Source organism: Protopterus annectens, chromosome 9.part0 (genome assembly GCF_019279795.1).
Source record: "Protopterus annectens isolate FY-2018-M chromosome 9.part0, PAN1.0, whole genome shotgun sequence".
Taxonomy (NCBI): domain Eukaryota; kingdom Metazoa; phylum Chordata; order Ceratodontiformes; family Protopteridae; genus Protopterus; species Protopterus annectens.
This window is the reverse complement of record NC_056743.1, coordinates 761,077,090-761,149,178: the sequence shown is the minus strand read 5'-3', so window position 1 is coordinate 761,149,178 and position 72,089 is coordinate 761,077,090.

Below are 72,089 nucleotides of genomic sequence, written 5' to 3'. Positions count from 1 at the left end.
TTAATCAAACACTGATGGATTTTTTTTTGTTGCATATCCACAAAACAAATATAATAGGATATACTAGTTCTAAGGACCTAAACCTCACCTGAGACATAAAAAGGACATGTTGGAGGGGCATGTATGTATTTCAAAGATTAATCTTCTGTGGAACAGGTTTCCCATCCATGTTATGCAAAGCTCATCCCTAGCCCTACTCAAATGAAACTTGAACCAATGGATGGGAAGTCACAAATTTACCTATGGCTTGGCACATATGTCTCTAATAGACAGGGGCAGCAGATGAATGCTTGATGTGTACAAGCCTATATTATAAGTGCAAAACTCCTTGAAACATTGACACATCAGTAGTATTTTGGAAAATTTGGTGTATGCTTGGCTAGGCTTAAGATGCCTCTTAGGCTGATAGCCTAGTAATCACCTATGAACCTACAAAAGATATGTGGCTGTGCCAAATGTGGAAATTAAGGTATATCAGGAAAGCTGGCAATGGAATGCAGAGGTCCAGTAAGTTATCCAAAAAATAATGGTGCAGGAAGATGTAGAAGGCAGAAAAGATGGACCAGGCTAAGAAGGAATACTGGATGGCTAAAAATGAGACTAACAATCACAACAGTAAATAAAATGATATCACAGTATCTCTGCCAGCTTCTGAAAAGTGGTTTAGAAAATGGTACAAAGAATCTGTTATCAGGCAATGATGGAACAATAAAGAAGATAGTTGGGAGGCACTATATATATATCGGATGCCTACAACAGTTTTAGGGGATATCAAGAGCAGACTGAAGGGATATTTCAAGAAGCTTCTGAGGCAGCAAAATTCCACAGAAGCTGTTCTGTTACAGGTAAAGTCACCCTATTAAACAGTACAAACTGCATCTAAAAAAAGTGAATTCACAGAAAGTGGCATACTCAAAGTCGGAGCACAGGTGAACAAGGCATTGGATGGACTGAAGGAAAAATGGCTTCTGAGGATACTCATCATGGTATAAGAAGCATATTCCAGATGACTAGAGACTAAGCATTTTAATACTGATGGAGTAGAACAAAGGGGATGCTAACAATTATGGCAGTAGAGAGGTATAAAACTCAACCTAGAGTTAACAATTATGGCAGTAGAGAGGTATAAAACTCAAGCTAGAGTTAACAATTATGGCGGTAGAGATGTATAAAACTCAATCTAGAGTTAACAATTATGGCAGTAGAGAGGTATAAAACTCAAGCTAGAGTTAACAATTATGGCAGTAGAGAGGTATAAAACTCAAGCTAGAGTTAACAATTATGGCAGTAGAGAGGTATAAAACTCAAGCTAGAGTTAACAATTATGGCAGTAGAGAGGTATAAAACTCAAGCTAGAGTTAACAATTATGGCATTAGAGAGGTATAAAACTCCTGCTAGAACGCATGAAAATGGTGGCGAGGGTAACTGAGAAATGAATGCAGAGAGTCGAAGAAACTAAGAGAGGAGATAAGCAGCTTGCATTCAAATTAGCGTGTGTTGTAGTCAGGATAACTGGTACATGAATACTGAAAGTAGTATAAATGAAGAGGACAGCGGAGTAGTTTGCATTCAGATCAGGATGCAGTATATTTGATCCAATATTTGCAGTGAGACAGACAGCAGAGAAGAAACTAGAAATCTGGAAATAGTTCAAATGGGAATTACTAGATATAGTAAAAGCATATGACAAGTTCCCAAGAAAGCAGATGTTGCAGTCCTGTGATGTTCTGAAAATACAGAAACACTGGTAGAATGAATGTAGGGATTCAGTGATGCAAGTCAGAAAAATGTTAAGACACATTTAGGGGTTCCCAATTTTAGGGGGTGTGGTTCATCTCTCTCAGTCTGTTTCTGTTTATACTGGTAATGGACTTCATTACCAAACAAGTTAGAAGACAGAGATCAAGAAAGATGTAGACAATGTTGTATTACAAGCAGACTGTGAAGAGAAATGTTGGCAAATGAAAGGGGACTGAAATGCAAAACTGAAGGCACGTGGGATGAAATAGTACAAATGGCACAATGTTTATGGGCAGCAAAAGGGGAAATCTGCAGAAGATCAAAACTGAGATAGAAAGTGAAAATAGCGGAACATTTTAACAACTTCAAGTTTCTGGAAGGTATGGATAAAGAGAAGGGAAATTTGTCTGAGGGGACCAAATCTAAAATCACAGGTGCTGCAACTAACTAGTACAAAGTGCCATAGGTAGTGAATGACAGAAGGAGGCCAAAGAGGCAGGAATCTATGGTTTACAAAACAGTGATGTGACCAGTGCTTGTCTGTGGTGTGCAAACCTAGACAGTGAAGCCTAACAGTTGTGGTAGCTCGAGGTGATAGAGATGGAGAGCCTGAGCAGAATAATGCACACTGTTGGAGAGAGAGAGAAATAAGATCTCAGTGCTGAAGCCAAAGTAGCCCCATATACAGAGAAGGTCAAGAAGTATTTATACTGACTGGGGGAAATTTGGCCAGGACACCAGGAAACTTCACATGCTCTTTTTGATCTGCATCAGTTTGAGGTAGCAGAGGGCTGCTGCTGGGCTCAAACATTTCCAACATAGTCAGATTTAACAATCACATAGCTGACAATGTTGTAGGAAATATGGAGCTGGATATAGAGATGTTAGAGTCAACTGTAACTGATTTTCATATTAAAAGACTTGAAACACAAGTCCTAATATATGTTATCCAGGATGAAGACCTGAAGGATGGAGATGAGACTGATTCCAATAAAATGGTAGAACATGTGATACAGGAACAACAAACTTCTGAAAATACTGGTAAAAAGCTAGGAGAAAAAGAAACAAATGTTGGTGTTGATGGTATAAATCTGGGTGTATCTTTGGCTGGTGTTGGTACCCAGCTTTAAAGACATAAACTTGCAACAGGGTGAAGTAATAAGAATTAATACAATGATGTAGTGCAATAAGGTGCATAATGTTAGGAAAGTGTATGAGGAAAGAAGAGTTTGGAGAGGAGGATGGGAAGCATGGGTAACAATGAATGTGATTAAAGGAAATGTACAGAATGTACCAAGCATAATAATCTTAAATGTGGAAAAGGGGCACTGATAGATACTGGGAATGAGACATAATGCTTACTTTTCTTGTGAAGAAACAACACATTAATTGTAACTAAAGCAAACTGAACAAGGTGGAAAGAGAAAATATAGTACCAAAAATAATTAGAAACCATAAAAGACCAGTCATATCTAGTCTGATAACACTTTGTTACAACAAGAAAGGGAAAATAAAAATAACATTTTAGAGGAGTGGGACAATAATTTTAAAACATTATTGAACGTATTTCTGAAGAAGAAATTTATGGGGAAATAGCTGAAGAAGAGAATGCAGAAAATACTGGAAATGATGGGGTAAATGAAGAGAGGGTTGTCTGCAGAGATATAGATCTCAGATACAGTTTAAAAATAACCATGCCGTATTAGTGATGAAGAAGAAAAAGGAAGGTTGGAGACAGGGAAAGTACAAGAGCAAAATATTGAAAAATCAATTGGGAAAGATTAGGAGAAAAAAACAAAACAAAAACTGGAAGTAAGAACATTGTAAGGAAAGGAAAATAATGATATGGGATTATTGGCATTAAATGTGAATAGTATAAGAAATTATATCAGGAGTCTGTGAGTGGCTGAAAAAAGTAAGAAATTAATAGATGTAATAAATTTAATGGACACAAGGAAAAAAAAGAGAAAAAGTTGCGGCATAATGGTGAAGGAATATTTTATGGCCAGTGGCAAATGACACATGCTCATGGATAGGGATTCCGATAATAAATGCAGAAATAAAAACAGATGTGACACTAGTGGTACCTATAAGGTTAGTAATATGTGATGTAATAAGAAAGGAAATATGTGCCAAATTAATTGGGGTATATGCATACACCAATATGTCTGAAGGGAAAAATATGTTTGTAGAAATTAATAAATATATAATAGTAAATATGTAAATAATTATTGTGTGAGATTGTAATGTAAGGAAAGAAAGAGGAAAGGTAATATACAATATTAAAATGTGAAATAGTAATATGAAGGGTTGAAAAAAGGATCAGATGTACAGAAGAGACATTTTTAAAATGGAAATAGATTATGTGATATATTCAGAAGATGTGAAGGAAGTGATAGAGGGTAGAATTACCTGAATTTTGTGACAGAAAATTATGGAAAGAATATATGATGATGAGGGTGCACTATGAAAATTAGACATAGTGGGTGGAAAGTATAAAAAGGTATTTTAAGAAGTTGGGATAGAATTAAAAGAAGAGGGGAATATGGGATATGAAAAAACTATGAGAAGCTTAGAAAAAGAAAAAGAACAATATAGTGACAATACAAAAAAAAAATAGAAAAAGAATTGTGAGAAAAACAGAGAGAGAAGTAATGACAATGATGTATTGACACAATTATTTCCAAAAGAAAAAGACAGGAAGTTTGACCATCTAGGGAAAGAAGGTAAACATGAGAAGGGAAGATGGATGCAGTATTAGATGAAGAAAATAACATAAAATATAAACAAGAAGAAAACATGGAGTTAGTGGAAAAAATTGTAAGCGTACCGAAAAAAGAATAAGTAGAAGGAGAAAGATGAATGCTGGAAATGTTAAGAAACATTTAGAAGACCAAAAAATAACTGAAAAGGTGTAAAAAGTCAAATAATCCAAATAAGGACACCAGTCCAGGAAGCGAGGCAGTGAATTAGGAAGGCTTTTAATCCACAGCAAGTGCACAATCACAAAACATTAACGCCAACAAAATGGTACACAGTCATTTTCATCCCAAAGTAAAAGTTAGACTTCATCAGATAAGGCCATCTAATGGCTCTCAATACTTAAATACGTTTTAAAATACAAGTAAGAACCGATCAGCATCATTGGTTAATAATCCAATAAAAACCCTTAATTAAGAAACAGTAAAATCCTAAATATTAAATAAAATCAGTTAAATAGGTTAAGCTTAGAAAAACATTGTCCTGAATGACCTAAAATCACAAAAAATTGATGTATAAAATAACAATATATTGACTGAACAAACCTCAAGACATTTATAAAACAAAGGAACCAGAAACAAACAATCATAGCTTGGCTGCCCTGAGTTTAAGTAATGATGACAGGCTGATATTGTCATTCAACCCTGGTGGCCTCCCAGAGTCCAGGGTTACCTGCCAAAACAACTCATGATACTCCAACCTAGCCTCCCATGGACCACCCCTAATGTCCATGGGAACTTGTTCCACCATACAGAATGTAAAACTTGCTTCTTTACACACCAAAGTATGTTTATAGAGTGCATTCCATTCATTTTTATTTTTAATTTAACATTTATTCTAAACATTTAGAAGAAAAAAAATGAAATAGAAGCACTGGAGAAAGCATGGATGAGGGAAGGGAGGAATAAGCACCAGGACAAGATGGACTATGTTATGAATATTATAAAGGAATGGATGAAATTGGAAACACAATGTTCACTAAAATCTTGAATGGGTGATTGGAAAAAGCTAAAAAGGGAGAGATGCGTGGTGGAGTGATTAAATTTATATGGAAAAAAGATGAAATAAAACATATAAACACACAGAGGACTGCAAAAGAAGGAAATACAGATTATATGAAAATAATGTGAAAAATAATCTACTAGACAACAATATATGGGATGTATTTTTTAGTGTAAAATGAAGAGAGGTTAAAGAAATTTTATTTTGTGCTACTGAAGTACTGTATAGTTTCATGCCAAATAAAAAAAATTTGGAAAGTAGAAGTGAACAATCTTTATTAACCAGCAATAATGCATCATGCTTCAATCCACATATGACTGGTGTGTCTTATTGCAAGGTGCATAATTTAACAATTATTTTGTACTCTGCCTAGTTACCATTTTATAGCATTTAAGTATCCTGGCATATGTAGTGATGAGTCTACAAATGTAACATTTTTGAATCTGAGCTTTCTGTTCAATGTCACTTGATTAATACCATTTTTTGTGCAAGGTTATATTTGTAGATAATCTATATTATTTATTTCATGATACAACAGTACCAACAATGCAAGGCAACCTACTTCCACAACCAAAGTATCTCTATACCATAGAGAAAAAATTTACTAACGCTAGATTATTACATGAGAGATATGTATGCTCAGTAGAAACTTATGAAAATGTTAAAGCGAATATACTCCATTAAATTACAACAAATTATCCAATGTAAACAAGAAAATAGACCACAAGCCATTGAACTCTTGCATGTAGCGAGATGATTTTAGAGAACTACATAATCTATTGCTATTGCAGTGTGAGTTTTTACAAATGTTTACTTCTAACAACTTTTATTGTCTGAAGATAATGGAAGGCATCAGTGTTTGTAGATGAAAGAATTATCAGACTTAAGTAGGTCAGAGTTTGGAAGAGTGGGGCCTAAAGCCACTTGTCCAAAAGGCTAAATCCATCACTCAGGGAATAGCTTTCCTGATGGCAAGCATTGCAGTGTGATGAACCTTCTCTCAAATCCTTTGGCTATTTGAAAAGGACCAAAACATGTACACATAGTAAGCATCAGTCTCTCCATACCCCTAACATGACCCATCTCCCTAGCCATGATCTTTTCCCTTTGTGGTGGTTATGTACCAAAAGTATAATTTTTATAGTGTATTAGCTGTACTGCAGGGAGATTAATGCCAGATAAGTTAGGAGTCAGCAGCCTTATACAAGCTATTGGTGGTAAATCCTAAATTCCAAGAAGTGCATAACAGTATCCTTCAGGAAGTCACCCACCCCAGGTAACTACCATATTGACAACACACTCCTTAGAGTTGACCCAGTAGTCAGAGACTTGAGGACACACATAGGCAGTAATCTAGCCTTTGACCATCACATGTCTACAGTAGTGAGGGAATCCTTCGATGTTGCACAACTTAAAAACACAAGTATGGCATCTAGGGCCAAGGAAATCATTGTTCCACTGAATTTGGCATTAATCAGACCGATCATTAAGTAGAATGCCCCCTTTGGTATGTACCTAATCAGGTATATCCAACAAATGGAATGTCCACAGAGGTTCCTCACTAAATAAATACAGGGCAAAATGTCCTCAAGGCCCTATACCTGTATTCTGTTGTTGAAGGGAGAGCTATGCCTGGCATACAGATCATTTTCAGTCCCTACTCTGATGGACAACTGGCATATCAGCAGAACTAACAGCACCAGAATTACCCATTCTAAATGCTTAAACTTTGCCTTTGATATTAATAGGACCTAAATGACAGACAGGTATGTATCCTACAGACTGCCCTGTCTTGGGAACAGGCTCCCCATTCATGTGAAGCAGAGTTCATCCCTGTCACTCATCCCTATCTATCATAGATGACAAGTAGGTACTGTATTTCATTTAGATGCTTTAATACATAGAAATATATCAGGATGAATAGCAGAATCATAAAATATAAACACACTGACTAACAGACAGACCTTATATACATACATGCTTACATCTCAACAGCTAACTACAAAATAGCAGTCAGACTTGCACATGCTCAGTATTTATACACTTGGCTTGTAAACTGAGTACCACTGTCAGAAATAACTTTCTGCGGACTACCATGTACTGCAAAATGATGCTTTATCTTAGTAATGATAGTACTGGATGCTAGGTTAGGAAGTAGGTCAATTTTGTACCAATTGGAGTAGTAGTCTACTAACACCAAATAATGCTGACCATGCCAATCGAAGATGTCAGTGGCTACTGTTGACCAAACTAGTTCAGGAATCTGGTTTAGCTGAAGTGGTTCCTTAGTGATATAGAAGACCACAATACTTGTCCTCTCACCCTTATTTTGGTAGAATCAGTTCCTGGGAGACCACAATGCAAGATAACAATGTACTCTTCTTGCAAGGACTTTGGAACAATTAATTTTGGATCTTTCATAATAATACCTTTGTCAGATAAAATCGCATCTCTGTATGGAAAATAAGGTTGCACTTCTTGAGGTAATCTAGATTGCTTTGAAGGCCATCCTTAATTGATAAAGTGGTTGAGCCTTTGTAAAACTGGATCTGTGGCTGTGTGATCTCTCAGCTCATCAGTGTGGAAGAAAATTTTCTCACTTCCATGACTTCAAAGTCCAGTTTCTCATTTTCTTGCTGTTCTGTGGTGTTTCTGGGTGATCTGGATAATGTATCAGCAAGATAAAGAAGTTTGCCTTTCTTGTAGACAAGAATGAAATTATACTTTTGCAATCTCAGCATCCTACATTGCAGTCTGGCTAATGCTGAATGCATAGGCTTTCTCAAGATAGTGACTAGAGGTTGGTGGTTTGTTTCAATCTGGATAGGTCTACCATAAACATAATTATGAACTTCAAACATGCAAACAAAAAAAGCTCTTTTACGATTGGGGCATACTGCATTTCAGTTTGGGTAAGGGCTTTCGATGCATAGGCAGCAGTTGATCCTCCTGTAGAATGACTGCTCCAAGACCAAATTTCGAAGCATCACATGAAAGTGTAACTAACTTGTGAACATCATAGTATCTGAGAGGTGGTGGACTAGCAATTCACCATGTCATGACATCAAATGATCATTGCTGTTGCTCTAACCAAGACCATGATACATCTTTACTTGTCAGTTCTTTGAGTGGTGCTGATATTTGACTCAAGTTTGGAATGAACTTGCCTAGGTAGTGGACCATGCCAAGAAAACATTGCAGGGCTTGAATATTTTCTGGAGCTGGCATCTCAAGAATGGCTGTTTGCTTAGAAGGGTCTGGTCGTATGCCTAAACTGGTAAAATAAATGACCAACATAAGTAACCTTGTAGCCTGAATTTGCATTTCTGTGGATTGAGCTTAAAATTCACTTGATGTGCTCTTTCCAGAATTTTTCTGAGGTTTCTGTCATGCTCAGTTTCACCATGACATCCTACTAGTATGTTGTCTACTATAATAGCACAAGGATAACCAGAAAAAAATTGCTCAATTGGACCCTGAAAGTCTTCAATTGCAGAGTGTATCCATCCCAAATGGCACTCTCAAAGGTCTGTATCTTCAAAATGGAGTAGGGAATGTAATGAGCAATGAGGATTTCTTGTCAAACTGAATTTGCCAGAATGAACTCTTTGCATTTAAGACAGACAAAACAGTGGCATTTGGCATGGCTGCGACTTCTTCAACTATTCACATTGGATGAGGAGGTCTTTTTAGTGAAATCTCATAGGTCAATACATATTCTGATGTCATCTGAGCTTTTCTTATGAGCTACCACCATGGAAGATACCCATTCAGTTGGAGTTGCAACTGGACAAATCACACCTTGTCACACCATTTTATCTAGCTTGGCTTTGACTCTGTTCTGCATGGCTATTGGAACTTTTCATGCTGGCCTGATAACTAGACTGACATCTGGGTCTAACTTCATGGAGTACACAATTGGAAGCTTCCGTAGTTTATCTTCGAAAAGATCAGCAAATATAGAAAAAATGTACTGGGCGAAATTAGAGCAGTGGTCTTTCAAGCTAACATGGTGGACGTCCTTATTAAATGAAAGTAGTACATTTTTCATACTGTCTCTGAGCCCTAATAATGACTGGAAATGCCTCTTGACCACATTAAATAATAAGATGAACCATGGCCTTAAGCTCAATGCCAAAAAAATGTGTCATCATCCCCTTTGGGAAAAACTCGGTTCCCATGAATTACCACATCGGTGGTAGTCTACTGAACACAGAAGGTGTTTTAAGAGATCTGGGAATACAGGTTGACAGCAACCTCTCATTCAACCACCACATTGCCACTGTGGTCAGAAAGTCCTTCTATGTGGCACATCTCATTGCTAAGGGTTTTGCATCCAGGAAGAAAGAGGTCATTGTCTCCCTTTACTCTTCCCTCATTAGGCCAATCGAGTATAATGCCCCATTTAGCATGTACCTCACTAGACACCTGCAACAAATAGAGAGACCACAAAAGTACCTCACAAAGAGAATTCTAGGCCTTAAACACTTGTCCTATATGGACAGACTCAAAAAACTCCAACTATTCTGTGTCTCATATCGCCTACTTAGATTCATCTCTGCTTGAGTTACAAACCAATGTCTGACCCAGCTCTGATAAGAAATGCTACAGCTAAAGAAATCCCAATCCCTCTGCACCACATGCTCCAGAGACCTCAACCTCATTGCCACAATCAACAGAATGTGCTGAAGGGACAGGTTTATAACCCAGAGACTGCCCATGCTATAGAACAGACTTCTCATACATGTCAAACAGAGCACCTCACTGGCCCTCTTCAAGAGAAATCTTGATGAGTGGATGGGAAATAGAAAATTCCTTCTGGGGATCCCTCCAGTGGCTCTACTTGACAGAGACACTGGGAACTAAGGTCAGGTAGCACAATGCCAAGGTAATCCTATGGGCTAGGCTTTTAAAGGCTCCAGGGCCATTAGCCTAGCATACATGTATGAACTAAAGTTGCAGTTTCTCTGGTAGAGTAGCATGAAAGCACTACTGACCCTTTGGTTTGAATTTCTTCACCTCCATAAGCAACACGCTTCTCATACCTTGCCAAATCAAGCCTTTCACCATGACACACTCTAGCAAATGTTTCTGCTGACATGACATTGCATTTGGAGCCTGTGTCTACTTTGAGCTCTATGGGCTTTCCATTTATCCAGACAGTACAAAAATACCTCATTCTTTGCCTTTAAATCTATTGCGCTGACTGCTTCATGAAGCACTGACACACCAACATAAAGAGTAGGGTTGCAGCTCTCTAATTGATCAACTTGTTTCTTAAAACAAAAACAAAACTGGACACAATGTCTCAAAACTGTGTAACACAAAAAATAACTTAAAAAACACAATAAAAATGGGAGAAGCCACTTAATATCTTCTTCTAAAATTTTACTCTATCCACACACCATCATTGGTTTGTTATTTTTTAGTTAAGTATATAATGATGGTGTGTGGATAGAATGTTTCTTCTGATGAAGGCTATTGTTTCTGGCCGAAAGTGCTTAACCAATGGTATTAAAAATTTTCAAAGACATTCAGTGGCTTCATCCATTTTTATTGTGTTTTTTTAGTTTGTTTTTAAAATGTTCCTTCTTAATGAAAGAATGTGGGCCTTTTGAGTTACAAAATATTTCGAAATGATTTCATTTATTGCATTTGTGGTATTGCTGCCAAAAAAAATTTTTTTTTCTTTTAGACTCATGACTTCTACCACAACTATGACAGTTGGCAATGAAACTAGGCTGGGGCATGCTTTGAGTTTGCTGACTCATTCTTGTGCTTCACTGAGACTGTGCAAACTCTGGAATTTGCTGGAAAGCTCTAGGGTTTACCAGTGAGTGCTGCAGGGGCTACAGTTGCTGCCATGTGCTTGGGCCTGTTTCTTTTAACTACATACTGCATACTATCAACATGAGCTTGTCACTGTGCTTTCTAGAGCTATTCTCATTTGTAAGCATATTTGTGTCTACTTTGTTATGAGCTTGTATATCTGACAAATCTCAATGGCCTTATTCAAAGTTATATCACTGTCATGAAGCACAATCTTTCTCACTGCCTCATGTTTAATACCACACACACGTCTGTCCGTTATCAATTCATTCCTTAAATCACCAAATCTGCAGGTTTTAGTTTTGTTTCTCAAGTCAGTTATATATGCAACAAAAGTTTCACCAGACTTTTGATCCCTTGTATAAAATAAGTGCCTTTCCATTGCAACATTTGTCTGGGGGTTACACATTTCTCTAAATTTACATTTTAAGCACTCAGGGTCCTCCCTTGACTCAGCTGGTAAAGCAATATGATGGTTTTCCCCCTCTCCTGTATAGCTAGCAGGTGCATACAGAAATTAACGTTCCCTTTCAATGGCTTCTGACCCAGCTAAATTAAGCAGAATAAATGCCCTTGTATGGTCATCTTTATCAGAAAATGCAGCCTGTATGAAAATGTCATACTCTTGCTCAAACACTCTCCAGTTCTCAGCAATATTACTGTCAAACACAAGTGCAATGGGTTTTCGAAATCCATCTGCCATGCCCACAAAGTATGTACAAACACACTGTAAATATGGTCCTTGTAATTATGTATGTACAAACTGTTCTGTGAGCTTGTAGCAACAATCAAATGCACAATAAACTCTTCAAAACAATGTACTTTGCAAAATATGCTCTGAAATGGCTGTAGTCTGTGAAATAACTTCACTGTAATACTGCACAAATATGCAAACACTTTATATTCTTCTGATAACTCGCATATCTCTGATAAATTCGAAAAATATGTGCTTAGTGAAAAGGCGGTCGTTTCCTCTTATTTTATTCATTTTATGCAATTTGGACATTATTTCAAACATTTTATGCAGTAATTTGAATATATTTATCAATATTGGACATATTGGTTTATGCATATATTCTTTAGAACAGTCTGTATGCTCGGTTCATATTTTGCGAATAAGAAATATTGCTGAGCAAGTTTTAATATCTGAAATTCATTTCTGACCTGTTTTGTGAAGTATGCACATTGTAGGGATGACTCACTCTAGTTCCAGCTGGGTGCCACTTGAACTAAAACTGAATAATTTGGATTTGATCCTGGCTTCAAGTCCTTTAATCATGCTGTTTCTGACACCATGTTGCTCATCCTTCTCTATCATAGATGACAAGCAGGTGGGATATTTAGTTTAGATGCTTTAATACAGAAAAAACGAAAATGAGCAGCGGAGCACAACCCAAGAACACTGGTTTATTAAAGGCAATAATGTAAGCACAAAACACGCTTTCGGCGAGCCCAGTGTCTCACCTTCTTCAGACAAAATTACAAGCCAACTAGCTAACATTTTATATAAAAAGCAATCAATTAATTTTAATTAAATCAGTACTACTTGTCTAATTAAGTTAAATAAATCTATGTACAACAGTTTTAAAAGGATAGCTTAATTTAAAATTTAAAACCTATAAAACTATTCTATATGTGTGTGTATACTTGTACAAAAAACAACTAATATACACATATAAATATAATTATAACAGTATGTGTATCAATATATAAATATATAAATATATAGTTATATGCTAACATCTTTATAACAGCATCATACTAATTACAAAAACATCTAAAATAGATGATTAAAATGATTAAAATAGATGATTACATTTTTTATATATATTGTATTTATTTATTTACTTCTTATTAATGTATTCATATATTTATTAGAATTTTAAATGCTTTTATATGTGATTTTTATGCAACCATATAATGGATATCTGATTGAACTACTCACACATACACATTCATATCTTTAATTTATTTACAATTAATTAATTAGACAGACAAGTATATTGGATAATTACCTATAAGGTGATTGGCTTTCATTGTTCATTTGTTTAGTATAAATTAGTAACTGCTCCAGTATTTTATTAACTCTGAAGAAACCCACAGTGGAGGTGGGTGAAAGCGCTCAGTTCTTTGTGTGTAATAAAAGGTTAAAAGGTTCTTGTCTCGTGGATCCAAGCAGCGTCTTACTTTTATTTTTTATGGGTTAGACCATGTTAACAATTGATACATGGACAATTGCCTCAAATTAAATATGACAAATGTAACATAATGCATTTTAGTAAACAAAACATTTCCACATACCATACAGGCAATGTACTAAAGCACTCTAGTAGATAATTCCTTATAATTTGGCCATTATGTCTCCAGAGTAGTTTGGCAAATGTTTCTGTCTAATTTCCAAAGGCATCTCCAGTAGATCCAAAAAAGACATTATTCATATCTCATCAACTTGGAAGATCTTAGAAACTGAAAACTAAAAATGTCAATGCCCTTAAAAATCTTAGTTATCAGGAAAGGCTGGCAGCCCTCTCTCTTTACCCAATCTCTTATAGACTCCTCCACTGAGATCTGTTTCTAGCTCTTAGACCCATGAAAATTCCAACCCTCTTTGACCTCCTATTCCTTCACAGAACAAAAGGTATCTCAAATATCTGGTTAAAGAAACAAAACATTCAACAAGAAATAAATAAGAGGCATTGGTGTGATAGATTCATTTTCCAAACATTGCTCAACTCCAGAACAAGTTCCATGGAGTGCATCCTTGCCACCTTCCAGATAAACTAAATTGGATGGGCAGTCTTAAGTTCTCCCCTGATCTATCTTACATTACCCTCTTGAGGCTAGAAGGAAATTTTGAATGTTTTTTTTTTACTAGGTTTCTGTGGTCTGTAGAATGATCAACTAGTTTTTACCTCTGAATGTAATTCCAACAATGGTCATCGTTGAACCTTCCACTACTAGCATGGATATCTGCCATTCAAATGTTTATATTCCTTAACTTTATAAATTTGGCAAGGACTATTCTATCACTTGCCTCATATTTACTAACAGCTAAACTACAAAGATTATGCTCTACCTTCATATAAAACAATGTAATCCATGCTTAGCAAAAAATAAATAAAATAAAATAAAAAAATAAAGGCCCAAAAAAATGGCAAGCTTGGTCTCCATGATCTTGCCAATTATGCATAGGCAGCAGATGTAGTGCATGTTATCCAAGCCAAATCAAACCGATACCCAGTCTGAGTATTACAGAAAATAATTTTAAAGCAGTTGTTTTTATCAAAGTTCTGATGTTATAATATAAAACAGGTGTGGGACGTAGGTGGAGGGGCATGCAGGAAAGTTATTGAAACTTCTCTTTAACTGATGAATAATGGAGATGTCTTTCATTCAATGGAATCACATATGGGTGAATGAACAATGCATAATTGATAATAACATCATATACTGGAGACCCTGGATTAGTAATGGAATTTATTTTGGATGAACTTAATGTTACTAGGAGAAAAATGTTTTGTCAATTTTATAGAATAGTAGAGTTTTCCAACACTTGGCATCTCATGGTTATACTATCTGAAACTTAGAAACCTAGGACCATATGCAGAAATGGAAAAGACAGAACCAGCATGTGATATGATGGAATGCATTCCAACCTTAAAGTGAAAGGACATAAACTCTTTGCAATCTATCTAGCTCTGGACAATTATATTGAAAATATATTTAAAGGGGAGAGAAAACAGTGGTCTCAGTTTATAGGTCCAAAGGTAGACTAATGACCACAAGGGCCTTCTTAAGCCTGGCCATGCATCCCAAATCTCTGACAAGTTTTGCTACCCTTGATAAGTGTAAGTAGCGGCCAGGGAGATGAACCATTTACCAGATGCCTGTGTCCGTTAGAGACATAAGTGCCAAGCCAGGGATGAATGTCCTGTTCCCCATCCAATTGTCCAAGTTACACTTGAATTGGGTTATAGAGTGTAGATCAGTGTGTATGTATGTTTCTTTAAGAAGCTATCCAAGTGCTTATACAAGTGTATAAATACTGAGCACATGGAAGTCTGACTGCCATTTTGTAGCTAACTGTTGAGATATAAGAATGCATGTATATAAGGTCTGTCTGTTAATAAGTTTATTTATATTTTATGATGACACTATCCATCCTGATGTGTTTCTATGTATTAAAGCATCTAAACAACGTAACCAAACCAGTACACAAACTCAGAAAAGACGAAAATGAGCAGCGGAGCACAACCCAAGAACACTGGTTTATTAAAGGCAATAATGTAAGCACAAAACACGCTTTCGGCGAGCCCAGTGTCTCACCTTCTTCAGACAAAATTACAAGCCAACTAGCTAACATTTTATATAATCAGCAATCAATTAATTTTAATTAAATCAGTACTACTTGTCTAATTAAGTTAAATAAATCTATGTACAACAGTTTTAAAAGGATAGCTTAATTTAAAATTTAAAACCTATAAAACTATTCTATATGTGTGTGTATACTTGTACAAAAAACAACTAATATACACATATAAATATAATTATAACAGTATGTGTATAAATATATAAATATATAGTTATGGAAAACACGATAATTAATAACCAAGATGCATTTTAAAAAACATTATATGCTAACATCTTTATAACAGCATCATACTAATTGCAAAAACATCTAAAATAGATGATTACATAGTCCCTAAAAAACAGCGTTCATCTGTTTGATTAAAAAACCTAATTCATTTAAAACAAAAAACAAAACATATTGCCATGTTCTTATATCTGTGTATATATATATATATATATATATATATATATATATATATATATATATGCAACAGTTTATACAAACAGACAACATGCTTCACACTATGCATCTACCTTTTAGTAGATAATAATTTAAGAACACAAGCAATAGATACAAATTCTTTTAAGCCTGGATGAGTATATGCACATGTACGTAACTGCCAAACCAGTTCATTTATTTCTAAATGAACCTGCCAAGGGCCACCTTTGTTATCCACCAAAATTCTACCCAAAACTGTAAACTTAAAGGAGTGTCCAGGACAAGCATTACTATGCCTTGTGAGGGCATTATTTAAGTCCTGCCTAGCTATAGCATAAATGTGTTCATAAATGCGCTGTTTAAGCTTTCTTACTGTTTTCCCTATGTAGAATGCAGCGCATTTTTGACATAAAGCCAAATAGACCACACCATTAGAATCACAACTATGTTTTCCTATTATTTTATATTCTTCGTTCCTAATCTTGACTTTTGGGTCAGTAAGTATGTGTTTACATTGGTTACAAGCCCCACACTTAATCGTTCCTGAAAGCCGTTGACTTGAAGGTTGTGGTTTAAGCTCTAGCAAGGATTTTAAATTTCGCCCTCTTCTAAAAGTTAATTTAGGAACCTCACCTAACTTATGGGACAGATAACTGTCTTCAGTAATCAAAGCCCAGTATTTATTGAGCACCTTCCTAATTTCAAAATGATCCACTGAGAAGGTACAAACAAATCTCATTCCAGAAATATTGGACATATTGGTTTATGCATATATTCTTTAGAACGTTCTGTATGCTCGGTTCATATTTTGTGAATAAGAAATATTGCTGAGCAAGTTTTAATATCTGAAATTAATTTCTGACCTGTTTTGTGAAGTATGCACATTGTAGGGATGACTCACTCCAGTTCCAACTGGGTGCCACTTGAACTAAAACTGAAGAATTTGGATTTGATCCTGGCTTCAAGTCCTTTAATCATGCTGCTTGTGACACCATGTTGCTCATCCTTCTCTATCATAGATGACAAGCAGGTGGGATATTTAGTTTAGATGCTTTAATACATAGAAACACATCAGGATGGATAGTGTCATCATAAAATATAAATAAACTTATTAACAGACAGACCTTATATACATGCATTCTTATATCTCAACAGTTAGCTACAAAATGACAGTCAGACTTCCATGTGCTCAGTATTTATTCACTTGTATAAGCACTTGGATAGCTTCTTAAAGAAACATACATACACACTGATCTACACTCTCTAACCCAATTCAAGTGTAACTTGGACAATTGGATGGGGAACAGGACATTCATCCCTGGCTTGGCACTTATGTCTCTAACGGACAGAGGCATCTGGTAAATGGTTCATCTCCCTGGCCCCTACTTACACTTATCAAGGGTAGCAGAACTTGTCAGATATTTGGGATGCATGGCCAGCCTTAAGAAGGCCCTTGTGGTCATTAGTCTACCTTTGGACCTATAAACTGAGACCACTGTTTTCTCTCCCCTTTAAATATATTTTCAATATAATTGTCCAGAGCTAGATAGATTGCAAAGAGTTTATGTTCTTTCACTTTAAGGTTGGAATGCATTCCATCATATCACATGCTGGTTCTGTCTTTTCCATTTCTGCATATGGCTCTAGGTTTCTAAGTTTCAGATAGTATAACCATGAGATGCCAAGTGTTGGAAAACTCTGATTTTATTCTATAAAAATGACAAAACATTTTTCTCCTAGTAACATTAAGTTCATCCAAAACTAAATTCCATTACTAATCCAGGGTCTCCAGTATATGATGTTATTATCAATTATGCATTGCTCACTCACCCATATGTGATCCCATTGAATGAAAGATATCTCCATTATTCATCAGTTAAAGAGCAGTTTCAATAACTTTCCTGCATGCCTCTCCACCTACATCCCACACCTGTTTTCTATTATAACATCAGAACTTTGATAAGAACAACTGCTTTAAAATTATTTTCTGTAACACTCAGACTGGGTACCGGTTTGATTTGGCTTGGATAACATGCACTACATCTGCTGCCTATGCATAATTGGCAAGATCATGGAGACCAAGCTTGCCAATTTTTTGTGGCCTTTATTTTTTTTATTTTATTTATTTTTTTGCTAAGCATGGATTACATTGTTCTATATGAAGGTAGAGCATAATCTTTGTAATTTAGCTGTTAGTAAATATGAGGCAAATGATATAATAGTCCTTGCCAAATTTATAAAGTTAAGGAATATAAACATTTGAATGGCAGATATCCATGCTAGTAGTGGAAGGTTCAATGATGACCATTGTCGGAATTACATTCATAGGTAAAAACTAGTTGATCATTCAACAGACCACAGAAACCTAGTAAAAAAACCCATTCAAAATTTCCCTCTAGCCTTAAGAGGGTAATGTAAGATAGATCAGGGGAGAACTTAAGACTGCCCATCCAATTTAGTTTATCTGGAAGGTGGCAAGGATGCACTCCATGGAACTTGTTCTGGAGTTGAGCAATGTTTGGAAAATGAATCTATCACACCAATGCCTCTTATTTATTTCTTGTTGAATGTTTTGTTTCTTTAACCAGATATTTGAGGTACCTTTTGTTCTGTGAAGGAATAGGAGGTCAAAGAGGGTTGGAACTTTCATGGGTCTAAGAGATAGAAACAGATCTCAGTGGAGGAGTCTATAAGAGATTGAGTAAAGAGAGAGGGCTGCCAGCTTTTCCTGATAACTAAGATTTTTAAGGGCATTGACATTTTTAGTTTTCAGTTTCTAAGATCTTCCAAGTTGATGAGATATGAATAATGTCTTTTTTGGATCTACTGGAGATGCCTTTGGAAATTAGACAGAAACCTTTGCCAAACTACTCTGGAGACATAATGGCCAAATTATAAAGAATTATCTACTAGAGTGCTTTAGTACATTGCCTATATGGTATGTGGAAATGTTTTGTTTACTAAAATGCATTATGTTACATTTGTCACATTTAATTTGAGGCAATTGTCCATGTATCAATTGTTAACATGGTCTAACCCATGTTGGAGCAATTCTGAGTCAGTAGAAAATCGAATAACTATACCCACTTTATAGTTTATAGTCCTCTGAAAACGTAGATAATCAGAAGTCAGGAGTGTTAGAACAAATGTCTAAGAAATAGATGCCCAATAGAAATGGGCCCATCACTGTGCTCTGTGGTACACCACTGGTAGCTTTTTTGTTTTTAGGAGTGCACCCGTGACTCTAACCACATGGGTTTTTTTAGATAACCCGTAAGCTAGCCATCACACAAAATTAGAATTTATATTCATATTTCAGTCTTTCAATAATGTCTGTATGGAGAATAGTGTCAGAGGCCTTGGCCAGGTCCAGATATGCTGTATGTACTGTATAAACACAATCTACTGCTTTGGTTAATTTTTCCAAAAAAATAATGAGGGTAAAGAGATTGGATTATCTTTGACAAAGATGAATTGATGAGCATCCAGGGTTAAGAGATTTTCTATGTCCCGATTAATGAGGTCTGAATTAATACACTTTAAAGCTTTACATATGAGGCTAGTCTGACTAATTCGCCATAGTTACCAGGATCCGTGTTTGGGCCACCCTTGTGTAATGGCATTACAATGTCTGTTTTCTAGGCTTTAGGAATGCAGCCAGTGGAGAGGCTTAGACTAAAGAAGTCATGCAGGGGTTCAGATACCATAGATGGAGTAAAATTTACACTAAATTTGTCATCTAGGATATTAGTTATTTCCTTTGCATTCCAGTTCGTAGCATTATTGTGGACTAGCTCTGGACATTGTTGGGTATTAGTTCTTAACTTTCTGACAAATTAAAGGAAAGATTCACTTCTGCTATCAGTGGGTTTGGGTTGTTGACAGCAAGATGGTCAAGAGTTTTGTCAATCTTAATATCTAAATATGTGTGTGCTGCTGCCCAATTAATTTGCAGTCACTCAATACTCTGTTTCAGTGAGGCACATGCTGTACTATTTAGTGTCAATTCACAGTGAGGCCACACAACTGTTAGAACTGAGTGAAACACTCCAAGACTTCATCATATTTTTCACTGGGCCTGATAGCGATATGGTGCAGTGATTGGTTGTTTGTGCAGGACAAAGTTGTTATATTTAGTCACATTCCCCTTGTCACTATAACTTTACTTTATGTACATCTGTGACAGATGGCAGCCCTACTGAATGCAGTGATAAAGCCTAAAAATTATTGAAGAGCAGTTATTTGTAACTGCTTCAGACAGGGTGTCAATGTATAACAGCTTACACAATCTAACAGTCTAACTTCTATTTTGATGCATAAAAAATCCCTTTGCCCAATGTCAGAAGCCTTATTAACATCAATGAAAATTACTGCTATATGGATACTGCTCACTTGGCTGATTCATTACACATTATAGAACAGACATAGTATGCTCAGAATATCAAGTCTTTGGGCAGTTAAGCCTAGTTTTTCAGAGCAAATAAGTGATAATACATATGTCCTGTGTTTTGCTGAAATAATTTTGTCCAATATTTTAGTTTCAGATGCAGTAAGGGAAACTGGGCAGTCATTTTGAGGAAGGTCAGTGTGAAGGCTATTCTTAAAGAGAAGGGTATTCCCCTTCCTACAGAGTATCTTCATACAGCTATTTTAGTATCCATGCTATGTCCTTACAAAATGTTTTGCCTAAGTCCATTAGTAAGCTATCTGGTCTCAGTACATTTCCTAATTTTAAGTGATTGAAACCTTAAATTATCTTTTCTGCAGTTACAGATTTATTTAGGAGTTCCATCTGCACTTCAGTGATTTTTGGCCATCTTATTCTCTTTCTCTCTGCCATTGCACTCTTGACATTTGGTGGTTTGGCAGCTTGTTTTCCAGCATAAAGTGTCTAATAGAGCCCCCACAGTCTGATTCATGCTCATTGCTGTATAATGATCTTTATCATCTTACCCTAAGAATATAACTGAATGTTGTAATTGCAATTTCATGTCTCTCTCAGTTTAGGACTAGCAGGGTAGAAGCAGTCAGGCATTTTGCCAGAACAATGTTTATGATGTAAATTATTGCTCTGGCCTCTTTCTTTAGTATGTTTGATCACTGCCTTTATATATTCTACAGTAGGAGCCATTTCCTGTATAATAAGCAGTTATTACTTGAGTTATATTAATGTCAATATCCAGTAGTTTCTGTTTCCCCACTTTCTCAGTTTTCCTTATCAAGTCCATTACATACTGGATTAAAATAAATGTAAAAGTTTCCAGCTTAGTCTTTATCCTCTTAAACAGATGGTTTATGGGTTTGCAGAACTAGGCTATCCAATTATATTTATCTTGGATATGTTTCAGATTTCACAATAAAAGGTAGTTTTTTGGGTGTTATTTTCAATAAAATATTAAGACTATCATGGTCTAAAAAAACATCTGGAGTTATTACAGCTTGTATCTACTAGGTATTACTTACTATGACAAAATCTAGTCTACCTGTAACTGAAGGTATATTATCTGTTCTTAGGATTTAAAGCCCTCCATGAATCCACCAAATATACTTTTTTTCATCCATTTTAACATGATATCCCTGTGTTTAGCTTATTTGTGTTTTCTTATTAGAGTCTTGTCTAATCAATAGTATATTACTGTGCTAAAGTCCCCTCCTAATATAATGGAAATGGCTGGGTACCCTAAAGATATCAGGGCATACTAAACTTCTTGGAAAGGCTTAAGATTTTCTACAAAGGGAACTGTAGAAAGTGTTTACAATAAAATAACCTTGATATTGGCCACCTTCACCAGAATCCATCCTCCTGCCTTATCTACTCTATGCTGAGTTTTTGGCCAATCAAAAGTATGGCTAAACAGTACAATTACCCATTCTAATGCTTCCCCACTTTGTGATGCCACATACCACCTCCTCCAGGTAGCTCGCTTTTGTTTTATCACTGCTGCTCTTGGTTTCATTTCCTACAACAAAATTAATTGGAACCCCTGCCAGCATATCGTTTCTAGCATACATTCAGCTTTTAATCTAGTGTTTAGACCATGTACATTCCAAGGCAAAATTATAGAAGTCCATGGAGTAAATCCCATTATAAATCTGTAAGGTAAAAAAAAAACCAATGAGGCAGAACCACATAAGCATTAGAATAATATCCTCTCTTAACCTGATTATCATCATGAGATACTTGAAGGAAGCATTCTTATTGTTGAATATCAATATCATTTTACTACTATGATTCATAATAAATTGCCCAATAGCTCTCACCTCCATGTGCCCTCGAGGGTGTGCCATTTATTGGCTCTATTTATAGTATGTAAATTGATGGCTTCATAGTATTATCATTTATTGTATTATATAAAATGACCATTGAATCTTCATTTATTCACAGTGCTGCTGTTCAATTTCTTCTGTCTGCATCCACATTTCACTCCATTATAGTGAAGATAGTTGTGTTATTGATTTATGAAATTTAATACTTTAAGTCATATTCACACATGGTTATTTGCTTCCTGTATACATGTGTTCATGAAATGCCTATGCTAAGTTCACCATTTCCCCAGTACCTAGACACATGTCTGATAACAGGGAGTGTGAGGTTAGGTTTTTATGAGACACAGGACATTTGAAGAGAAAATACTGAACCAAGTAAATTGAGAGTACTCTCACCTACATTTCCTCTACATACAAAGATCAGATGCTTACATAACAAAAACAAATGGACTGCTATAGCAATGTGCCAAAAAGACTTCTCACCACGAGTACCCTGGTAACAGAACTATAAACATTATTTGCTTAATCCAACTTTTACTCATAGTGCAGTGATGACTTTCAGGCCAGATAGCTTGCTGGTCACTGACCCTTATTGCTAATATGCAATGACCATAACGTTATTGATAATATTGGCAATGTGACTGTAGTCCACTGGTAGACAACTTCATGTTGCAAACTCTAGGAATCTATGATTGTATAGCATAACAAACATTACATGTAGAATATTTTTGGGTTGCTATAACTACTTATTTATTTCCAGCAACATACAAACCCACAGGTCCATCCCTGTGCATAGGAAATACTAATAACTGCAGAGATAATAAACTCAATGGTCAGTTATTAAAATTAACCTTAACAATTTATTACAACACTTAAGAAAGACTGACAAAACAAGCATTTGGACTCCAATTGTTTTTTCAAGTACATAATTCAACAAAACATATTTATCTAAAATGAGTGTTGTAATGTAATGTAATGAAACAATCAATTTAGAAACATTAAAATGACCAATATCAACATTAATTTAATTGAATAGTTCCTATATAACATAAAGAAATCTTACAAAAATTGTTTCATTTAACCTCATGCCTTTGGCTGCATCAGATTGCCTCTTGATATATAATATAAAGAAATCTTACACAAGTTGTTTCATTTAACCTCATGCCTTTGGCTGAATCTGATTGCCTCTTGACTTAGAGAAGTATGTGCAACACTATCACCACTCTCATTAATTTGTAAGTGACTGAGACAAATCTGACCTCAGTCTTTGTTTTGTAAAGAGACTATTGACAGTTTTACTTTTAATCTTGCAATGGCATTTCAACAATTCTACTATGCATTGTATTCTGTTCTTTCAGCATAAAGTATACTTATAGGTAACCAGTTGTAAAATACAATTACAGGGGGCAGTCACACACAAATATTTGTTATGGATTATTCCATTTTCAGGTTACAGGTGATAAACATGCAGTTTGTATCATAGGTTTCTACCTGCAGACATTGAACCTTAGTACAAAAGGCTTTGAAAAGTAAATATGTCTAGCCAAAAAATGTGAACATATAATTAGCATAAATTTGACCACCAAGTATCACATAACCCTTCCCTCTTCCAGTAGGAATGCAGGATACTACACGGAAACATAAAACAGAGTGTGACAAAAATGATGGAAATATAAGCACATTATCAAAGAGACAGTGTACAATCTATAAACTTAAGTGAACTGTAATGCAAACATTTCCCACACAAGGTCATTTACTTTTGCATCTGAGAAAGGTAGATGTAATGTGTGTCCTCTTTCTTTAAATTAATGATGCCACTACAATGTTGGCTATGTAGTGTGGTTTTTTTCTGTGTACTAGGCAGTTTCAGAAAGTGAAACTGAAAAAGTGAGCTTGAAGAAACTACAATCAGCTTAAGCAACACCAAAAGAAAAAGTAATCAAAGAAAAAACAATTTGGTACCAAAGTTTAAGCTAAGTGCTTTTGTTCAAATGTAATCATGAACTTCACCAAAGCTAAAACCAAAATAGAGGACATCACTTCAGTAGTCAGATGATATGATTTAAACAGCTATAGTTATTAAAGAGATATCAGTCAAATAATATGTTTTAAGAACTGTGTATGTTGAAAACAATAAATAATTACTTAATCCACATACAATATGAACAATGAATGACAAATAAAATATTTATAAATCTAAAAACTATTGCTTAAATTTAAACAACACTTACTATTGATGTTCTCATTTAAATCTGGTAATTTGTCACCCTGTAAAAGCACCTCCCAGTTTAACTCCCTCACCTCTAAGAGGCAATTAATAACTCCGCAAACAAGTCAGTGAGTGCTTGCCTAAAGCATTTGTGGGATCCTTCTTTTTGATGGCTGACTCAGGTTCATAAATTCTTTTTGACAGCTTTCTATTAGTCTTACCTACATAGAAACAATTGAATGATTCACAGTTAGCTAGATAATCAATGAAGGTAGAATTGAAAGTGAACCTACTCTCTGCCCAAAATTGTGCCCCATTCTGCCTCAATACAGTGTTTGACCACATCTTGATAAGCCTGAAAAATTTGCAAGCATTACACTGGAATATCCCATTGTTCCTAGGGACAACTTCAATAGGAATGTTATCATAAAGCTCTCTTACATCAAAATGTTTCTTATAGCTAAACTTAAGTTCAGACACAATAACAGAACTTAAATCACTGTTGCCTAGTATGATGTTCAAATTTATACTGATAACTTTTCTGATATTATAAGTATCTAAAGATATAGGTAAAGGAAAAGTTCTTGTTCTATCTAAATCTGAAGAAGAACAAGTCATATCTGCTTCTTTAAGACTGTATGGTAAGCCTGATGCCAAAATAGGGGAACATTTTGTGGACCTGAAACACTAAACTACATCAATAAGCCTGTTGAGAAGTAAATCTTGGTAACCCCTCTCTTTGAAAAGCTATTTAAGATGAAGCATCTGTACATCAGATGTCTCATTGTCACTAACCAAGTGATTTAATCTGATGAACTGACCCCTGACTACATTGTTATTCATAAATCTCAGATGCTGCCTATCCAAAGAAAGGTAATTGTTGGTAAAAGCAGCTTTTTAATGATATTACCATGAATTATAGAATTTTCAATATCCATTTGAATTTTCAGGTCTAAGTAATTCACTGAACCCCCTACACTTCCTATAAAAAAGAGAAAAAGACAGTACTGCTGTTCAAATAGAGAATGAAACTGTCAGGCTCATCTGAATGCCTCCCCCATATAAAAAACAAGTCATCAACGTATCTTCTATAAAACAAAACCTTATTAAACAAAGAGTGCAAACACATAAACTCATGTTCCCACCAAATCATGACAATGTTGACATAGGATGGTGACATCCTGGTTTCCATAGCTATGTCAATTTTCTGTATGTAATAAACACCACTGAATACAAAAAAAAATGTTGTCTAGTACTAGTTCAGCAAGTGAACATACCATGTTGACAAAATTGTTGTTATATTTGGTAAACTTACAGAAAAACTTTCTAAGGTAATCAATGCCAGTCTATTGCATAAAATTAGTGTATAAAGAAGCAACATCTAGACTGACCATACATTTTCTCTTTGCCTGTAAAAATATAATGCTGCATCAAGTCTAATAAAGCCAAGGAGTCCCTTAAATAAAAAGCAGACTTCTGGACTAAAAGGTTTCAAATGGAGTAAAAAAATAGAAATGTGCTCTACCTTGCTATCATCAGCAGCTATGTTGTTTCTTTTGGCTTTTCCTGGTTAGGGGTCGCCACAGCAGAACGCCGGACCACTAATGATTGGCAGCAGATTTTTACGTACCGAGTTGCCAGCCCTGATGCACAACCTTCAACGAAGGTACACCCGGTCACGCATGTCTCCACACAGAAAATGCTTTAGCTGAGAATCGAACAGGACAACGTCTTACTGTGAGGCGACAACGCTACCGCAGCACCACCACTGCAGCATAATAGGTCTAAAAGGTGGAAAGCTTCCCTCTTTTAGGGTTTGTAAATTTTTTGAGTGCCAAAAAATGAGCCATTCTGTGAAATTCTGTCTGTAAAAAAGCAAAAGTGTGTGTGTGTGTGTGTGTGTGTGTGTGTGTGTGTGTGTGTGTGTGTGTGTGTGTGTGTGTGTGTGTCTATCTGCTCTTGCCAATAAAATACTATCAATCTTACAAAAATGAGAATTAATTTTGCTAATGGAAGGGACTTCGTAATAAACATTGTCTGTTAACATACATGACAAAACTCTAACATAATCATTTTGATCCATAAGAAAGTTACCATTCCCCTTGCCAGCCTTCATAATTCTTAAATGAATAGCTTTCCTAAGTTCAGGCAGTGCTTGCTTTTCAGGCAGTATAAGATTGTAAAACCTGTTGTTAGATGGAGCCTTAGCTAACTCATGCATTTCATTCTCACATCTGAAAAGACCTGTAAAGTGTGATACAGAGTATGATTAAATATGCTTTATTTTCTAAATATAACACTAGAGCTACAATCATTTATGTCATGTAAAATCTAATGTAAATTTAATTTTTGTACAAAAAGTTTAAAATCTTTAACTGCATTAACAATGTTTGCCCTGTTTGAAGGAACAAAGGAAAAACTTTTCTTTAGAATGGACAAGTGTCATCCTTCACTAGAAAAGTGTTAAAATTCACAACATGACAACCATTATACACAATTCCTTTTCCCTCTGCCCCTTCTTCATTTCTGTTTCCCCCTGGAATGGCCTTGATTCATTGGCACATTCATTGGGGTGAACACCTCAAAAGGAGAAAGTGATGAGGGGGTGTCAGGCTCAGTGTTTGAAATAAAAACATTAGCAGAATCACTAAGATTATGTTTAGCTGTCTTAGAACCTAACAAAGATGCAGAAATATCAGATGGACCTGATTGACTGCTTTGAATATTATTTCCTGCTTGAAAAGAAACACCTTGATTAGATGGTTCATAGCTAATAACTCCATGTGCATCGCTAGTTTTGTTTAATGAGTATGCATTACCACTAGAATGCATATCAAAATCCCTAAGGAGTTGCTTTTGCTTTCTATTAACAATAGAAGCTGTGTGTCTTTCCATCTTAGCTCCAATACTATTGTACTCAGTAATACATTCTTGAAAACAACAATCCTTTTTAATCTTAGAATCCAACTTCTTAGCTGAGTCCTTGAGAACAATTAGCTTCTCTTGATAGTCTGAAACCAAAAGTCTCATGAACTCCAAAACCAGTGTCATTAGAAAGCTTAACAAGTTTCTTGTACAATGCATCATTGTGTTTAATGCCGTTAGGAAACTTAAAAGTTCTCAGTCCATTAGGAACTTGCTGAATAGCAATACAATGCTCCAAGTAAAATATTTCTATTTCAGCAGTTTTAAATTTAAGTAGCTGCTTTTGAAGTTCAGAAACCTGCACCTTCCAACTTCTAAGATTTGATGTACTAGAATCACGAACAATATTTTTATAAAATCCAGTGCCTGACCCAAAAGCACTATTACTGCAGTGTAGCAAACTGTCAATACTGAAAAAAAGAGTTACCATTGATTTTACTGTTACCATTTGTAATCTGTCCTGGGTTATGAAGAGAGGCCAATAGCTCAATATCATTGTTAACATTGTTGCAGACTTTAGGACCACAATTGTGTGCAAAGAACGTCCCATGTCTTTGAACATTGTTCATGATGCCCTGCACTTGCTTCAGTAATCCAGTAAGTGAGTTGGTCAGAACATCAGCTCCAGAAGGAACTGGGTTCAATGTTATATCCCAGTTTAAATCAGTACCATCCAGGGGCGGCCCATGCTATTGGACTGCCGGACTGCAGCCCTCCCAGCTGTAAAAAAAGAAAGAAAATAAATTAATATAAAATCAAATAAAAAGAAAGAAAAAAAAAACAATCGCAAGTAGCGGATCTTCACACATGCACGCTAGCAGCATTCCCAATATCCAGACTGCTGCTGAGCCAGTCTGGAGCATGCGCAGACTGTCTCAGCAGCAGTCCAGATTAAGAAGCATTCAAGTGCAGAGATCCCAGAAGTCTATGCAGTTGTAACTGCATAGACTGTCACTGGAAAGGGATCAGACTCGGACTGCAATGTCAGCAGGCAGGGAGTCTCTTCAGGGAAGGACATCTCACAGGGCTTTCTAGTGCTCCAATGAACGGAGTTATGGAAGGATTTACTGCAACAAACAGACAAGCCTATGCAAGGATTTACTGCTGAAATGAACAGACATGTCCCAGGTAGGGTGTGGGTGTGTGTGTGTGTGTGTGTGTGTGTGTGTGTGTGTGTGTGTGTGTGTGTGTGTGTGTGTGTGAAATGCCCCAGGTGCTACATGGTGGTGGGTAGAGAATAAGGCTTGAGCCCTGTACCTTGGGCCCAGGTGGCAAGAGCCTGAATTCCCTACCCACCACCATTTGTAAAAATGTTGCAGATTTTTCCCTCATATTTGTTCTGTTCCTCATAAAATCTGTGGTTTCTGTATTTTTGGTGCAGTGGTAGCATTGTTGCCTCACAGCTACATGTTCTCTGATTTGATTCTTAGCTGGGGTGCCTTACCTTCTGTGTGGAGTTTGTATGCCCTCCCTGTTTTTGTTTCCTCTAGTGTCCTCCCATCTTACAAAGACATGTCTGCCTGGAGTGTTTCTCCCTGGGCCTCTGCTAAAAATTAGCTTTTGTTCCAAGTCAGACTTTCCTGGTTAACAAATGTTAAAAATGACACGCATTTGAATATCAGACTTCATATTCTTCAGAAAGTGCATGGTAACACAAAAGCTTTTATTCTAGCAATTTTCTAAGTGTATAAGATGGATATTTGAAATTTGTCCCTATTTTTGGGACTGTATTCCCCCATTATTGGCTTCATCCAGGTTTTGTGCTAAGGTTGAGAGCTATAGTAAGAACTGAATTCACTGAATATGTTTGGGGGCTATATTCCCCCATTACTGGCTTTGTCTGGGTGTCTTTTGCTAAGAGGTTGAGAGCTATGGTGAGAAATGAATTCACTGAATGTTTGGGGGCTGTATTCACCCATTATTGGCTTTGTTCAGGTGTTTTGTGCTAAGAGGTTGACAGCTGTACTGTGGTCAGAACTGAATTCACTAAATGGTAGCCATTTAAGTTTCTGTCTTCCTCTTTCACAAACCAGCTAGTTTGGCATAGTGGTATGTTACTCTGACTGTTTTGCACAGGGTCCTGGGTTTAAGGCTTGGCAGTGAAATGTATTGTGGTAGCACAACATTTTATTCTAGCAACTTTCCAACATTATACAAGCAATGTTTAAAATGTGTCCCTGGTTTTTGGGCTTTTGTCCCCCCCACAATAAACTTTGGCTTTTTCCAGATTTCTTTGTACTGCAAAGTTCAGAGATACAACTGAGTGAGTAGATTTTATAAGGAGCTGAGAGCTGCAGGGGAGCAAAAGTTTAGTGCTGCTTATGCTGAGTTTGCTTGCATTGTTAATAGCACAACAGGTAGTATACTTGCTTTTGATGCAGAAGGCTGTGGGTTCTACTCCCACAGTAGATAGATGCATTGCTGATACTGTACTGTGTTGCAAAAGGGGTGGATGTGAAGATACCTAGTAACTATGAACCTGTTATCAGTTTGCCATCCATTCCCTATTGCAATATTGCTAGCTTATCATTTTTTTAGTGTAAGATAGGCAATTTATTCCTCAAGGGTAACGGGCACTTTATTTGTAGATGAAACAATGAAATACAAAGTTGTTTGCTAGCAGCAACCTCTTCATTAGTTACAGATCTCTTTAATGTGGAATTATTTAGATGACTTTTACTTCTTCAGTGATTATGCATATGTACTGATACTGGTGGACTGTAGAAGTTTGAGTAGACTTTTATGATGGGAATGTTCTGAATTGGGCAGTTTTGTCATTACTGGTGCATGCATTTTGTTTCATTGCTTACTGGAAAATTTTCAAAACAAATTTAAAACACCCTCTAAAACTGTACTGTATTGTACAAGGAATATAATTTAATACAATCAGGAAGGTGTATGAAAGAGCATGTGTATGTTTTGTGTGCAAGGGGCCTGTGATTTGAAAACAGCCCAAACCCAAAGTTAATCTGCCACTGGCAAAATGTATTTTCTTTAAATGTGAGTTTTAATGCTGTTTCAGTGATTGTGAGTTTTCAAGGGCAGAGAAGTTTTAATGCTAAGTCCGTTCTCATTGTAAGACTGCATTGCTTTGTTTAACAGATATAATATCTATTAGTGTTTGCACTGTAAAATGCAAAATAAAACTTTTAAATGAAGTCCAAATCATCGCAGAAGTAAAGCAGTATGCACATTAGTGTTTATGGTAAATGGGGTGAAATAGCCAAGTAATGGTTCATTGGAATGGCTGTAGGGGGAATGCTCCATTCGACCATGATTTTGTGAGGGGAGAAGGACAGCAAACTCAAAGACAGCCCCAACTGAACTATGCCTGTCAACTGTTCAGATTTTTGCAGAATGAATAGATTTTTGCTTCTTATTTTTCGTTTGCTCCTCATAAAATTTGTGGTTTTCTGTCAAATCATTTAGGAATGAAGTCACTAAAAATAATGACAAACACTGAGTTTCAGACTTCATAACCTTCAGAAAAATGCATGCTAAAGCAAGACCTGTTATTCGATCAACTGTCTCAATTTATACAAGAGCAATTTTTAGTACTGTTTATATGTTCCCCCATATATTTGGCCTTGTCCAGATTTCCTGCATTAACAGGTTGAGAGGTACATGCAAATAAATTGCTTTATAGAATTAGGCATATCCAAACCTCTCAACTGTCCCCGATTTTGGCTCAAAATGTTGCTCTTCCCCTAATAATCCCTCCACAAAATGGCAATTTTGGAAGAAAACATGGAGGGTTTACAATTAATAAATAACTGTAATAATCAGTTATAGATTACTTTTATTTCAGAAATGCATGTAGATTCTTTTATTTTGTCAGCTGCTCAAGTTAGCAGTACTAATATTAAAAAGTGTCCCTTCTTTGACAGGTTCCCAGCTGTATTGTGTGGCTATTTTATATTTTTGAATCACATTTTTGGTCCATTTTTCATAAAATTGTGTTTTTTTGGCAAATTAGTGGCAAATCATTAAAGACTGAAGTTAGAAAATAATGACAGAAATTTCAGTTTCAGATTTCATACCCTTCAGAAAATTCATACTAATGCAAGACCTACTATTCTAGTATCTTTCTAAGTTTATAAGAGCAATATTTAAAAACTGTCCTTATTTTTAGGCCTTTGTCCCACTTCTATGTATGGCTTTGTCCAGATTTCTTGCTCTGAGGTTGAGAGGTATGACAAATGTGTCAGGGCCATCGCAGTCACCCAGAGACATTTAAAATTGTGACATACTTGTTGCACCCCACTCCCCCATGTAGTGACTCTGGATGTGTCCAAGCAAGGCAAGGAGCAGTTATGCAGTGTAAATGTGCAGACTTCCCCCATCCAAGGAAGACAAGCACTACAATGGCTTTTCATCTGTCCTTGATTTTGCAGAATGTGCTGGTTTCTGTCATATTTTTATACTGTTGATTTATGCTTATTATTATTAAGAAAGTGCCTGTTGCTCTGTGTTTAAGTAGCAGTGCTTTAATGACCATCTGGTATGCTTGTCTGAGATTGTAAGATGCAAGTAAGTTTTAATCAGCATACTGTTAAAGAATTGCCAACATTGAAAGCCTTTCTGTTGTTGCCATGCAGAGAATACTTACATAACTAGATAACATATAAGCCTTGGGTATTGAAATGCATATGACAGTATTTGTAATAAAGGACAGGATTACATTATTTTAAGAGCTCATTACAGGCTTTACCTGCAAACTAAACAGAATGCCAATCTATCATGTGTGGTCCATATCCTGTGCAGTAATCCTTTAAGCAATGTATGTTGAGCTTGTTTCCTGTTTGCTTTTCATTTTTTACTTTGACCATGTTTTCCCCATGAAAGAAGTAGATAGTTGCTGTCAGGCAGCAGGTCTTTTTGGATAAGAAACATTTTTACAAGTGGGGGTATCACGGAGATTGCTACTTTCAGCATGTTACTTGGTACTTTAATAAAGCTGAATATAAATTATAATTAGAACTGGAGTACAAGGTGAAGTGGTTTGAGTTGAGTGCTACTTGTTTTTCTTATACTTGATTTTAACTAGCATTCCAGTAATGTATTTAAAAAGTAATTAATTTTTTCATGCCTCACAACCTTTTTATTTCCATCCAGATATTAAGTAAGCTGTCATGCAGCCAATGGATTGAAATATGTTTTTCTTCTACACTTCATTTTGTCTTGATTGGACTCTCATAATGATGGTTTGGCACCCAGGGCAGAGTAATTAAAGTTACAGTTTTTGCAGTTTTGGGCATAGTTCCTCCCCTTTCCAGTTGTCCACACCCATTTCTTATTGACCCCACCCATTCAGCTGTCTCCTGCAGCCCCCCTTTGATTTGAAGTCACCAGCTACCACTGGTACCATCATTGAAGAATCCAACAGTGGTGCTGCTGTTGTTGAGACTGGCTTCCGTGCTGCAGAAAGCTGTATACAAAAAAACGAAAAAGCAGCTACTAACTCGAAAAAACAAAACTGAAAAAGGGAGCTTGAAGAAACTGCAATCAGCTGAAGCAGCTCCAAAAGAAAAAGTAATCAAAGCACAAACAATTCAGGACAAAAGTTTAAGCTACGCACTTTTGTTCAAATTTCAGAAATTGTGTGATGGGGGATTCATGAAACTGAGTTAAGGGATAAATCAAGCCTAAAAATACAGATATGCCTCCAACAACAGGTGCATCATGTGCAGGAGTAAATCAGGCTTAAAATTAGGTATGTTCATCCAAAACAGAGAGAGTTGAAAAGTCTGGTTCATATAGCTGATGGTGCCTTTACTGAAGAGATCTCTTTTACTTTAACATATTATTTTCTTACCTTTCAGTTTAAATCAATACCTCTCTTTAGTACCCTATATCTGACTACCTTATAATTCAGATGTAGAATAACACAGTTCTACTTAATAACACCCTCTACAATTTCAGTGGAGTGAAATGAAATCATTGCTTCTGTTATAACATCTGCAACCTACAATTTTTCCATTCCATCTCCCCTTTGCCAACTGTAACATGCAAGATGTTACATTCACCATCTCTTAAATATGATACAGCAACTTCATCTTATCAATACATGAGTCTGGATACCCATATTTTAAAATGTTTTCTCAATTGATTTACAACAATTTATCTGTCAAAGGTTCCAACAGTGTTCTGTTAGTACCTAACACATGTATGTTAGGGATGTTCTGGACAACATGTTAAACATGATAGCTTTCATTTATGTGTATATTGTTAGATGTTATAATCTAATACCAGTATTTAGATTACAATTGTTATACTTAGTGACACTAAGAAGGTTACAAATTCTGATTTAAATATGTTTTCTACTTTAAAGGCTAGGCCATCATCATCTTAATATATATTACAAAGCATTTAATACAGTTATTCTAGCTTCATTGAAAACTGCTGTTCTCTTTATTGGTTAAATACATGCACACTTAACATGTTCATGGCAGTTTCCATTGAATAATACTCCCCACCAAACAAAGAACACACTGTGGGTTAAACAATATACATAATTCAATACAACTTTCAGTTAATAAATTATCCATCTCAGAATATGCTCAAAGCCATACATGGACACCTTCAAAGACTTCACATATCTGATAGTGTTGTTTAATAAATTGATGCAAGCTTTTATGAATACTTCCTCATAACTCATTTAATCTCAAACTATTCTTGTGACTTCTAGATAACCGTCAGTCTGTTTTATGTGTAGTTATACTACTACTAATAATAATGCATGTGGTTGTCATGACTGTCACAAAATTTTGATATTTTGTAGATGTATTTGTCCAGTTATCACTATAAAGACTTTGAAAACTGATCCCCAACAAAGAGATCATGACAAATTTACCTGTATGTCTTAACCCTTTCACACTTAAATGCTACTATAACTTTCTTAAATGACATCCTTCACAATTTTTATGCATTATATTTCATTATAATTTTCCAAGAAACTCAAGGTTTACAAAAAAAGAAAGACTACTAACCAATACACCTCAAACAGTGAAGCATTGGCATGAGTAAAAATTTATAAGCCCTGGGATTCAGTACACTTTGTGCAGGCTTCGCACGAGGCCTACCCAGAGTTTACATGTGTGCATGGAGATGTGGGGTGAGCAGCAGCACTAACTCCATATTCATGCCACACACTGCGTTTAAACATAAATAAGCATGGTTTCATGGCTGGCAACAGTGTTGCCAGCCAGGAAACTCTGTAACACAACATGGATAGCAAATCTATTTAACTCAGAGCACAGTAGGTCAGCAGGTTTGCTCGGAATGCCACATTGATCACCAGGACTTAACATATAGTATTTCTCATAGCTTTCAGTCTCTTAATGCCAGAAATGTGGACAAAGCACAACATAGTGGAGACACAATGACCCAGAAATATGAACAGATTTTATATACTTGCTCTTATAAACTTAGAAATGTATTAGAATAACAAGGGGTTTGTGTGAAGATAAATTATCTGAACAATTTGAAGTCTGGAACTCAAATGAAATTATTGCATGATATTGCAGAAAATGACAGGTTTTATAAGGATCACACAAAAAGATATGTAAGGCAAAAATCTGGAAATTCTGTGAAAATCTGGACAGTTGAGAGATATGATAGTTATGTATATGATCCAAACACAGTACAGAACAGTGCATACACTGCAGAGTATTGTGAAATCACATTCCTGGCATTCCATACCAAAGCTGTGTAAATGATCTGTAAGGGTACATGGACTGCCAAGGAAAATAAACACTCATGGAAAGTGTCTCTACTGAATAGGGACACACAGATGAATTGTAGGAATGAACACAGGGAAAGAGGACAGATTAAACAACCTAATAGATGGAAGACAGTTGAAGCAGAAACTTCTTCTCTTTTGGCTGTTCCTGTTAGGGATTGCCACAGCTGTTCATCTGTTTCCATTCCTTTCTGTCCTCTGCATATTGCTCAGTCACACCAACTGCCTGCATGTCCTCTCTCACCACGTCTATAAACCTTATCTTAGGCCTTCCTCTTTTCCTCTTACCTGGCAGCTCCATCCTTAGCATCCTTTTCTCAATATACCCATCATCCCTCCTCAGCACAGGTCCAAACCAACGCAATCTCGCCTCTCTGACTTTGTTTCCAACCCTCTAATATACTAATTCCTAATCCTGTCCATCCTTGTCACACCCAGTGCAAATCTTAACATCTTTAACTCTGCCACTTCCAGCTCTGACTCCTGCCTTTTTGTAAATGCCACCGTCTCCAACCCATGCAACATAGCTGGTCTCACTACCCTCTTGTAGACCTTCCCTTTCACTCTTACTGGTACTTGTCTATCACAAATCACTCCTGACAATCTTCTCCACCCATTCCACCCTGCCTGTACTCTCTTCTTCACCTCTCTTCCACATTCACCATTACTCTGAACTGTTGATCCAAAGTACTTAAACTCATCCACCTTCGCCAACTCTACTCCCTGCATCCTGACCATTCCTCTATCCTCCCTCTCATTCACACACACATAGTCTGTCTTAGTCCTGCTGACCTTCATTCCTCTCCTCTCTAGAGCATATCTCCACCTCTACAGGGTCTCCTCAATCTGATCCCTATTCTCACTACAGATCACAATGTCATCTGCAAACATCATAGTCCTTGGGGCCTCCTGTCTGATCACGTCTGTCAACCTGTCCATCACCATTACAAATAAGAAAGGGCTCAGAGCTGATCCTTGATGTAATCCCACCTCCACCTTAAATGGATCTGTCACGCCCACTGCAGACTTCACCATTGTCATGTTACCCTCGTACATATCCTGTACCACTCTTACATACTTCTCTGCCACTCCTGACTTCCTCATACAATACCACAACTTTTCTCTAGGCACCCTATCATATGCATTCTCCAAGTCCACAAAGACACAATGCAACTCCTTCTGACCTTCCCTATATTTCTCCATCAACAGTCTTAGAGCAAACATCACATCTGTAGTGTTCTTTCCCGGCATGAAAGCATACTGCTAATTGCTAATCATCACCTCCCTTCTTAACCTAGCTTCCACTACTCTTTCCCATAACTTCAAGCTGTGACTGATTAGTTTTATCTCTCTGTAGTTACTACAACTCTGCACATCACCCTTATTCTTAAAAATAGGTACCAAAACACTTTTTCTCCACTCCTCAGACATCCTTTGACTTTCCAAGATTTCATTAAACAATCTGGTTAAGAACTCCACTACCATTTCTTCTACGTACCTCCATGCTTCCACTGGTATGTCATCTGGACCAGCAGCCTTTCCATTCTCCATCCTCTTCATAGCTGTCCATACTTCCTCTTTGCTAATCTGTTTCACTTCCTGATTCCCTATCCCCACATCATCCAACCTTCTCTCTCTCTCATTCTCTTCATTCATCAGCTCCTCAAAGTACTCTTTCCATCTGCTCAACACACTCTTGTCACTTGTGAGTACATTTCCCTCACTATCCTTTATCACCCTTATCTGCTGCACATCTTTCCCAGCTCAGTCCCTCTGTTTAGCCAATCGGTACAGGTCCTTTTCTCCCTCTTTAGTATTCAACCTTTCATACAACTATCCATATGCCTTATCCTTAGCCTTCGCCACCTCTCTCTTCGCCATGCTCCTCATCTCCTTATACTCCTGTCTACTTTCTTCATCTCTCTGACAATCCCACTTCTTCTTCGCCAGCCTCTTCCTCTGTATACTCTCCTGTACTTCCTCATTCCACCACCAGGTCTCCTTGTCCTCCTTCCTCTGTACAGATGTTACACCAAGCACCTTTCTAGCTGTCTCCATTACCATCTCCGCTGTAGTTACCCAGCTATTTGATAACTCTTCACTGCCCCCCACTGCCTGTTTTAACTCTTCCTTGAACTCCAGCTCACAATCACCCTTTATCAACTTCCACCATTTGATCCTTGACACTGCTCTCACACTTGTCCTCTTCTTCTTGATCACCATCATCATCCTACAGACCACCATTCTATGCTGCCTAACTACACTTTTCCCTGTCACCACTTTACAGTCAACAATCTCCTTCAGACTGGCCATCTTGCATAGGATATAATCCACCTGTGTGCATCTTTCTCCACTCTTGTACATCACCCTATGCTCCTCCCTCTTCGTAAAATAAGTATTCATCACAGCCATGTCCATCCATTTTGCAAAATCCACTACCATCTGACCTTCTGCATTCCTCTACTTAACACCATACCTGCCCATCACTTCCTCATCCCCTCTGTTTCCTTCACCAACATGACCATTGAAATCCGCTCCAATCACCAGTCTCTCACCCTTGGGTACACTTACCACCACTTCATCCAACACACTCCAAAATTTTTCTTTCTCATCCATCGCACACCCAACTTGCAGAGCATATGCACTAACAACATTCATCATTACACCTTCAATTTCCAGCTTCATAAACATCACTCTATCCGACACATTTTTCACCTCCTAAACACTCTTGGCATACTGTTTCTTCAGGATAACCCCTATCCCATTTCTCCTCCCATTCACACCATGATAGAACAATTTGAACCTGCCTCCTATACACCTGGCCTTACTCCCCTTCCATCTGGTCTCTTGCACACACAATATATCAGCCTTCCTTCTCTCCATCATATTAGCCAGCTCTCTCCCTATACCTGTCATACTGCCAACATTCATAGTTCCTCCCCTCACTACTACACTCCAAGCCTTCCTCCTCTCTTTCTGCTTTCAGGCATGCCTTCCCCCTCTTCTTCTCCTTCTCCTCCTTTGGCCAACAGTAGCCCAATTTCCACCAGCACCCTGTTGGCTAATAGTTGAAGCAGCAACACCAATCACATATCAATATGGTACAGTATGGACTGCACAGTAAAAATGTGTACTATGTGACTGTCACACAAGGTGACATAACAATGGGAAAGACGCCTGTGAGATATAAGCATCCTTACATGAACAATGCAAGGGACATCTATCAGAGATGTGATCTACAACTGTGCTAGAGTGCATATTGTGAATCTGTGCAAACTGATTTGCCTGAATATGAGTCTAATCTGAGCAGAGGTTTCGATCAAGTGGGACACAAATAAAGGATCATGGACAACATTAAAAGAAGCTAGCACAATCATGGAGAGTATCAGAATAATACCACCAGTAATCCAATATCTCTGACATAACAAATGTGATTTGGAGTGATCAGAGATGATTCTGCACAAACACACTGGTACAACTATTATAACATGTCCGCACTCTATGAGGGTAATCATGAACACTGTCCGGATGCTGTAACATCTGCTGGAAGTGTTAGGAGGGACACTGCTATACCTGCATATGACATTATGATCGATACAGGCTAGTTGACTGGTGTGCATGGCAGATATATATGGCACAATCCACACTGTCATAAATGTTACCCATGTCAGTAATCTTGTCAAATAGCTATGTATGTGTTGTGTGCATCACCGGAACAGGTAGCACACATGGATCTGGTGTAACATACTCATCAGTTGTGTTACATACAAGGAAGTAGTCAGCACTGTAATGACATCCTGGTGGACGTCATACTTACCATCTATCCCAGGCCACAGGTCACATACCTATTCATCTGATTATAGGGTGTTATGTCTACATTATACTTGGTGAAACAAATCTCCCCATGTTTTTGTGTCATTGCAGGTATTGTCATGTCTGTGGCAACAGTTTTTGGTGTATGTTGATACTGTCTGTATTATACTAATATCACAGTTAGAGTCAATGATTCCCCACAATCTGTAGTCCTTCAGACAGCTGTTTGGACACAGGATGTGTATGTCATCTGTTATGTCTGAAACTTAAATTATGGACGGGAAAGGGTGTATAAGACATCCCGATGTGCAAACCTGATCATTGGACCTGAGATATAGATCACCTCACACATTTCAAGATATTTAGATGCAACGTATGTGATACAGTGGTCTACTCACTTGATGATATAGGTGTTTATGGCCACATTTGACAGTATTGAGTGAATACCTCAGTGTGGGTTTGTGTCAAATGACTTGGGCTTGTGAAGCTCAAAAGGATGATAGTCTTGTCATCATGCATGCCCACAATTACTTCTTTGAGGACATCTAACATGTAACAGACATTATGCAGCATTAACAATTCACCCAGATCTGCTCCACACAGCCAGGATATTACTAGTGTCCATTTAGAAAAGGTCCATGATGACATGTTGGTCTACCTCACAGATGAAGAGAGTCAGGATGAGTCTATAAATGCATGCATCAGGTGCTGCCTGCCACCTCCCAATTCAGATGGATGCATGTTGATATACATGCTTCTACAGAAACATAGTCTGTGAGGAGGTTATGTTGAAGTGTGTATTCAACTGTGGCAGGAAGGTGTATGTGATGCGTCACATGATAGGTGATCTGTGATGTTGTCACATCCCATTGATTCTGTGTGATATACCTTGATGAAGGTAAGACAGTGCATACTGGCTCTCCTGATCTGGCCTAGGATTTGAACACAATCCCCCATGCAGATATCATTGAGAAACTCTCCCAGCTGGGGGCTGGGGATTAATACTTACATCACTAGATGGGTAACCAAGTAGCTCACTGACAGAACACAAACCATGAAAGCTGGTGGATCAAACTGTACCAGTGGAGCTGTCACCATTGGCTTACCCTAAGGATCTGTGGCTGGCGCTTTACTGTTTGGAATCTATTTTTCAACAGTTCAGGCTAAAGTATACTGCCTTTGGCTTACCATGTTTGCTGATTCTGGCATACTGGGTGCAATCATTGAGTTCACCTAGGATGATAGCATACTACAGTAGGGGCTAACACAGACAAATGATTGGTGACAAAGCCACATGGTCTATAGATAAATGCAAAAATGTGCCTTTATTTTGTCCTTCTCCAAAATGGAATTCCCTGCTAATTACAGCATTGACACCAGTCTCGCTATGCTGAAACACAATGATGCAAACACTGGAAACACACAAGCATGGCAATCCAAAATCTGGCCACTGTGTGAACACACTGGTAACGAAAGCCTGTTTTGTGTGCATCAGAAGTCACACCATTTGTATTAAAATCTGAGGATTATATTACAACACTGTACTTGAACCTCATCAGAACACTAATATAGAGTATAATGCCCTCTTTTGCATGTACTAAACCAGACACATGCAGCAGCTCAAGAGACTACAGGGGTTTCTCACCAAGAAAACACAGGGCATACAAAGCATGCCATGATGTATATGGATAGACTGAAAGCCATGTCACTGTAATCTGTAACATGCAGGATTAGGTCACTTCTACCTGGCCTCCAGGCAAGTCTCTGACCTTGCACTGGTGGGAATAGTACACATCCACAAATCAGATATAGCTGGTGGCATCAGCAGTGTCTGGCGAGGAGAATATGGCAATAACAGTGTCTCACAGGCTGGTGCAAAAGACTCTTAGTAATGTCAAGCAAGTGTGCACACACCCACCCACCCATACTCCAGTTGACTGCAGTAAGAACAGAAACCCTACCCAAGTACACAGACTACAGAATTCAGTAATTTATGCAAGCACCATGGCACAAGTCTGACTTCTACTAGGCTGCAGGCCAACTTCTAGTAGATGACAGCAGCACTGGATGTAGGAGAGATTATGTTGGGAGGCCTCCACAAAATGGAGGTGTAGGCATGTGCAAGTATCAAAATAGGTCAGTCCTTGGTATTGGAGTAGTAACTGTAGGATACACAACTCTGCTTTTCTGGCTACACACACACACACACACACACACACACACACACACACACACACACACACACACACACACACACAGTTGACTGCAGTGAGAATGGAACCCCTACCTAAGTACAGAAACTACATAACTCAGTAATTTATGCAGGTGCCACAGCACAAGTCTGACTTCTACAAGGCAGCAGCCCAACTTCTAGTAGATGACATCAACACTAGATGTAGGAGAAATGATGTTGGGAGGCCTGCATGAAATGGAGGTGTAGGCATGTGCAAGTATCAAAATACTGTCAGTCCATGAGATTGTAGTGGTAACTGTAGGATAAACACTTCTGATCTTCTGGCTCGATGCACACACAGACACACACACACACACACACACACACACACACACACACACACACACACACACACACACACACACACACATTGTTGACTGCAGTGACAATGGAACGCCTACCTCCCTAAGTACACAGAGTACAGAACTCAGTAATTTATGCAAACACCATGGCAGAAGTATGACTTCTACATGGCTGCAGGTCAACTTATAGTGGACGACATCAGCACTAGATGTAGGAGAGATGATGGACGGCCTGCATAGGTTCATAGCTTAATAGGTTCCTAGGAAGCTACTAGACTAATGTTGCTAAGGCCTTTACAAGCCTAGCCATGTAAAAACCCAAGTATCCTTATTGGGCATAATTAGATGTTCAGTGTTATCAGAGCGATTTTGTGATCAGTACCTACTGGCCCTGTCCATGAAAGACATAGGTGCCACCCCAGGATGAATTTATAGTCACCCATCCAGTTGTCAAATTTGGACTTGAATAGGGTCATTGAGGAGTACTAGTTCACATGCAGTGGGAGCCTAATACAGAGGAGTGGCAATCACTGGGAGATATAGTTGTCTCTCCAGCATGTTGTGTTTATCTCACAGGCTAGGCTGAGATCCCTGGAGCAAGTTATTATTGTCCCATTTGATTCCTGGATGTCCAGAATTTACATTAGAGCAGGGTCTGAGACTGGTTTGTAGACCAGGCCTCGGTAGGTTCTCAGCACTCTCTATGATTCTGAGTACAGTGACGGAGCATCCAGTCTTTGCTTGTATATCATGTTTTGGAAGCCCTGGATCATCTTGGTCAGAAACCTCTGTGGTCTCTCCAGTTGCTGCAGATGCCTGGTGAGGTACATAGAGAAGGGAGCATTGTACTCAATTAGTGGTCTGATAAGGGTCAAGTACAGTGGAGCTATGACCTCCCTGGCCTTGGATGCGATGCCCTTAGTTATGAGGTAGGCAATGTAGAATGTGTGTTGAACACTATGGACACATAGTGATTGAAGTTTAGATTGCTATCAAACTGTATTCCCAAGTCTCACACCACTGATTTTGAGCTTAGATGGATGCTATGTGTAACATAATTAGCAGGGCTAATTTTTTGCCAAATGGGACAATGAGGAATTTTTTTTCATTATGTTTTAGTCTGTGAGTTTAGCACCAATCATTTGTCTGTGTCAGACCTTTTTGTACTATGTTAACATCATTGGGGGACTCTATAAGATTGCGCCAAGTTGACAGCCTTCTGCAAACTTAGTAAGCAATAGGCCATCTACCTTTACCTGGACTTCAGAGAAATAGTTTCCAAAAAGTAGAGGGCCCATCACAGATCCTTGTGGTACTCCACTAGTAACTGGTCTACTGGTGGAGGTGGACTTTCCAACTTTGACAGTGTGCATTTTGTGCTGAGCCAGTTGGCCATCCATCTAGTAATGTATGGGTTAATCCCCAGATGGGAGAGTTTATTTATGATACCTGAATGGGGGATTGTGTCAAAGAGCTTGGCTAAATCAAGGTAGGTGGTATATCCTGTTTTCCCTCATCCAGGACTTTGGAGTCATTATCAAAGAAGTACACTAGGTTTAATAATCAATGTCTACCCTTGACAAAACCAATATGGTTAGGTCAAGAGTGATGAAGGTCACCTATATCTCTGTGGGTAAGGTCCATGATGAACCTTTCCATAGCCTTGCAGGGCAGGCTGGTTAGGCTTATGCCTAATAGTTCCCAGGGTCAGTTGATGGATGTATAGGCACGTTCAACTGCGAAGATAGCTCTAGTTCTGTACATTACCAGATTAATGTGCATTCCATGTCATACAACATTTGATATTGATTTATGCAGTGTAGTTGATATATTTGTAAGAAAGTACTGGAGGCACCAGGGTTGCAGTGCATGGGGGAGGAAACACATGGCTGCATTGTAAATATGTGATATATTGTTCATTTTAAGTTTACACATGTAGTTTCATGGTATAAATTGTAAAATGGACAGTAAACAGCTGTAATACATGCTAAATTTGACTTTGCATAGCACAGCAGTAACCAGTGGTTGGCAAAGTGTTTGTGCATGCTAGATACACATTTTCATTATTTCCCTCTTTGTGCAGAGTTAAGCAGTGTGCAAACATGTGCTGCATTATTAAAAGTCTGAGAGTTAGTACAGAGTGTATGAAAAACACCTGCTGCTTAGGTGACTCTGTGGAAGCAGGTGTAAATACACTAATAGATTTCCTTTTGAGCCCAGATGATACTGGGTTCAAATCCAGGTGTATCTAATACATTTAAATAAACAGTGATAATGCAACTTGTGCTGGCATGGCACAGCCAGTTTAAGCAGCATTGAGCAGAAGTAACTGCAGTATTGTAGGGCTGCTCACTGTCTATTGACATTGGTGTGCGATGCCCAACTCCACGCTATCACAGAAACCAAAAAGTAATGGGATCCATTGCTATTTCTGCTACTTGTGTGTATTGTATGTGATTCTATTTTTTGACTAGATTATAGGTGTTAAAATGAGGTTCATAGGTTGGTAATAGGCTATCGGCCCTAGGGCCTATATAAGCCTAGCCATAACAATTCCCTGGCTATTGCTTCCCACACTATTTACTTCCCTGGACCCCTGTCTAGCAGGGTGACTGACGTGATCCCTGGGATGAATTTCCTTTCTCCCATCCAATCATCAAGGTTCCTTTTGAAGAGGGCCAAAGAGAAGCTCTGCTTGACATGTATGGGCAGTCTATTCCCAGAGGCTGGGGAGTCTCTGAGTCAGGAACATATCCCTCCAGCATGTCTTGTTTATTGTGATGATAGTGTGTGGCTGTGAGGATTGGGATTTCTTTAAGTGTAGCATGTCCAACAGCTCTGGGTTTGACATGGCCTTGTATGTTAAGTAGAGATCGCCTTGGAGTAGACGATATGCGACAGAGTATAGCTGGAGTTTTTTAAGGTGGTCAGCATAGGGCATCTGCTTTAGGCCTGTGACTCTTTTAGTGAGGTATTTCTGCAGCCTTTCCAGTTGTTGCAGATGTCTTGAGAGGTACATACCAAATGGGGCATTGTATTCTATAATGGGTCTAATGAGGGATGTGTACAGTGGGACAATGACCTCCTTTTTTCTGGATGAAAAGCCCTTAGTGATGAGGTGTGCCACATAGAAGGATTTCCTGACTGTTGTGGCAATGTGGTTATTGAAAGTGAGACTACTGTCCACCTGTGTCCCTAAGTCTCTTATCACATTTTTGGTGTTTAGTGTACTGCCACCTATGTGGTAATTCACGGATACATGTTTTTTTCCCAATGGGAATAACTATACATTTCTTGGCATTGAGCTTGAGTCCATGGCTCTGGCACCAAGCATCTGTTTCTGTAAGGCCCTTTTGTAGAGTATCTACATAATTTGGGGATTCAATAATGGCTCCCAGTTTGCAGTCATCTGCAAACTTTGTTAGCCAGAGTCCCTTAGTGTTGACCTGTACTTCAGAGAAGTAGATGCCAAACAAGAGAGGTCCCAGGACTGAACCCTGAGGTACTCCAATTGTCACTTGTCTGGAGCTGAATATGGAGTCAGCTACTTTTACAGTGTGGTTCTGTCAGTAAGCCAGTTGGCAACCCATCAAGTGATGTAGGGATTACTGCCCAGCTTAGTAAGTTTATCTATGATTCCAGAGTGAGGGATGGTGGCAAAGGTCTTGGCGAGGTCCAGATAGGCTGTTTGGACTGCCTTACCTTCGCCCACAGCTCTGGAGACTGATTCGAAGAAGTCAATCAGGTTCAGGAGACAAGATTGGCTCTTTACAAACCCAAACTGGGTGGGGTCCAGTGTTTTAAGGTTGCCAATGTCTTTGTTTATAAGTTCCACGATAATATGTTCCATGGCCTTGCAGAGCAGGTTTATCAGACTGATGGGGCGGTAGTTCCCGGGATCCAAGGTGGATCCCCCCTTGTGGAGTGGGATAACTGTAGCTGTGCACCACTCAGTGGGCATGAAGCCTGAGGTGAGGGTATGATTAAACATGACACTTAGGTGAGGTGCCAGTTCATTTTGTAGTTCATATTGTACACAGCCCAGGATGTCATCTGGTCCCATGGATGCTGTATTCTTAGCTTTGGAGAGTGCGTTTTTTACCTGTGTGGCCGTTATTACTGGAATTTGGCAATCTTCTGGTATTGAGATGGGCCATTTAGGGGGTGAGAGGGGGGTGAAGTTGGCATTGAATCGATCTGCCAGGAGATTGGCAATATCCTTGGGATCGGTATATTTAATGCCATTCTGTTGTAGCTCAGACCAGATCTGAGCATTGCCATTTAGATTCTTGACATAGTTATAGAATGTCTTGTGGTTGTCTTTGGAATCTTTGGCAATTTTATTTTCATAACTAGCTTTGGAGGATTTTATGAAGGATCTCAGCTTCTTACTGAGGCTGGGAAGGGAGTTTTTTGCATCCTGGGATTTTCCTCTTTTCTGCAACAGTTTCTTCCTTTTGTTGTAAAGTTTGTTTATGGCAGGGGACCACCAGATTGGCTTCCTTTGTTTGGAGGAGAGCATCTTGGTTCTATTTGGGATGGCACGATTCATGCATGAGTGGATGTGCTTATACAGTGCCTTAGTGTAGGACTCAGCAGTCGAACTTTCAGTTCCCGTCTGCATGGGTGTCATGAAGTTTGTAACTTCTGACTTAAGTAGCATGAAGTTGGCTTTGGAGAAGTTTTTTATGGAGGTTTCCTTATGGGGGTGGGGTGGGGGTGTGATGTGGATGTCAAGGGTGATTAGCTTATGGTCTGATCTGACCAATGATGGGGTGACCATAGGTGTGGAGCATCGATTTCCCATGTTGGTAATGACCAGGTCAAGGATATTGGAGCCCCTGGTGGGACTATAGATTAGTTGATCCAGCACTTTGGAATTTATGAATTTCAAGAACCGTTGGGCAAAGGAGTTGGTATACGAGTAGTTTTCCCAGTTAATGGCAGGGTAGTTGAAATCACCCAGTATTAGGGTGTTTGGTTGTATATTAATATTTTCCAGAATGTTTAGAAAGGTGTAGTGAGAATCTTGGGGCATGGTGAGGGATCTGTTGCAAGCTACAGTTTGGATTGCAGTCTTACCTAGTGTTAGTTGCACCTGGAGAATTTCAGATGCATTGTGTTGGGCAACTAACCTGGTGGTGTGAATATCCTTGGTGAATATGGACACTCCTCCACCTTTACTCTTTCAATCTTAGTTTGGTGGCCAAAAAGTGTGGTAAGAGTTGTAGCCTGGTATTGCAGGGGTGCTCTCTGGAGCCTTGAACCAGGTCTCAGTTACTGCACAGATATCAATGTTCTCCATTTTTAGGAGTGCCTCGAGAGAGTGCATTTTGAGGTTTAGACTTCTAGCATTGAGTAGTATTACCTTCAGATTTTGCATGCTTGTATCTGTTACGGTGTGTAGTTTTGTCCTTTGAACTTTGCCTAAAAAAGGCACTATAGGGGTGGCAAGAGCATTTGCCAGTAACCTGAATCCCAGGGGCGACAGGTGCAGACCATCTCTGGCAAAGCATCGTGGTCTGTCGATCATATCATCCCAGGCAGACAGATACTGGATCCCCTTTGAATGACACCAGAAGCTTAGCCAATTGTTGAAGTCAATCATTTTGTCCTTATATTGTGGTATCATTCTGGGTGAAGGCAGGATGCTACTCAGGGCTAGGGTCATACCTGCCTGGGCCACATGATCCGAGAGCTCTTCCATGTCTCTTTTCATGTAGTCCAGGGAGGTACGTCTCAAGTCATTTACTCCAACATGGACAATGACAGAGTCATATTTGTACTTGTTGTGGAGTGACTTGAGTGCATGAGTTATGTGGCAGATCCTGGCACCCGACAGGCAGCTCACTGTAATTTTATCCTTGTTCAGCTTGGTGAGTGGGACATCAGTGTGCCTGACTATAGAGTCACCTATGACTAAAGTGTTAGGTACGTTGTCTTGCCTTAGGTGCTGTTGCTGGGTGGCACACTGGTGTGAGCTATGCGACACTTTGGTTGTGATTGGTGTTTGTTTGCGTTTCAGCTTCGGAGGTCCTTGTTGTTTGGGCAGGTTACATTTAAGGGCCTCCACATATGTGGATTTAGTGTTGCTATGTGTGGGTGTTGGTGGTGTGAGTTTAGAAGGGCTATGAGTTGCTTGAGGTGTAGTGCAGGTGTTAACCTTCTCCTCTTGACTGTCTAGCACAATCTTGGGTGGAGATAGCTTTGCTTCCAGTTTGGCTATGTAAGTGCATCTCTCACAGGGTGTAGTGTTGGGTGGTGGGAGGAGAGGGTTGTCTGTGTACATGAGGCAATTGCTGAATCACCCCAGTATTCTGAGATTCACCAGGTGGACAGGAGAAATCAACAGAAGCTGACCCTTGGACATGCCTGGTTTGGTGCTTTTTTTGAAAAGTACAGGAGCTGTTTTCCCTTACCTTAGCAAGGTACTTTGCAATTATAGGCTGTTTAGTGCCTACAATTAATTTCTCCTTATTAACAAGGAGAGTTGAGTGCTTGTATCAGTTTAAGGCTTCCTAGTGCTTTCCAGCAGGTATTAGAGCAGGTGCTAGTCACAGGGATTCTTAAAGGTAAGATGAAAAAAATGGTTTATCCTAAACACTGCACTGTGCACTAGAGAAGTTAGATGTGAAAGTAGGTAATAAGTTTTACCTGTCTAAAGTTAAGTTTTAGTTGAGAGTCATTATTTTTAAAACAGCAAGATAGATTGAAAGGGGGTGATCACTTTTGTGTTCCGGTAGTTAAGAAAGTGATGAAATAAGGAGCAAGCAGAGGGAAGAACAAAGGGAAAGCAATATACGAATGTGCAGAAGGGAGGTAGGAAAGAACCGCAGCTATCCTTTTCTTCAATAGTAAAAACTGATAATATATGCATAATATTAACTGAATTTGGACTGTCACTTCCAGATAGAGGGGTGACAACAACATAATCATGTTGTATAGCCAATCGGACTGAATCAATGTACGAAGAAGACGTGTGCAAAATGGAGAGCTATGTATGGAACAATAATTCCCTAATTTCCTACACATTCTTAAGTCTTCTTTATTAACCACTGGACAATGCCACTTAGTGTATTTGTGTGGAGCACAAACTTTTTTCCCATAATGCTCTTGTGAAGGTTGTGAAGTCTGAAAATGAAATGTGTATCATTACTTTCTAACTTCTCCCTTTAATGATTTTCCAGTGCAAACATATGGTGCTAAACTGAGGGCATGCAGTGACCATCACTACTTTTGAGAGGTATGACTGTGTGACTCTTTGATGCCTGAGGCATACTACTTCATAATGGACACATATAAGTCAAAAAAGTCAATGTTGTCACATGTTAAGGTAATTTCTGTACAGATCACCCACCTTTTACATGCTTACACTACCAAGTAACAACATGTAAGGATATGGCAGTCATTTATATTATTGCACAATTCACTCCCGTTTCAGCACTTACCTTGTAAATCCAGCAGTTGCAACAGTTTTAGTTCAGGGGTGACTCTGCCTGATGCAAGCAATACACAGTGATTACATGGGTAGTTAACAGTTGTGAGCATTACCTGGCATCAATGTTATTATATGTATGTGCATAGGAGGAATGTTTTAGGCCCTATATGGTGAGTGAATGTGCTACGCATTGTCCCTTAGCCAGTTCAAGGGCATATTGAGCACACCTATATCTGGCTACACCCATAGCAGTTGCTGGTTCGCCCTCTAACTCCAAACTTGTGTGTGGCTGTGGTGACATTGCCATTGGTGGTGGAATGTGTGCCTCTTCCCATTGTTGATCCTGCTGAAGCTGTTTTCGCAGGAAGATGTTGTGTAGCTAGCATGGCACATACTATGAATATTTCAGTATATGGACATGGACTGTACTACAGGGCTCCCCCATATGTATCTAGGCACTGGAAGCATGACTTCAGCAGCCCAAACACATGCTCTATGATATTTCTGGTTAGAGCATGTGCCTCATTATGACATTCTTCAGCAGGTGTGTGTGCATTTCTGATGAGTGTCATCAGCCACAGTTCTGATGCATAACCTGCATCGCCTAGTAAATGACCTTGTCGAATGTCCCCCCTAGTTAACATCTGATACAGTTGGGAGGTGTGCCAGATATGTGAGTTCTGGTAACTGCTTGGGTTGCCCATATACATTCAAGATGATTCTCTTGGCATTACACATGACTTGCCAGTTAACAGAGTGGTAGCCCTTTCTATTTAAGTAGATCCTTCCCTGTTCTAGGGTGGTACCTTAATTTCTACATGTCTGAAATCTATGGCGGCGAGTACTTCAGGGTAGTGTGCTACAGATAGAACTCCTGCATATTTCTGGCCCTATCATCAGGGGAAAAATATATGTGGTCACTAGTATGTTGGAACATAGCATTCAGGAATTGATGAAGGATCCTGCATGGTGATGTCTCTGACACTCCCAGCATGCCCCCTGTTGGTCTCTGAAAGGTACCTGTACCTAAAATTCTAAGTGCTACATATACATGTATCTCTACTGGGATGGGTTCCCCTTGGTTTGCCCTGACTCTGAGTTGAGAACAACAGAGGTTGCAGAGTTTCTGTAGTATGTCTGTATCCACCCTGTAGCAATTGTGATAAGTTAAACGGAATCTGAAAACTTTTCTCTTCTTGGTCTTGGTCTATTAGCAACAGCAGCAGCACAGACTTCACCCTGTTGCACATACACATGGATTAAAGCAACAGAAGCCTCTAACATTGTTTCTATGTTGACTACTTTCCATGGCTATATTCCAATAGGTTTTGAAATTTGCAGGGAAAACCACCACTGAGTCCTTGCAGTTGCTTTATATCTTGTTGAATACCTCCTCCATCTTCGATTAGCTAATTAGCATACAATTCAGCTTTTTATGCTGTAATTTGTATGCCACTGTATTTACCTTGTTTGCATGGTTTTGCATTACACTACACATCATGTAGAGCCAGTTAATGAATCCAAAACAGTGTGCTACCATGTGCACATTGTAATGTAACATGCGCATAGTGTAAACTGACCATGTGGGCTTTATTGAATCTTGCTGAAAGAGTATCTCCATTACAACAAGAGTGAATCATTGCAACAGCTCTAATATGAAATATGCCTACAGTAAACTAACACTGTTAACTAGTTTGAGTCAGTTGAAGAAGCCACTTTCTTCATACATGGAAGTGAAGATGTTCATGAATGAACCATGATATCCACAACTCAGTTTAAAAAATTTGAAGCATTTTTAAGGTATCTTTGAAACTGAAATGAAAATGTGGGAGACTTAATTACAACTGTGATAATTTCTTCCACTCACTCTAAAACATGCTGTCTTTTGCAATTTTCTTTTAACAATGTGGCATTTAATTAATGAAGTTATATTTATATTTATAATGATATTATGTTCAAAGAATGCATTTAATGTAATATTTAGGATACAGGTGCCCTATATGAGGCTTTACATAATCAGTTTATGATTCAGGAAAAAAACGTTATACGCCTTATACTAGATCTTCTTTGTCTTACTACTGTTCCAAAACATGATATTAATGTCTATTGATTCAGTTTTTCAAACAAGGCAAAACAGAGTTATTAAATTGACATATGAGATATGCATAGCAGGATAATTCAAACAGAAGTGATTAATTATGATCTGTATATGGTAAAATGTAGAAGGAGAAATAGTTGAGTCATAAAAGTGATCCCAGTTCACAGTAAAACTTTATTAGAAAAAATTCTATAGCTTTTGCTTATGAATTGGAACTTTGTCAAATTGGTTTATTTTAGCTCTATCAGTTTGGACCTAAAGTTTTCCTGTGAGTGTCCAGGGGTGCCATTTTTCTTAGATGTGAGTTTTAGTATGAAGTAGTAAGACAAAGATGAATTTTAGATCTGAAAATTACAATTTACATTGCTCTAATGTAAGCTGATACTGAAAGTTTAGTCTCATGAGAATGGTTAACTTTTGAGATGGCATTAGGTTAAACGTGTGTGAAATTATCTGGAATTGTAATGTTGCAATTTGTAAATAAAGAGGATGTAATAATTTGGCATTGAGAGAATTATCAAAATTGTTAAGTATTGGCTGGTAGAGTAAAACTTTCCTGCAAAGCTATAACTATAATGAGTTTGAAAATTATCTTCTTTTAACTCCTTAACTGGTAGTTTCAGAAATTATGGCAACGGACTGCTGTCTATGGTCTGTTGTTGCTTGTATAGAAAATTTCCATCTCCAATTTGGTTTAATACTTTTTCATAACATATTAATGGAATTTTACTGGCATATGTATCTATTACACATTCTTAAACTGAGCTCCGATTCTCAAAAGCAAAGGAATAACTTCATCTTGACTTTTAATAAAATACATTTATTAATTAGATAATGTATTAGAAAATATAAAGATCACATTTATACAGAAACACATACTTTTTCTAACTCTGCATTCAACACATAATTTTATATTTATATTTTTTATGTTATTTTTACATTGAAAAAATAATTGAAAGCTAAACTTTTTCACTGACTGGTATGTAAATACTGCCATCTGTCAATTTGTAAAGGCCATTCTGCTTTAAATTTGACTACAGCTTAAAATGTCAGTATCTATCTACTGCTTCAGTACATTCTTATGTTTTTTTTAACTAGGATTGTGCATATATCTGCATTCAGAGAAAGCAGTCAGCAAAATCTTGAATATGTGCATGCTGTGAGAACAAGTACAATATGTCACAGTCGTAATGTCAAAAGCACAATGCAGCAATATGATGAGCTGATTGTGAATGATGTTATGTACACTGAGGCTGAAGATGTAGCTAACCAGTTGGCTGATACATTTAGCTCTAAGTTTATCTCTCTCTCCCCTCCATCTATCCCTTAAGATATACCTGAAACTGGCCTCACCTCCAGCTATCACAGAAGACTAAGTCCTAAAAGTGCTATCAAAGGGTAAAAATACTGCATCTATGGGTTCTGACAATATCTCTGTATGCATCTTAAATAGCATGAGGCACAATTTAGTCACAACCCTAACGACACTCTTCAGTCTCAGCCTCCATACAGGTTTTGTACCAAGCAAATGGAGAAAAGCGACATTCTCCTGCATAAGGAAGGCTCTACCACAGACCCATGTAATTATAGACCTGTAACTGTGAACAGCCTCATATGCAAAGCAATGGAACTAATCAAGCAGGACATAGGGAACCTCCAAACACTAGAGCCATCAGAGTGTGGATTCATCAGGGGCAGGTCAGGCTTACTCATCTTTATAGAGTTTTTTGAAAAGGTCATCAAAGCAATGGATGAAGACAAAATGGCGCACACCACATACCTCAATCTGGCCAAAGCTTTTGACATAATTCCCCACTAAAGTATAGTAGAAAAGCTAAATAAAATGGAAATAAACTCCTATGTCACCTGATGGATTGTCAACTGGCTCACAGATAGTATGCAGATAATCAAACTATGGGAAGTTACCTCCACAAAGAGACTAGTCACAGTCACCAGTGGAGTCCCTCATGGTTCTGATTCAGATCTCTCCTGTTTGATATCTACTTTTCTGAAGTAAAAGCCAATACGAAAGGGCTATGGCTGACTAAGTTTGCAGATGACTGTAAGCTAGGAGCAGTCATTGAATCCACAAATGATGGAGCCATCCTGCAAGGTGGATTGTCTCAAATAAATAACTGGTGTCAAAATCATTGCCTATAACTAAATGCCAAAAAAAATCTCTTTTTGTAAGTCATCTAGCCCTGGGAACTACCACACTGACAATATGCTCCTCGGAGTTGACCCAGTTATTCAGAATTTGGAAACTTCTGTGGAGAGTGATCTAACTTCTGACCAACATATGTCTATTGTTTTAAGACAGTCCTTCTATATTGCACAGTTTTTAAACAAATGGATCATGTTTGGATCTAGGGATGTCATTATCCCCTTTAGTCAATCATTGAATATAATGCCCCTTTGACATGTATCTGTCCAGACACATACATCAATCGGATGTCTTACTAAAATGATACAAGACCTAAATGATATGCTCTACATGGACTGACTCAAAGCCCTGTCACTATATTTAGCATCCTACAGACTGATAAAAGGTGACCTGTGCCTGGCATACAAAGCATCCTCTGACTCACTACTAATGAATTTGCTGCACATCTGCAAGTCAAATGGCATCAGAAATACTCAGTCTAGGTAAACCTGTTCCACAACATCAACAGAATGGTTTGGAGAGACATGTATATTTCACAGAGGATATAGCTGCTGTGGAACAGACTTCCCCATCCACATAAAACAATTAAACAAAGTTCATCTCTGTCCATTTCAAGTGGAACTTAGATCTATGGATGGAAAATGGAAAATTTACCCCAGGACTGCCCCCTCTACTAGTAAAGAACAGATATAGCTCTTACATGCTTTATCCCATGCATGGGTACTCTCAAAGTATCTATTGTAGGATCCTAGTTATTCTAATTAGGGGTAATATATAATTATTGACCATGGGATGGGTAAGGGCAATTTATAACCAAATGGGATAAGTTATTTCAAGCACAAAAAGGGAAACTGGCTAGGCTTAAACTGGTCTGCAAGTGCAGCTATCCCAGTACTTATCTACGAACATATGTATATTTTGCTATAGCATAAAAAATAACAGAAGGTATCATTTATTTCTGAGAAAAAAAAAAGATTATTGTTGTTCGGTTCTCATTTTACATGAGCACACACAGCAAAATTACTTTGATGCACAACTGAGATTATCATCTTGAAAATAGTAAAAATAATCTCTAGCACGCATTTGGAACTCCCTGCCACATCTAATCCATACCACCCATAACCACTCTACCTTTAAGATCTTGCCTCACTCCCATCCCACCTTCCTCTGGGAATATTCCTGCTCTCACCACACATAATTCTCCCTCAATCTTAGTCCCAGTTTTCTCCCTCTCCCTCCTCTCTTCTTATACTTCATCCTACACTACAATACTCTTAGTCCACCACCTCTCCTCCACCTTACTTTTTTACTTCTTAGCCTATTTCTTTTTACTATTGCCTCATTACTTACTTCTATAATAAATCCCTTCTGTCCCACTTACCCTACCTTAACTCTCCTTGGATACCTATGTGATACCTCTTTGCCTCTTCTGTTATATTGCCATTCCATGAACAAACAAAATTGTAAATACTCACTAAGGTTTTTTTGAGCTTTTCGTTTTTAATCTTGTATACTATAACACTATGTTTCTTCACCTGCATTCTGTATTATTAAATTGTTAAAGATTTTATTATTTTTTCTGGATTATATTGTAGAATATCTTTAAGGAGCCTTTCTCCTCTGGACTCCATTGCAAATGGGCTCCACTCAGTCCAATGGACTATTCTGGTAAACAAACTGCAAATGAATAAAATATGTTTTATATTTGCTTGGAAACTGCATGCCAAATAAACAGAGAATCCAAAGGGCCATAGAGTACTGTTTTGAACCTAGGGTCATAGACCATAGCTCAATAAATAAAAGAAATGGTGTCAGAATAAAATACCATGACCCTTAGCTATGGAAGTCACTTAACTGGTGACTCCATGTATACAGGCACAAATGCAACTTTATAGGAATAAAAAAAAATCTCTATCCAAGAGAAATAAATTGGATTTTTACTTTTAGTCCAATAATGGCATCTCTGAAAAGAAGCATTCTAAGTCATTACTATATTCTGTATACTGAGCAGAAATACATCCCAGCATCCACAATGGAAAAAGAAAAAATGAAAATGATGCAAAACATTGGATTGCAACAATAAAGGAAACTGGACACTTGCATCTTTAAACAATGTATAAATGGAAATATTCCAGTCCTTCTTCAATATTTAATTAAGAAACATTCAGGTGATGACAAGAAAGTGTCCTACAGAATACTTTAGGCTCTTATTCTAGCCTTAGGGAATTCAGTGCATTAGAATGATGAATTTGTCCATGATACTTTATTTTGCTCCAAATGATAGCATTTTAGACATAACATGTTACAAAACAAATCTGGTGAAATAGGTAGGATCTTTACTGCTGATGTAATGACTACTCAGTAAAAAACTACTCTTGACCATTATTGTGTTCTATACACTGAGTAGAAGTTCAGCACATTATCCACAATGGAAACTGAGCATAATTAAAAATGTTAAACTTTGGCAATGAATGCATATTTATCAGGAACATGAAATTCTGTCAACATCACTTTCAATGAATCCCATTTCATTGAAAATATTTTGCCAAAATCATTTTCAGCGATGGTGGAGAATTCCCTTTTCACTACTGTTATGTAACCTTGGAGTAGGTATATTCAAGTTCGGGGAATGTGCGGCAACTGACATGGAAGTGTGGGGTGCATGCCCCCCTCCCAAAAAAAACAAAGTGATTTCAGGAAAATTGAAATGAGATTCAGTGAAAGTGTTGTTGATCTAGTGACATGAATCCTATTTATCACTGCATCTTGAACCTATATGTATAAGGCTATATTTTAGTCCCCATTTAAAATGTCGTAATTACATTAGCTTTCCCCGAAGTAACAAAAGTGTGCTCAGTTTAAAAACTAACATAAGAGTGCTATTCAACTCTCAGGGATTTCAGTGCAGTTCAATGCTGCATTTGATCCCCTCACCTTAGCTGCTTGAAAACATGTTTTTATAATCACATCATTTTACAGATATATAAACAATATCTTCAGGACCTCTTGTGCACATTTTATTGAAGTGTAAGGGGATGCTCTGTGAAGGTACATCATTTCACATTGTGAAGAAGCCACACAAATATAATGGCCACACTGGTCTCAAGAGACATGCACTGTTTTTCTACAAGCCATAAAAATAATAATTTAACACTGATCATGTTATTAATATTTGCATTTAATCATATACTGCTTTTTAGAAAAGATTACCAAACTCTATATACATGAGATAACTCATTGAGAAGGATATTATAGTCACAATGGCCACAATAATAGATTTCAACTTGCTGGTAACAGAAACTTGAACTGCCTTCAGAGAAAACATATAAATAATTATTTAAGAGTGGTCATATTACTGATCTGTTTTTTAGCACAAAACATGCCACCTCAACACTTTCCTCAAAGGATAATTACTACTGTCAGCACTGGATATATGAGTCTGATAAAAGTGAATGAGCCAATGTCCACAACAATGTATTTCAATGTGTTGTTCTTAGACACATATGCTACCCAAAATGACCATATCAGTTGATTATTCACAAGGATCATATAAGTGTCTTTTGCTTTCAAATATAGTATGCCACAAAAACAGAGAGCTACTTTTTGTGTGTATTTCTGATGTGCAGTTGTGAAGAAAGTGAAAAGATGCACTGGACTCTATAATGAATTTCAACTAATTGCTCATAGCCACATACACTGCCCCAAGACAAGCCTTAACAATGATCACTGAACAGTATCATCTATTTGCGCTGTGCTTTCATAAATCCTCATCTCTACCCAAAAAAGATAGCCATAATCTGTGTACTTTTCTGATGTTAGATTGTAAAGAAAGTGAAAGAATAAATGGCAACAGTCAACAGTGACATATTTTTGCTTGTTAGTGCCAGACAGCTATACTGTCCCCAGCACCTACCAGACCATAACAACTGTTTGATTACAAGCATTTAAATGTCCTTTCCTTATAATCTATGTGATACCCTCAAATAGAAAGACACTTCTAGAAATTATCTTTGAGGCATAATCACTAAAGCCAAGACATAATGACTAAGGTAATGTGTTTCAGTGTGTTGCTACAACCATGCCTGCTCCCGAAACAGTTGCTGTAATATTAATAAATTACTAACTTCTGCTGTGAGCATTGCAGCCATGTGTATCATTACCATTGCTGTCAGATATTCTGGGTTTCCAGTCAAATAATGCAGCATAAAAACTAGTCACAAAAGAAAACCATCCATGAAGATTAGAGAATTTGTTCCTTTAGGCAGTCTCTTATCAGTTGTCTTAAGGTCAGGCTGGAAAGTACTCATATTAGTAGCCGATGTCAGGTTGCCCTTCTTTTAGAGTACCTGGCAACAGATCATGGGTTGGCTACTTTATCCTGTTACTGTGTTAAAAAGGTGGATTTGAGAAGCCATGCTTATGGGGTAACAGGGCTTTTCACTTCCAGGTTCTATTTCCTATTCATTTTAATTGGATACCATGGGATCATTTCTCCACTAATCTAATTAAAGTAGTAGTGGAATAAAATGCCCTGTTTTATTATAATATTAAGGACATACAAATTATAAAATAAAAAAATATACTAAACCCGCAAATATTCAGCACCCGCAATAGTAGGAAATTGTTGAGGTGGACATAATCTCATTGCTTTTAGTGAGAGATAAGGTAGGTTTCACAAACTAAGCTACTGCTTATTAATGAAGGGGAATGCCTTGGAGCAGACTGACAGTCTACTGAGATGTTTCTTCATGAAGGTTATCAAACTGGGAGAGGAGATATAGGAAGAGGAATTGTAATCTTGTAAACCTATTGATAAAGTAATAAAGCTGATCTCACAGAATGCTAATCTCCTTTTTTCTTTTAGACAATATAGCTTGTTTTGATTAAATCTATGAATAGATCACTCCAAAAAAGGACTTAAAAACTGAAACCAGGATTTCTGAGATATTTACTATAAAATCGGAGTGAAAATATTAATTTTGATAACTGATATATTCATTCTGATAACTTATGTGCTAACAAACTGCTAGAAATTCATTTTGAAACACCTCACCCAGGTTAGCTTTACTTTATCCAGTATTTAAAAACAAATTGACGGTTATGATTTGTTTTCCAACATAAACATAGTTACAAGGCATTGAAGATTTATGAAAGTCATGAAAATAAAATATCAGTTAGAAGTAAGAGATAATGTAAGTAAGTGGATTTATTTCAAAAGGCCATATGACAGATTTACTGATATTTGATTTGGAGTAAGAGACATCACTAGTTTGTTTAGTAGACTCAAGTAATGGTGGAATAGAAAAGACAGGTGTTTTCAAGGTAAAGGAGAATGCCTCCAATAAAGGTGGAGATGCACGTGTCCCCCTTTTTAAATATAATGTCTCTGATTAAAAGATGATTAAGGCATGAACAGAGAAGAGATCTGACTGATAAGTTTAAAAGGTGCAGAGTAGGAGAATCTCTGAGGAACCAGCTCTCTGAGCACAACTTGCCAAAATTCAGCTCCCTGATCACTATTTTTACAGGAAATGACTGCATGTGCATTTCCTAAGTGTGATCTGAGACTGATTTCTTTTCTGATTTTACACAACTGTACAATTTCAGTATTCAAGTTCATGGTGTTTTGGGGACTTAGCCACACATGGAGGTGCACAGGGCTCACCTTTACCTTAGTACAAAAAAAAAAACAATGATTTTTTTTCACAGGGTTGAATTCTGGCAGATTGTTTTCAGGGAACTGCTTCTTTAGGGAGTTTTCATTTGATGATAAATAGTTGAAGCTAATGATGGCTTAGGAAATTCTATGACAATACATTCTATAAAAATGAACCTACCATCACTGCTATGTATACAATACTGCTTCTAATAGAGCTAGCCGAGGAAAGGCTGAGTAACACATCTTTTCTCAGGGGGGGAGGTCTGAGGACTATATGGATAAGGCATTCTACATGCATTGATTTTGATGGTGGCCAGAAACAATAGTAGGTGGAGGTCTGGGTTGCAGGAAGGTGGGGTGATCCTGTCCATTGGCCAAGGGTAGTGCTATCTCCAAGCCAACTTACCTCATTGTAGAACCAGCTTTCAAGCAAATATCCACTGGTATAAAGGGTATGGTTTCCCACCATGTCCAAACCATGCTACTGTAATTTAAAGTGCTGCCTGTCTAGGTTCACAGAGCTACTGTGTTCCTAACATTTGAACAAGGGGCAGGCAACATATAGTCTGGTGGTGTATGCACATACCAGATATTCTACTTCTGTATGCTCTCTGCCACAAGAAACAGATTTTATTTGGAGGAATGATACCAAGTGAAAGTTGCTAAGGAAGAGAAAAATTGCCATCCATCTGAAGTCTCACTGTATAGTATTTTTAACTTTTTTTTGCTCTCTTACATTATCCAGAGTATCAATTACAGTGCCTCACATCTATTGAGGAGTCTGACAGCATCTTCATATACCCCAGGACTTAATCCAATATTGGCTGGGGTCAACACAGATCTTAACACCATTCTGGGGGTTGTTGCTGTCCAACTTCAACTGTGCTTTTTCCTTTGATATCAATACCATATACTCCTTCTGTGCAGTTGCATAGTGGTCTAACAGGGGAGTGGACGTTCAAATGGGACATGCAGCATATCACCACACCTCTGCCAAAGCTCAATCAGATTCACCCCCTGCCCATCTATGGACATTCTCCTTACAATGACATACCTAGCGTCCAACAAGCCTTGTCACAAAGAGCCCCCCATGCATCTTCCTACTCGTCCTGGGCTGGGGATGTCCATTCCTCTCTGCCAGGGTCTCAGTCACCCAAGCTGCTAACTGAACCCAGGGGCTTTATCCTTCTACATCATGGCACTGGCTTGAGTCTCACTTTGTGGTATTTGGGACTGATTATGATTTATGGCCTGTGGTCTCATGATCCTATTATCTTATAATCCTGTGATGGTATACCATTACTAAATAGAAATAAGGCATTCAAGATAAATGGAAAGGGTATATCAAGGCACTGCTGAGTAACACATCCTCTCTAACAGATGCCATTGTAAAATCTGTCCATTAGCACCCTGTAAAGAACCTTTGTTAACCCCATTTCACTAAAGAAATATGATGAGCCATCATGCAGGAGAAGAATATAATGTTGCTTAATCAGATGCCACACTGTCCAAAGTGTTTACAGCTCACAGTCTTATTTTCTGAACTATAACAATTTCATGTGATCTGAAAAATACCAAGAAAAGTAACACATCAAGACAAAAAGCAAATCAGCATGTGCATATTATGGAGCATGTTGTATTAATGATTCCACTTAGGAGGAAACCACTGGTGGTGAAATGGGAATGCTGAGGTGCTGCTTCATTGAAGGCCCTTTATTCATGATCTGCTGCTCTCTTATTTGCTGGACGTAATGCTGAATGCCACAGTACTCAAGATATGTCCGATTTACTTCATGTTATTTTATAACTAATTGTAAAACATTAACATAGAGCAAAAGTTTCGAAACGGAAATGCAGGATGATTTATTTTTTGCCTCATAGTACTGCAAATGAGATGTGATAATCTGTGCTATATTTATAGTATATTTTAATTTACTCCATATTTGTACAGCCTCAGAGTAAGTATATGTAAGGGTTTATGCACTTCATTTTTCTGTTCAGACATAATGGCTTCTATGATTTACTATCAAAATTGTGAAAAGCTTTTTTTTTATTTATTTAAATAACTGAAAAACAATTGCAAAAACAGAAATGCAGTTTGTTCAAAATGTCAAACGTTCGAAAGCCAAGATTCGGCACGCCATTTTTGGAAAATACCAACTTCTTCAAAACAGCTGATGTTAAGTTGTCTATCTCGCCTTCATTCTTGCTGGATGGGTTCGGAGCCGACCTCGGCTCCGACTCGGCCACTCTAAAAGCTCGAGAGTTGGTTCCACCAGCTCGAGGCTCCCCTTATATCCCACAATGCTAGGCGAGAGTTACCTCAGATCTCGTTTGCCGCTACAGCTTCGAGGTTGGTTGCTTCTACCGGTTCCTGGTGAGTGTTAATTTTTCTTGTAAAAGTTACTCTTTTAAACCCCTTTTTAAGTTAAATTTCTTTCTTAGTTAGTGTAGATTACAAAACTTTATCCCCGACCCTAAATTTTTCCGTTTCTTTACCAAAGAACCTTTGGTTCTTCCTTTGGGCCCTTAGGCCTTCCCTTCCCTAGTGGAGTGTTTGTGTTTCTTGTAGTTTACTTTAGTTTAGTGTACTTTAAATTCTAGTATTACTACTAAAATTATTATTTTTTCCTGACAGGGTATAACTTGTGTGTTTGGGTGTGTGTTTGTGTACACCTGTCAGTCAGGGAAATGTCTAAAGAAGCAAAGGTCTCCGGATTCAAGAAGTGTGATGCGTGCTGTCAGAAAATGTCTCTGACAGATGCTCACACTTCTTGTGTCTATTGTCTGGGGCCTTTACTGCAGGACTCCTGTGCTGTGTGCCATGGCTTCAGCCCCAGGGTCCTGCAGGAAAGAAAAAACAAATTAATTCTTAGAGGCTTACTGAAGCCAGAGGATTCCCTGTCAGTTTCAACAGGGAAGCCCTCTAAGGCATCGAGGTCCTCGGCTCCGGCTTCTGAGCCGAGACCTCAGGTTGCTCAACCTTTGCCTTTATCGGCTCCGGCTGGAGCCGATAAGTCTCAGTCCACAGTTTCTGTGGCTCCCGCTCCGCCGAGCCGAGGTTATTGAGGTTCCCGTGTCGGCTCCGACCAAACCTTCGGAGCCGACAACTAGGAAGAGGTCTAGGTCACCATCTCTTGGCTCCATTCATTCGGCTCCAGGATCTCCCCTGCTGTCTGAACGGAGCCAAAGGTCTCATTCCTCTAGGTCATCGAGGCTGTCCGATCATGACCTTCAGAGGGTAGTGAGTCGACTACTTAAGTCCGAGGCACTAGCCCAGATGCTTCAGAGCCCGACTCATCAGTCGGTGCCTGCCCCGGTCCATCAACTTTTTCCTCCTTCGACTCTCTTGAGTTCGGAGCCGGTCGGAACCGAGACTGCGATTCGAGCCGAGACAATTGTCTTCGGCCCGCCGGCTCCGTTTTCTTCTTTGGAAGAATCTCGGCGCCGACTTCCCTCGTCGGCTCGAGGGTGAGTGGCATCGACCCTTGTCCGACCCCTCTCCCTCTCGGGCTTCGGCGCTGGTGAGTTCGGCTCCGACATTGGCCTCGAGCCATCACTGTCGGTGCCGAGGGTTCTTAGCTCCTCGGAGCGGGGACCTCTGGCTCTGCCTGACAGGGGTGCATTCGAGGTCATGCGGAGTGTGTTAGAGCCTGGCTCTACTCCACAGTCGGCTCCGTCCGCCTCCCTCTATGCTGCCTCAGGGTAAGTCGACTCACTCCCTCATCCCGGACCGCAGAGAGCCAGGTCCTCAGGAGCCCCTGTGGGATTTCATCCTCTTCCGAGGCCTCTCCTGATTTGGCAGAAGAGCCCCTCGGAAGAGGAAGTGCAAGAGGAAACACATTGACTCACCTGAGTCTATCACGTCAGACACAGATTTGGATGATTCTGAGGGTTCCCTTCTGAAGATGTCTCATTTGCAGACATTCTGGAGATCCTGAAACAGAGGGCAAATTGGCCAGCCCTCAACCCTTCGCCGGGCGAATCTCTGTATCTTGAGGCGCTTGGCTCTCGCCCTTCCACCTCCTGGGTGTCCCCCTCGACCCCCTCATGCAGGTGGTTGCTAAGAAGGCATGGACGGCTCCTGATTCAGTGGACCCCACTCCCAGGAGACCCTCTAAGTTCATCACAGCTCCATCAGACAAGCAATTTTTATCAAAAGGAGTTTCTGTGGATGCTATGGTGGTAGCTGCTGCCACAAAGAAGGAACTGGCTGATCCTTCAGTGCCTGTCCATCCACCTAACAAGGAATCTAGGTCCATGGATAGGCGGATGTTCTCCTCAGCGACATTTACCATGCGTTCGCTGAACTACCTGTGCCATTTCACTCGTCTTCAAAGGGACTTGATCAAGGAAGCGAGTGAAATGTTAAAGGATCCTACAGCTGCGGGTTTCCAAGAAAAGATGAACATGCAGCTGGCTACCCTTAATTCCATATCCAACTCCTCCATGCCTCCTCTCTTATGCGGCCGATGGAGCGAGCAGAGCAGGGACAGGTGTAGCCTTACGTAGGCATGCCTGGATGCGGCTATGCAATTTTATGGACCCTTTCAAGACGTCTTTCACGAACTCCCCTTTGATGGATCATCCTCTTTGGTCCTCAAGTGAAAGAAACCCTGACTAGGTGCGAGACTGATGGCAAGACCCTTTCTGCCGCCGGAGTCCGTTTTCGACTCCTTCTAGGCCTTACCCCAAAGGCCAGAAGGGTGGGAAGATGTGGTTCCGTAAACAATCTCAAGGGACTTCGCCTGGCGACAGAGTCGTTTCCTACCAAAGGCAGAGGTGGGAATAACAATGGTAGACGCCTAGGGGCAGGGGGTCCGCAGAACCAGGGCAATCGGGAAGCCTTTCCTGACAAGCCCTTTCAGCATCCCTGAGGTGTTGCCCGACTGCCCATCTTCGAGGCAGTCGGGGAAGATTGTCACTGTACCCAGAAGCCTGGCTATCCCTGACTCAAGACAAATGGGTACAGTCCATCATTTCAGGCTATTCTATCCCTTTCTTCGTTTTCCAAATCAGTCAAAAAATCCCTTCCAGATGTTCCACCCGCTCAAAGGGATATAGCAGCTTTGGAAATTTCAAAACTGCTTGCAAAAGAGCAATTCAGTCAGTGCCAGCAGACCAACAAGGATCCGGAATCTACTCAAGGTTCTTTTAGTTCCAAAGAAAACAGGGGACTGGAGACCGATTTTGGATCTCAGTGTCTTGAACAAATCAGTCAAGAAAACAAGATTTCGATGGTCACGCTGCAATCCATTCTTCCCCTTTGGGCAAAGGAAACTGGATGTGCTCTATAGACCTTCTATCACATAAAATGAACAGACGCTCCAGAAGATTCCTCCGCTTCAGGCTGGGAACCTGTCATTTTCAGTTCAGGGCCCTGCCCTTTGGTCTCACCACTGGGTGTTTACCAAATGCATGGCAGTGGTAGCTTCTCACCTGAGACGACAAGGATTCCAGGTGTTTCCATATTTGGATGACTGGCTTCTCACAGCTCCCACCAAGCATCTCCTTCTGATGGCCAGAGACTATACTTTTCGCTTGTCAAAACTGGGTATTTCAATAAATTGCGAAAAGTCTGTTTTGTCGCCTTATTACCTACATTGGCGCAAATTTAGATACTATAAACATGTCTGCAAGGCTAACGAACCAAAGGATATCAGACATTCACAAATTGGTGTCACTTCTTCTCAACAACAACAGAGTCAAAGCCAGGTTAGTTCTAAAGGTGTTGGGAATCATGGCAGCGGCCATACCTCTCCTTCCATTGGCCAGATACCACATGCGGATCCTTCAGTGGATGCTTTTTACTCAATGGTCATACCAGGAACTTCCAATGTCTCACACCATTATGATCACGCAAGCGCAAAAGCATCTCATGTGGTGGATGTCTTCCCCAGCTCCTGTCGGGAAGACCATTTGTTCCACCTCCTCCGTTGCTACTCTCACAATGGATGCCTCCCTGATCGGGTGGGGGGGGCATTATCAGGGCAGGACAGTCCAGGGCACATGGCAACCAAACGAATGCCACTTGCACATAAATGTTCTGGAGATGAGAGCAGTGCTTTTAGCGTTGTAAGCCCTTCAAGACTCTCTTCCCTTGGGAACGATTGCAATCCAGACAGACAATATGTCTGTAGTGTGGTACATCAACAAACAAGGCGGAACCAGATCATACCCCTGTGTCGAAGCACTCAGACTGTGGCAATGGGCGATTTCTTCTCAGCGTTTTCTGATAACGCACATCCCGGAAGTCCAATCACATTGCGGACAAGTTGAGCAGAGCTATACTCATGCCTCACGAGTGGTCTCTGAAAGACTCTGTAGTGAGAGAAATCTTTCTCAAGTGGGGTCAGCCTTGCTGCGATCTTTTGCTACTCCCCAAAACAGCAAGTGCAGAGAATATTTCACTCTATTCCTTTACCAGGCCAACCCAGCAGGGACGCTCTAGTCCAAGTTTGGCCCGGGACTTCTGTATGCATTTCCTCCTTTCCCACTGATCTCTCAAGTAATACAGAAAGCTATCGCTCAGAAGGCCTCATTGATCCTCATTGCTCCTTACTGGCCTCGACAAGTGTGGTTCCCCTTTCTACATCAATTTCTTTTGGGCGACCGTGGAATCTGGACCTAGTTCCAGATCTTTTGATCCACCAGTCGGGTCAGTTTCATCGCCTCCCTCCCTCTCTGAACCTCACTGCTTGGTTCCTCCAATTCCAACCGTAGCCAGGCTTCCTCAATTATCTCACTCTGTTAGAGATATATTGATAGCTTCCCATAAATCTTCCACTCGAAAGATTTATTTGAGTAAGTGGAAACGCTTCTCATATTGGGCACAAGGAAAGGACATAGATCCTTTCACCGCTTCCATCCAACTAGTCCTTGATTTTTAGCTGAACTCTTCCATGCAGGTTCATCTCCATCTACTCTTAAGGTTCAATTGGCAGCTATTTCTAACTTCCATGTGGGTATTTCTGAATCTGCCCTAATGTCCCACAAACTTTGCAAAGCCTTTTTGAAAGGAGTTTTTCTTCTCAGACCTCCTATAAGAAATCCTCCTTCTCCTTGGGACCTAAATTTAGTTCTTGCTTCTTTGATTCTTTCCCCTTTCGAACCTGCAGCTTCATGTTCCTTGAAATTATTATCATGGAAAACTCTCTTTCTGGTGGCTATTACATCAGCCAGAAGAGTTTCAGAACTTCAAGCACTCAGTTGTCGTCCTCCTTATCTTTTGTTCCATAAGGACAGAGTATCCTTACGAACTAACCCGTCTTTTTTGCCTAAGGTGGTTTCAACATCAAATCTAAACCAAAGCATTGACCTCCCTGTCTTTTTTCCAGAGTATTCCAATAGGTCTGAACAAAAGTTACACTGCCTGGATGTTCATCGTCAATTAAGGTACTACTTGGATAGAACAAAACAATTCAGAAAATCTGATTAGCTGTTTGTCTCCTATGCGGAAAGCAGAAAGGGACTTTCAGTTTCAAAGGTATCATTATCCAGATGGCTAACATCTTTGATTTCCCTTATATATGAAATTAGACAACAGAAATTGCCTAATAAACCTAAAGCCCATTCCACCAGAGCTTTGGCTACTTCTTTAGCCTTCCAAGACAGACTGCCTATTGACACCATTTGTGCAGCGGCTACTTGGGCTACTCCTCACACTTTTATTTCTCATTATAAGTTGGATTTAGCTTCTAGGCATAGAGCTAACTTTGGTTCCACTGTTCTCAGGAGTCTGTTCCGTTAGGCCACGGCGGACAAGGTGCTAGGGACGCGGTCCCATCCAGCAAGAATGAAGGCGAGATAGACAACAACATATAGAAGTTGTTCTTACCATAACGTTCCATGTTAGTTGTCTTCTTCTTCTTCTTCTTCCACCCTCCTTCCCCTGGCCTGGACAGACCTAGAGGAGTTGTGATCGTGACCTCTCTTTCTACCACCTCTTTCTTAGTCATATGCTATTATGCATATTTCTTGGTTCAGGATGTAGGTCACCCTTCTTTCTTCCTGTTGTTAGAGGTGGACTCTGTTTTACAGTTATACTGTTACTGTTATAAGCTGGGGTTAGCTTACAAACGAGATCTGAGGTAACTCTCGCCTAGCATTGTGGGATATAAGGGGAGCCTGGCGGTGGAACCAACTCGAAGCTTTTTAGTGGCGGTCGGCGAACCCATCCAGCAAGAAGAAGGCGAGAAGAAGACAACTAACATGGAACGTTATGGTAAGAACATAACTTCTATTTTTTATGAGATTAAATTGAGGAAGCAATGTACAGAATTGCAATCAGTACCTTTAAATGCAGTATTAAATAGGCAAATGCATGACCGCTTTCCCTATAAGTAGTATTTTTTTCTTCGTTTTTGCAGGGGGGGGGGCAAGTCCCCACAACCCCTGCAAATATATACCAACTCCAAGATCACACTACCTTGAGTAAAAGAGCAAATATTACTTCTGCAAACTGTTCAAATGTTGCAAAAACAATGTGCTCATGTTTAAATGTCGACACTCATAAATACGAATACAAGCTAAATCTCAACCTTTTCAGGGTCGATAGAAAATACATTCGAAATTATGAACTTTTGCAACTATACCTTCGACCATATGAATGGCAATCAAGTCAGTTTCCAACATTTGATAGTAAACTGGGTTCGACATATATGGATACTGATATATTACACAAAACTAGAAGTTTTAAAGGAATAGATCTGTGCTGTCTTCCATCATAATGGAAAATCCTCACCTATATTTTGTCACTACTTCATTCCTTTTGCTGAAGGAATGTAGTCAGAATTGTATTGTAGATTCTTATAATTTCTTGAGACATCAGAGTTAATTTTCATCACCAGACAGACCAAAAAAAAAGTGTCAGGAACAACATTATTGATATATAGCTTTCAAGGACTGCAAAAATGTATTTAGCTTCAGCTTTTAGGAAGCATTGTGGGAGGTGAAGGCCAAATCCTTCCTGCCATAATTTTCCTTTCTTTATTTTTATCTGCAGGTATTCAAACATAATCGTCATTATTTATTTTTCCTATACTGTGCAGGTTATTTTTTTATTTACAATTAACTTTGCTTTAATATTTGTCTAACACATATAAGTATATTTGAAGTTTTTAAAATCTAAACTCCACAGTGAATGGCACAGCCATACCATTAAATTTAGTAGACTGCTGGCTGAAGTACTCCCAAAGGGAACCAATCAGCTATAATTAAAAAAAAATAATATGAAGAAAATATTTTCATTAGGGTATCTGTCAAAAGATTACAATTTCTTGCTTCTGTCTGCAATGTATAAGCGTTAACCACAAATGCACCTCAGACACAGCTTCTCCTTCTATAATTCCTGGCAATGGAGGCTTGAAATGTTGATATTATTCATTAAGGACGGTTCTTCTGAATAGTCTCTCACACAGAAAAAAATGGACACAGAGACTAATATTACCTATGTTATAACACCATCATATCTAAAATGGAGCATTTGAAAGGCTATATTATTCATGTATAGCTGTTTTTTATGAAATAATGGATAGTACCACTAAAGTTACCTACACCATAACCCCATTGCCACTTACATTAAATGTATAGGCAGCTTATGTTAACCTTAGGTAGCAGCTGCTGTGTTCCATGTGAGACTGACATTTTAGTTAGATGCTATATTTTTACATATTCAAGTAATCAGATTCCTGATCTAGTTCAGTACGTATCTAACTATTAGATGTACATTTCGTCAAAAATGGAAAGTGTTATGATTCTTCTGTCCAGCAGGAACATTTTCACAGTACGTGAAAACATTGTGCGATATGTAAGGATAAGAAAGATTAGACAAGTCATGGTAATGTAAACCCTGCTGTCCTGGTGCCCTTCAATAAACACTTCACACAAATGATATTTGACGACGTTTATTAAACTTCCATAAACATAATTTTGTAAACCAATATTTATTAATTACAACTAACACATGGTATAGCTGATATGAATCATAGCATAACATCCATGTAACATTAACTAGCAGAGCATGACCCCACTCATCCTGACCCACTAAGCAGCGTCCACTCCGTTCACTTACTTATGAAGCAGCGTATCCCCACACACTTCATTTACCATTTATTGAATTACACATCCAACCAAATAAGCAGCTTACCTCCATTCCCTTATTTTACTTATCAAGCAGCATCCAACCGCTCACTTTCCTTTCCCAGCTCACTGAATTGAAAATCCAAAACCAGGGGGGGAATAGAAGAGGCCAAGCCTGCCCATCTTCTCCACCCACCAGCCTGCCTAGGCTGTTCCCCCTCTCTCCAATCAAATTTCCAACAACCTAACCATCATTGAAAGACATTAAGCCAATCATCATTCAATGCACCCCATCTGCTCTGACCAAACTAGATCCATGTCATCACTTCCCAAAGTGTGTCACATAAGTAGCAAAAGTAGCCAGCTACCTAAACGGCTGAAAGTGAACCGCTAGTCCCTCTCCAATGCTAAATTAACAAACCATAACCTCATGACCTAGCATAACCACTATGTATTAGCTAAATACTCACTTACCTAGCTACCAACAGAAACATCGTATAGATTCCAAAGTCATAACCAGTCATCTGGACAACTGGAACACTAAACCCACTGCCACTTGAAAACACTCAGAAGCAATTGCATACCATAATGCCAAACTGCAGCCCCATTTTAACACCCAGTGAATACAATAATGACCAAATGAGATCTCTTTTCAAAAGTCAATTTAATAGCAATCCTGCCATCACACCCACTATCCATTATAAGCAATAAGACATTTAAACTCCCATCATGGCATTTTAGCAGCACGAACACCACAAGCCATACCACTGCCATATTAAACAAATGAAAATAAACACTAATACCCAACAACTCCATCTGAACCTCCTATGCCAGATTAACAAGAAACTCCAAATATCCAACATCCCCTCAGTCATCCTTCCTTCCATCCAACAAGCCACAAACCCAACCCCCCTAAATTACATCTGCCAACTGAACATCACATACCTCATTTGTCAACAAATGGAAATGCCCATCAACCTCCCAATCCATCTGCAAAAAAAGACCATCCAACCAAAATGCTCCAAAAGACACCACGGTGCTAAAACAAAGAAATTAAAACATCACCTACATCTGCAAGGAATCCCAAAATGATGCCTCACTTAGGCTTTCTAATTTCAGCATAGACAACAATGCACCTCATTCCTCACATAACCTACCTACAGTCAAGTCATACGTGTACCAAAACACCTCCTATCAGCCGAAAATATAAGTAAAATGGTACAAATAAGACTCGCTCTCAAGCCTTAACCTGGTATGTAACAGTAGCAGAACCTACTTGAGAGACAGATTCATCTCCCAGAAGATGCCACCCTTTGGAACTCCCACTTCTTGTCAGACACCTCAAATAACCCCCTACAAGCAATTTCCTATGATCATATGAGTGTTGTGCCTCCACCCCACCTGTGGAAACCCCAAACTTCCCTTAAACAATCCCGAATCCTGCTTTACCCCACCCACAACATACATCCTCCTCCCTTGCCCCTACACTACCCCAACACACACCAATTCTGATGTGCCTTAATGAGCACCAAATAAAGTAAGATTACCTACTATGCATTGTGCCCTACTCAAGCAATGGAGACATCCACCCCAGCAGAATCCATTACCTTTCAAATCTACTTCTGTCAAGCCACTGACTGTCACTCACTCTGCTCTCTCTCATCTGTGACCTCATTGAACACCACTCTAGTAACTGGGATGTCCACTGCAACAGCCTCCATCACTTTTAGGGCCTACTTCCTTTGGGTCACCGACTGACCTCAGGCCATCAGCTGAATGCCAACTCAATACTTTCCCATCTGCAAAAGAAATAAAACTGTAAATTCTCTGTACCCACATATGCCAAAACATCTGACAACAGCAGCCACTGTCATGACTTATCTTGCTCATCAACTACATGGCTACTACCCCAGCCCTCATCCCTTATTCTTAGTAACCTGGCACTGCCGTGTCCCACCACAAATACTTATGCAGCCAGCAAGGAACATACTACAAAACAGTTTTATGAGACAAACAACAGTAATTGAACCTATGCTTTTTAATGACCCTAGTAAAATGCAGAACATAAATTGAGTTTCTACTTGACTATGTTACACCTATACATTGTGGATGAGGGAAAATCTGAATATCAAAATACCTGGTACCTTGGGATTTCCATACAAAATCAGATAGAGCCAAGATAATGACATATCAACCCTAATGACATTACAATAAACGAACACTACAAGAATGTTGATGGGCAATCACTCTTACACAAAAGTACATATTCATCTTTAGAGAGTATGACCTTGGCAGCTACTCCCTTGTGCTGCTTTGCTCCACAATCGTCTCTATCAACATGACCCAGCAACCAAATTAAGATGCTTATCAGAGTAAATATCCTCATAAAATTATAAAATTACCATACCTCTTGAGTGTACCCCATTTCAAGAAACATCCCTCATTTGGGGACATAAAAGTTCATGTTCCTTAACTTCCACCTTCACAAGTCTGTCACAGATTCCAAGTTAAATATTTTACTGAAAACAATGACAAATAGAACTGAATCCTATCTCATTAAGAGCCCTATACTGCAAATAAATTCATCCCGTTTTAACCATCCTATGAGCTGCAAGTTGTTGGCGAGTCATTACCGAGTGTTCTCCTTTTTATCCATGGTTCCACATTATAAACAGCAGCATTTCTGCCTCTTGAAGATGAGAGGATAAACGGTCATTGTAAAGATGAAACCTTTCCATACATCTGCCAAAACAGCAGATTTAACAGTGCATGCCATGGCACCAGTGTCAAAGGGGAAGCTTACCTACCACAACCCCAATACCATTACTGAATTTCCAAAAGGTTTTGCTGAGAAGCATGTACATAGTAACGGCCTTGTGAAATATCAGTGACAAGTCTTAACCTACCATCTCCCACTGTTTAACTCCATGCATCAATAAATACTTTGTAGAGTGTTAAAGCTCCCCATTTTCCCACACTTTTACCCTCTAGCTGAGCTTCCTAGGTCTTCCTTAACCCTTCTTACCCAGTTAGCTAGTG